The sequence below is a fragment of the Epinephelus fuscoguttatus genome, linkage group LG3 (genome assembly GCF_011397635.1).
Source record: "Epinephelus fuscoguttatus linkage group LG3, E.fuscoguttatus.final_Chr_v1".
Classification (NCBI taxonomy): Eukaryota; Metazoa; Chordata; class Actinopteri; order Perciformes; family Serranidae; genus Epinephelus; species Epinephelus fuscoguttatus.
This window is the reverse complement of record NC_064754.1, coordinates 28982275-29043222: the sequence shown is the minus strand read 5'-3', so window position 1 is coordinate 29043222 and position 60948 is coordinate 28982275. Positions and strand designations below refer to the sequence as shown.

General features: G+C 41.1%; 4 protein-coding genes across 4 annotated transcripts; 3 read left to right on the top strand and 1 right to left on the bottom strand.

Moving 5' to 3' along the window:
* The first annotated feature begins 6324 nt into the window (after positions 1 to 6324).
* LOC125886056 (vascular cell adhesion protein 1-like) lies at positions 6325 to 17711 on the top strand. The gene is made up of 8 exons (XM_049571987.1): positions 6325 to 6340; positions 10705 to 11024; positions 12738 to 12936; positions 13513 to 13591; positions 15780 to 15918; positions 15997 to 16329; positions 16512 to 16742; positions 17032 to 17711. Exons 2-8 carry the CDS (start codon positions 10970 to 10972, stop codon positions 17100 to 17102), a joined length of 1107 nt encoding a protein of 368 aa, XP_049427944.1. The 5' UTR covers positions 6325 to 6340; positions 10705 to 10969; the 3' UTR covers positions 17103 to 17711.
* LOC125886057 (trichohyalin-like) lies at positions 6858 to 10542 on the top strand. The gene is made up of 5 exons (XM_049571988.1): positions 6858 to 8485; positions 8731 to 8892; positions 9491 to 9706; positions 9788 to 9949; positions 10004 to 10542. The coding sequence occupies exons 1-5, from the start codon at positions 8181 to 8183 to the stop codon at positions 10086 to 10088; spliced, it is 930 nt and encodes a 309-aa protein (XP_049427945.1). The 5' UTR covers positions 6858 to 8180; the 3' UTR covers positions 10089 to 10542.
* A 173-nt stretch (positions 17712 to 17884) lies between the features above and the next one.
* On the bottom strand, positions 17885 to 29641 carry LOC125886055 (ubinuclein-1-like). Its single transcript, XM_049571986.1, has 14 exons — positions 29256 to 29641; positions 28620 to 28712; positions 28328 to 28426; positions 26892 to 27014; positions 26621 to 26712; positions 25906 to 26512; positions 24693 to 24763; positions 23432 to 23561; positions 23209 to 23330; positions 21892 to 22008; positions 21647 to 21790; positions 21498 to 21548; positions 20751 to 21380; positions 17885 to 18844 (listed from the first exon to the last, which is right to left on the bottom strand). The coding sequence occupies exons 1-13, from the start codon at positions 29484 to 29486 to the stop codon at positions 20777 to 20779; spliced, it is 2484 nt and encodes an 827-aa protein (XP_049427943.1). The 5' UTR covers positions 29487 to 29641; the 3' UTR covers positions 17885 to 18844; positions 20751 to 20776.
* Positions 29642 to 48481: 18840 nt separating this feature from the next.
* LOC125885704 (homeobox protein unc-4 homolog) lies at positions 48482 to 54045 on the top strand. Its single transcript, XM_049571423.1, has 3 exons — positions 48482 to 49020; positions 49703 to 49878; positions 52494 to 54045. The coding sequence occupies exons 1-3, from the start codon at positions 48765 to 48767 to the stop codon at positions 53658 to 53660; spliced, it is 1599 nt and encodes a 532-aa protein (XP_049427380.1). The 5' UTR covers positions 48482 to 48764; the 3' UTR covers positions 53661 to 54045.
* Positions 54046 to 60948: the final 6903 nt, after the last annotated feature.

Sequence of the window (60948 nt, the reverse complement as noted above, 5' to 3'; positions counted from 1 at the left end):
CCACAAAATATCTCCATACTGCTCATCTGTGGTGATCCAAGTGTCCTGAAGCCCCAACATAAAAAGTTGTTTGGAGAAACATCATTTGAACTCATTGTAGCCTGTAGCTCTGACTGCCTCTCTGTGCACTGCGCTGACGTGTATGTGCTTGCACGAGACCGTGAGACATGGGCACTGCCTTCATGTGTGTTCACGTGCTTTCACTGGTCGTGCGCGTGGTGCACAGAGAGGCAATTAGAGCTACAAGCTACAATCACTACGGACGAGCAGTATGGAGATATTTTGTGGTTTCAATTATGTATTTTTGGCCTAACCCTCAGCCAGCCGCAGAATACCAGAGTCGAGCACTGGAAACCTGGTGGTGTAGTTGTTTCAAATGCAAAGCAATGCCAATGGATGAGGAAAGTCTTTGCTGCTCAGACTGGGAATTGGCGATGCCTGCACTTGAGAATCTGGACATCAGTACTGACGAGACTGCTGCTCTTCAGAGACCGTGCATCACTGATCACCCTGAGTGCGCACACATGAGTGCAGTGCACAGAGAAGCAGTCAGAGCTACAGGCTACAATGAGGCTAAAAATAGAGTTCATATGATGTTTTTCGAAACAACTTTTTATGTCGGGGCTGCAGCACACTTGGATCACTACGGATGAGCATGTTGGAGATATTTTGTGGTTTCAATTTTGTGTTCTTGGACGTTAGTCTGGGGGGCCGTCAGCCATTAGGTGTGCTAGCTGCTCCCCCCGCCGATCTACGCAAGGGATGTGAGGACTCTAAAACTTCACCAGAGCCTTCCTCAGCATGAGGGTGAGTAATGGCTGAATTTTCATTTTTGGGTGCACTATCCCTTTAATATACTGTTAAGTATGTGTGGCTGTCCTATGAGAGCCATAAAGACTTTATTTAGCTTAAGAAGTAGAAGAAGCAGGACCAGAGTTTTCCAGGGATACCACACACATCATTGTGCTGTCATCCCATCATGCTATAAATCCAGATCAATTGTCTACAAAATAAAAACCTGACGAATTTCTTTACAATCCATTATACAGATCTTGTTATCAGTCACTTCATATAGTGAGGAATATCGTATCTTACCACATCTTAGGCTTGCATGTGTTTCTCCCTGTCTATCCACATTTGTAGTCTTTCAAGATGCAAATATCTCTATATAGTCCAGTTGACACTCCATCAAACTTTGTATGACAAGACAAGCACACTTCACCTTTGCGCACCCAGACAACTGCAGCCTAATTATTAGTCTTGCTTACCAGACCTTAAGTCTGGCTGGGCCGGCTCTCACTTTAAGATTGGAGAAAAAAAAACGCCCAGGCTGCTTGTATTTCTTTCAACCAATCACAATCGTTCTGGGCGGTGCCACAGCAACGGTGTGCTTGCAAAAATATTGCTGGGGGAAACAGGTTTTGGTGTAACACGCCCACAAAAATATCGCCTACAGGACACGAACCATGGCAGAAAAATGGCTACATCCCCGCAAGATCAAACACCACAAAAGTTAGTAAAGGACGTGTTGAAAACTGCAACTGGTGGTGGTAGGGCAGGACTTCAGCGGGTGGCTCGTTCCACCCAATGAGAGGCTGATCTATGCAGCGAACTTCCGCCCACTCAGACTACCTAATTATGCATGCTGACAGGGCCGTAGTCACCATATACATTGAGGGGGACACGTGCCCCCCCACCAATGCCCAAAATGTTCCCCCAATATATAACTGAAACTGAAAAATAAATATTATCTTGGAGGACATCACTGCACTTGGTTGACTATTTTTCTATTCTCTTAGATGTAAATATTGCATGTTTCTTTCAGATAAAACACATTTTGACTTGTGAATGAGTCAATGGAGTTTCTTGCAATAATGAAAAAATACTGGCAATTATGTCCGCTTGGCACAAACCACATGTTTTGGAAGTGACAGAATGTCCCACCATCATGGTTCTTATATTGCCAGATTCCAGAGAGTCTCCCCTCTTCATATATGGCAGAATATGTCTACTTCCAACTTGCTATGGTGAGATACATGTAAAATATGTAAGAATTTAGGCTCACAAATTTGTTTTTTTCATTGATATAAAAATTAATATAAAATACAGGCACATAGAAGGACATGGAATGATGGCAAATCTGGATAGCACACATTGTCCTGAAAAAATAACAAGATATAGCATGTGTATGTAGCCTTTATAATGAGATATGAGCTTAAAAGTAAAGGCAGTCAGGGCGTCAGTGGCTTAGTGGTAGAGCAGGCGCCCCATGTACAAGGCTGTGGCCGCAGCGGCCCGGGTTCGAGTCCAGCCTGTGGCCCTTTGCTGCATGTCATCCCCTCTCTCTCTCTCCCCTTTCACACTTAACTGTCCAGTCCATTAAAGGCAAAAAATGCCCAAAAAAATATCTTAAAAAAAATAAATAAATAAATAAAGGCAGTAAAAATACCCCAAAAAGACCTAGGGCCCAAAGGGCTAATGCTCCACTTTATCAGAAACAAATTCAAAATCATCAGATTTGGAGTTAAGTGGTTTTGGCTGAGACGGTATGGAAAAACTGTAAACTGAAAAGTAACTACAGCTGTCGGACAAGTCTGTTTGCCTTTTAGATCTAGCCCAGTAGAAGTGTGAGTATAAAGCTGTATGAAATGTAAAGTGCATGTAGCCTACTTAAGTGAGCTTGAGTAAATGTATCCCCCCAATTTTTTTCCCCTAAAAAACATAATTCAATAAATTTTATAATGAATGAGCTTAAAATATATAACAAAACAAAACAACATAACAAAAACAAAAGTCTATGAAATAACAGAAAGTAGGAATGTACAATTGTTTTATTCTTATAATTGTATTGATTTATTTATTTTTACAAAATAATAGAGAAGAGAATATCACATGCTAGGGTGGCACAGTGGTGTGGTGGTTAGCACTGTCGCCTCACAGCAAGAGGGTTCCCAGTTCTATCCCGGGTGTGGGAGCCCTTCTGTGCGGAGTTTGCATGTTCTCCCCGTGTCAGCGTGGGTTCTCTCCGGGCACTCCGACTTCCTCCCACAGTCCAAAGACATGCAAATTGGGGATTAGGTTAATTGATAACTCTAAATTGTCCGTAGGTGTGAATGTGAGCGTGAATGGTTGAATGGGGAAAAAAATACATGGTGGTCCTGAGAGCTCAAAGCACTGAAACTTAAAAAGCATCTTAATAAATGCTTCATGTAGCAAAGGTGACAATAGAATTTGTTTCCAGGGGACACTAAAAAGTGACGAACATAGATGGGACACTCTTGCTACCATTGTTTGTGACTCATGAAGTTATTGAAGTTGACCATCCATAAGTGGTAATGGGAAATTAGCTAAAAGTTTTTATGAGTTTGCGTGTTCTGCTGTCTTCATCACTTTTTGAGAGATGATGGCTGCTTCACCTTTCGGTGAACCATTTCATATCGCGATTCATATGATACTGCACTTAATTAAAAGAAACAACAATCAATATATGATACAAGAAATTTAGTTTAAATTTCTGAGAATACTGTCTTTCAGTTTTGTAGACAGACCCTTCTCCTGTCCTTGGATTACTTTTTATAGCACCTGAAGCCTAATCAATTCTTTCAGCTTCAAACCTCCTTATGGTCCACAATTGACCTATGGCTAAGTCCCGCCCTCAAACGCGATGAGCCAATCACAGTGCATATAGCCATTCCCATACACTCGGACATTCTCTGCCTGGATGTCCATTGAAATGCATTACAGAAAGTCAGTTTTATGAGCTTTTGAGAGAGGATATTTTGAGAGCTTTTCTGAGATTTGAAGTTTAAAAATGGTCAAACGGTGTGCATGGGGTACATGCAACTCCGACACAAGGTATCCTGAGAGGCTGGGCGACGAGGTGTATTTTTTACCCTTTCCTAAACCACATCTCAACCGAGAAAAGTGTCTCCTTTGGATAAAGTTGTGTGGTAACGTTAGACCACGACATCAACTCAATGTGAATAAGACTAACAATGATGTCTACATCTGTTCTAAGGTAACTCAACATTGTGTTTGAGGCAACATATTGTCACTTTGCTGGAAAGAAATACAAAGTTATCTTTAACATCTCTAGCTAACGTTAGCTAAAGTTAGCCTAACGTTAGCTCCTAGCTGTGTTATTCATCATGTCACCTCGTTTGTTGGGAGTTCATTAGTCTATTTTGTTCTAGTTTTGTACTTTGGTGATCGTACACGATTGTTAGCTGTTGTCCATAGGGCTCTAGTTAAGCTAATGTTAACTTCTGGAGCTTAGCTTCATTAATTTTTCTGTAATAATCGCAGAGATAACAAAGGTTGGCAAACGTTATGCTGAATGATTCAGTGTAAATACTGTAGCACCAAACTAACGGAGAGACACTCTTGGTAAAGATGGTAAAAAGGCCATTATCCTTTTCTCATATTCTGAGCCAAAAACCTTAACTTCAGTGGCACTTTAACTTGTTGTCTTTGATGGCGACGGCAACGAGATGCGGTTCACAAGCGTAACTTACACTGTGACCTGTAAATTTTGGCTTGTAATTTAAGCTTTTCATTGAGCTTCTCAACAATGAAATGATGAATATATCCCCCCAATGCATAGTTTAGGCCCTTTTGGTTACTTCTCAATGACATCTGATCGTTATGTCCCCAAAAATCATCAGTTGCCTCCTGTGAAATGCTCTGTACTGTGACACCTGCCATAGCGCCGGCCACTGAATGTTGATAGTTTGTCCAAGTGAGTGGAGGGGGGCGTGGCTTAGCCATAGGTCAATTGAGGACAGCACAGGCAACCCCCCAGTAATAGTCAGCATGGGTGAAAAATGGTGAAGTGTTGGGGCCGTTGGAGGGCTTATCTAACTGATCAAATACCAGAATCCAAATCAGAATCCGAATCAATCAGAATCAGAATCAGAATCAGAATATGAATATGAATATGAATACGAATCTGTTTTATTGCCTATTGGGTTTTTAAATCCAAGGTATTTGCCTTCGTTTGTGCTCAGTGATACATGATGGCCAACATCTCTGATAATCATACTACGTAAACTGTCAACAACTTTCCCAATACCATCTTCAACATCACCGCCAACATTACCGCGAACATTACCACTGATGATCAGACTACCATCAGTGGTATCAGTACCCCAAATATTACCTCTGACATTACCAGAGACAATCACTCTACGATTACCCCAAACATTACCGCGAACATTACCACTGATAACCAAAACAGATTTACAGCCAACAATAGGGCCAACATTTCCGCGGATATTACCATTAATAATCACTTTACCATTTCTGCCAATAATATCACTGACATCTCCGGCAATATCACCGACAATATTACCACTGATAATCACATCACCGTTTATGACAGCAACACGGCCAATATCATCCTCAACATTTTCGCAAGCATTATTACTGATAACCACGCTACCATCACCGTTAACAGTGTAAACAACATTTCCGAACACATGACCAACGAAATTCATGCTATCAATACTGCCAACATTCCTGCCACCAATACAGCCAGCATTTTTGAGAACATTACCACTGACAGCCATGCTAGCATTACCGGAAACAATACTGCCAACATTTCTGTGAACATTACCACTGACAGCCATGCTAGCATTACCGGTAACAATACTGCCAACATTTCTGTGAACATTACCACTGACAGCCATGCTATCATTACTGCTAACGGTACTGCCTGCATTCCTGCAAACATTACCACTGATATTCATGCTGTCATTAGTGGCATTTGAAGCCCTAGGAGTGATGGCACCAGCTGCTCCATCAGTAGAAATTTTCTGATCAGTAGGAAGTTCCAAAGCAGACGAGGAGGAGGAGGTTACATCTGCACGAGAGACTTTCTCCTGATCTGCTGCTCCCTCTAAGAAAATAAAGATTAGGACACAGACAGTCAGTAAGAGACACAATTTAGCAGCATCTACAAACTCATTGACGAACTGTACCTGCGTATGTTTTCTCTAACTCCTCTGCAGCGCTGTTGTGCTCCATCTTCTTCAGGATCGCAACGGTCAAGCTCACAGCCTTTTCTTCACCGTAGCTGTCTATCATCTTACTCACAGTGTCACGACAGTGTGGGCTCACCAGATGGCACAGGGGAACTCGTTTACAGTTTTTCAAGTTATTGAGAGCAAGATACCACTTGAATCTTTTCAAGTCATGTCTACTCAGGTCCTCCAGAGTCTTCAAGAGCAGTTGTGACACCAGCATCTTTAATCACTGAAGAGGCAGGAGAGGGGGAATTAGTTAGGAGCGAGCTTCAGTTTCACTGTCTCGCAAAACCACGTCTCTAAGAAGTCAACCTTATGTGAGTAAAACAGCTTTGTTTTCAGCTTTGTGATGACACATTTATCAGATAATCCAGTGGGTTTTTAAATGGGTTACTGAGCATTAGAAAGAGCATATTCTCAACCCTTAACGTATGCCGGACCACAGGTATCATGTAAATAGTTAGAAAAAAATCTGAAAAAGTGATATCTGTTTGAACAATAAAATGGAATTAATAAAATATTTCACAAAAACAATACACATTTCAATTAGGCATTTACGGGCACAGTTACTTTTTACACTTGATTTCCCTTTTTTGTCTCTTTTCTAATTTGACCTATTTTTATTGAGTTTGTAAAAACAGTCGTTCTTGCTATTGGCCATTTCAATATCAGTTAATAAAATATCAATGGGATTATTTTTTCATTTGTAAAATATTGTATGAAATCCAGCATTCCATTGAGATATCATTTAAGCGAATGCTCAGTGACTATTTATGACAGATGTGGTCCTCCATATTTAAGGAAGACTTAATATAGTTTTTCAATGAAAATAAATAAATAAAAATCAATTAATTTGGCTGAATTTGAAGATTTGACAGAGATTAAATATTTTACATTTGTCAAGAATTCTTAATGTCAAATATAGAGATAAAAAGAGGCATGTAGATCAACCCAATATCCTACAGGAACACAGCTGTCTCAAGCCTTGATGCCATTCCAGATATCAGGCAGATACATGTCTGGATCTGCTCAACAGTTACCATTAAAATTACTGCAGAATTTATATTTACATCATTGAAAACTTACCTGAAGTTTGTCAGCTCAACTGTCCAAAATGTCTCACGAACGTCCCAAGAATCAAAGAAACCAGACTCTTACTGAAGCGCACCTTAAACCTAATTGATACTCTCAGCTTCAGACTTCCTTATGATCTGACGGGAAGATTGACGACAGCACAGTCAAACCCTGGTAGGAGTCAACATGGGCATAAACCCGTTTAATTGTCAAGTTAGGGTTAAAAATTAACCAACAGAGCAAAGGTGGGCGAGAGAGATTTTATTGCCTTTTCAGATAAACCACAAGTCTTTGTTGATATAGTAAACGACAACAGACGTGATGAAATTAGCATTTAGAGTTGTGCTTGTGCCCACCTGATGGAGTCTAATATTCTCTCTTCAATAGCTCTAACAACTAAAAACAGATGCCGACACTCTCTGTAGAGCTGAGAAAATCAGTTACTGCTAGTGACGTCATTCATGTACACAGAATAGGTAATAAAAATCATACACATCTCCCTCCTCAAAGTGACGAATTATTCTATTTATTACTGACAGGAACAAAAGCTAAAGACAGATGACAAAGGACAAATAAACACCTTAGCTAACAAATAGTAACAATTAATGACAAACAATAAAAGTATGCAAATTTTGTCTTCCTCTTGTTTTTGTACTGTGCCCTCTTCACATAGACTCCTCTCCACCATTTCCCTTATGTCCCTTATTTTTTTGGATGCCAAAAGATCCACCACTGCCTCCTCTATTGCCTTGCAGCACTTCTAATGGCCTTACCCCATGTGAAACATCCAGTCAGATCCAAGGAGTTTCTAACACATCTGTCACTTATGTCAGTCACGCCTCATTAACTGCAGCCGAGAAGTACATGGGTAATTTTCAGGCAACAAAAGCACATGGTTAGGTTCAGGCAACAAAAACACATGGTTAGGTTTAGACAACAAAAGCACATGGTGAGGTTTAGGCAACAAAAGCACATGGTTAGGTTTAGGCAACAACAGCACATGGTTAGTTTCAGGCAACAAAAAGCACATGGTGAGGTTTAGGCAACAACAGCACATGGTTAGTTTCAGGCAACAAAAAGCACATGGTGAGGTTTAGGCAACAACAGCACATGGTGAGTTTCAGGCAACAAAAGCCCATGGTGAGGTTTAGGCAACAAAAACACGTGGTTTGTTTCAGGCAACAAAAGCATGTGGTTAGTTTCAGGCAACAAAAGCACATGGTGAGGTTTAGGCAACAAAAGCACGTGGTTAGTTTCAGGCAACAAAAGCATGTGGTCAGTTTCAGGCAACAAAAGCACATGGTGAGGTTTAGGCAACAAAAGCACGTGGTTAGTTTCAGGCAACAAAAGCATGTGGTCAGTTTCAGGCAACAAAAGCACATGGTGAGGTTTAGGCAACAAAAGCATGTGGTTAGTTTCAGGCAACAAAAAGCACATGGTGAGGTTTAGGCAACAACAGCACATGGTTAGTTTCAGGCAACAAAAAGCACATGGTGAGGTTTAGGCAACAACAGCACATGGTTAGTTTCAGGCAACAAAAGCCCATGGTGAGGTTTAGGCAACAAAAACACGTGGTTTGTTTCAGGCAACAAAAGCATGTGGTTAGTTTCAGGCAACAAAAGCACATGGTGAGGTTTAGGCAACAAAAGCACGTGGTTAGTTTCAGGCAACAAAAGCATGTGGTCAGTTTCAGGCAACAAAAGCACATGGTGAGGTTTAGGCAACAAAAGCACGTGGTTAGTTTCAGGCAACAAAAGCATGTGGTCAGTTTCAGGCAACAAAAGCACATGGTGAGGTTTAGGCAACAAAAGCATGTGGTTAGTTTCAGGCAACAAAAGCACATGGTGAGGTTTAGGCAACAAAAGCACATGGTTAGGTTTAGGCAACAACAGCATATGGTTAGTTTCAGGCAACAAAAAGCACATGGTGAGGTTTAGGCAACAACAGCACATGGTTAGTTTCAGGCAACAAAAAGCACATGGTGAGGTTTAGGCAACAACAGCACATGGTGAGTTTCAGGCAACAAAAGCCCATGGTGAGGTTTAGGCAACAAAAACACGTGGTTTGTTTCAGGCAACAAAAGCATGTGGTTAGTTTCAGGCAACAAAAGCACATGGTGAGGTTTAGGCAACAAAAGCACGTGGTTAGTTTCAGGCAACAAAAGCATGTGGTCAGTTTCAGGCAACAAAAGCACATGGTGAGGTTTAGGCAACAAAAGCATGTGGTTAGTTTCAGGCAACAGAAAGCATGTGGCTTAGTTCTGACAACAACAGCACATGCTAAGGTTTAGGCAAGAAAAGCATGTGGTTAAGTTTGGGCAACAAAAGCACATGGTGAGGTTTAGGCAACAACAGCACATGGTTAGTTTCAGGCAACAAAAAGCACATGGTGAGGTTTAGGCAACAACAGCACATGGTTAGTTTCAGGCAACAAAAGCCCATGGTGAGGTTTAGGCAACAAAAACACGTGGTTTGTTTCAGGCAACAAAAGCATGTGGTTAGTTTCAGGCAACAAAAGCACATGGTGAGGTTTAGGCAACAAAAGCACGTGGTTAGTTTCAGGCAACAAAAGCATGTGGTCAGTTTCAGGCAACAAAAGCACATGGTGAGGTTTAGGCAACAAAAGCACGTGGTTAGTTTCAGGCAACAAAAGCATGTGGTCAGTTTCAGGCAACAAAAGCATATGGTGAGGTTTAGGCAACAAAAGCATGTGGTTAGTTTCAGGCAACAAAAGCACATGGTGAGGTTTAGGCAACAAAAGGACGTGGTTAGTTTTAGGCAAGAAAAGCACATGGTTAGGTTTAGGCAAGAAAAGCACATGGTTTGTTTTAGGCAAGAAAAGCACATGGTTAGGTTTAGGCAAGAAAAGCACATGGTTTGTTTTAGGCAAGAAAAGCACATGGTTAGGTTTAGGCAACAAAAGCACGTGGTTGGGTTTCGGCAAGAAAAGAACCTGGGGTTAGGGTTAGGGTTAACTGACGCAGCCCAGTAGTGTATCATACAACTGGGCAAGGTGGCTTTTGGCATCGTTGCCTGATGACAAATCACTGACACAGGCAATATTCGACTTCGGAAAGAGAATGGGCTGTTCTGAAAACATTTGAGGCAAGAAATTGGAAAATCAGAAAGAGTTAGAGACTCTTCGACTCTGATTAGGGTTAGGAGGGGCATGATTTTGTTAACAGACTATCTGTCTTGTGTACTTCTTTCAGAATATAGTGACTGTTTCAGCAAATATGACAAAAAGTTTTTTTCATAGACGTTATCAACTGTAGCCTTCAGGAGATATATGAAATGGAAAAATATGGACATACATGGTTTAAACTAGACAGCAATGTAGCAATGTGGTGGATGTGAGAAACACTGAAATATCAACAACAGCTCATTGTATTGATCATGCTGGATTTTCTGTGACAACGCATCATCTTTGTGTAAAAACACACACACCCAAACCCACACACCCACACACCCACCCACACACACACACCCACCCACACACACACACACACACACACACACAACACATACTCATTCTTGCCCTCTGTGCAGCAGCACTACACTGCATCATTCTTGACCCTCCCTTCCTTCCTGTCTTGATTTACTAACAGAGAACGCCCATGGTGGGTTTCAGAGGCCAAGCAAAGGAATCGCCTGATCATCAGCTTCAGTGCAGCTTCAGACACACACAAGAAGAACACACATGCTAAAAAAAAAGCATACACACCCACACTCCCATAAAAACCTGATGTACCCAGTGTGTTTTCTCAGAAGTCTCAAGCTGTGCCTCTGCCAGCATCACACAGCCAGTCACTGGTGTTTGAGAGAGACGTCATATCAGCAGCCAATATTTTGATCCAGGGAACCTGATGAAGGATGAGTGCATCTGGACGACCAATCTCACTTCTGCTGTTTTGCCTGTTCGGCTCAGGTGAGTGAAGTGACAACTGAATGCTTGATGTGGAAACAGTCAGATGATACAGACTTGTAATTTAAAAATAGTAAAGCTTTTCTGGGGTTGTGATCTCTCACAGTAAATTATGCTGGAGGATGTACTTGTGACCACTCGTCACAGGTTGTGACTGTTAAAGAGGTGTGAGCAGTCAACCAGTGATCAATAATTACTTCTTTAATTGTGTAATTTTAGACATTTTTCGAAGACTGAAGAGATAAAACTCTTTTTAGGAGAAAAAAAACAGACTCAAGCAAGGAGATTAGCAAAGCCGTGGGATCTGTGAGCAAAGTAGCTTACAGGTATGCTGTAGCATTGGTAGAGCCCTCTCAGGTAAATTTATATTTTTGTAAATAAAACTGACTTCACATGAAAAAGAGCTTTAAAAATTGCTGAGTGGTAAGGTATTTTCTTCTGGAATCATCTGCAATCACCTCGTGATCTCTCAGATTTATTGTAGAAACACTGAGGGGACCTACCTGGGAACCACAGGCAGAAACATAACAAAGGGAAACACAGCACTATGAGGACATTTCATCTGTTATACATGTACAGTATGTGTGTGTCATGATGAATGTGCAAAGTAACTAAGTACACTTACTGTACTTAAGTATGATTTTGAGGTGTTGTACCTGAGCATTTCTATTTTATGTCTAGTTTCCAGAGGGACATATTGTAATTTTTACTACTGTACATTCGTCTGACAGCTATAGTTTCTAGTTACTTTTCATATTCAAAGAAAGTGAAACAAAATATACCATCTCATGAAACTGACTCCATAGCTAACAAATAAAAATTTGACCTCATAAAGTAGATTAAACATTACAGCATTAAAATGCTGCGATGATGCATCAATAATAATAATAATCCAGCATTGCAGTACAAAGTAAACCTCTGAAAGTGTCCATTCTGTACAGTGAGTGATACTGAGGACTGCCTCCATCACTGAACGCTGGTGAAATCATGAACAAGTTGTTTCAACTGCGTTCATCCGTATGATATTCAGCTCTATACACGAGACTGTCATAACCTGCAGTTGTTTTGTTTTACTCATTTTACAGACTGGCATGTGGGAAATGTAACTATAAACTCTGGCAGGGGGGGTATGCTGACACACACACCAGAGAGCTACTGTGAGTGAGATCATCTGATAGGCGACAGAACAACCTCAGGATTCAGTGGAACAATGGTCATAGAAAAGAGGAGCGAGTTCTTTGACTTGGGCAGGGTGTCCTTCCTTCCTCAGAGGAACACATTGGGTGTATTCAGTGTGCTATGAAACAATGGTTCACAACAGATCAGCTAAAAAGAGTATTATTTCACGAGATGGCAAAATTCAATTGACCCCTGTCTGTATTATGTAAAGACAGGGGAAATGACTCATGGGTTCATTTGGCTTACAGCACCAACACAAACAAATGAAGAGATACAGCATTTCTTTTCTGTGATTGGAATTGACACTGCAGATATGCAAGCATAATACAATTGTGAATTCTTGTATTTTAGGGTTTATTCTGTATTCAGTGTTTATACTTTAAGATAAGAGAGAATTGTTATGACATGTTATGTGTTTTTCTTTTTTTTTTTCTTTTTGATTGGGAGGGAGCCCTCAGGATATGTTTATTAATACGTCGACAAATTCAAGTGATTTATTGTGTCTTTCCTACCCTCTGACCACCCCTGTGACCTCAGCTACCTCATCCCCTGTTTCCATTTACACACCTGCTCCACCTCTTCCATCACAAATTTCACCTCCCTCTCCCTCTCAAACAATCCTCCCATCTCATCAGTCTCCTTCTCTCAGTACCCCACCCTTCATCAGCAACTCTGGTGAGTCAACAGAGGAAGTCCACTGCCCCTTGACGATGTCACCCTCCACTCTGGTGGTCAGGTATGTCAAAAATAGCTGGTGGTTATTTTTCGGGTGGTGCGGTGGCTCAGTGATTAAAGGGTCTGCTCAGTCAAATTCCAAATAACATTTCCTCATGTGTCTTTCCTTTTCTTCATTTCAAAAGAATCTTTGGAGTGGAGATTGACCCTCGTGTACAGACATGAGATACAGTGTTTGCACCAAAGTGCTCTTGTGTATTGAGTAACACTGGGCAAAGGGTGATTTAAACATGCCACTCTGAGAGCACTGGACTGTCGATTGATAAGCTTAGGTATCTGGTTCACCTTTTCCCGCTGTCCCTTTATACCAACCAGCTTCTACTCTGACAGTAATCTGCACTTGTTTAGCAGCTGATGCCTTTAAATTATCAAAGGAAAAGGAGGGAAGTCGTACAGTGCAGAAGAATGAGAGGAATTTTACCAATTTATGTGCAGATGCAGGCACTAAAAGTCAAGTAAACACACACAAAAAGGCCTTCCCTCTTCGTTTCTGTGTGACATGTTTGAGAAGCATACTTCTTTGATGTTTCTGTGCCAATGACTGACAACTAATAGTGTGTAAACTCTCCTGTCACAGGTATGAAGATCCAGTTTCAGCGAACTGCTCTGTATCGACGATTCAGCAATTTTCCGCTCTTGGTTGGGAAGTCTCACTGGTAGGGGAATACTGTCTAATATATAGCTTGAACACCCTGTTATCATAACTTGAGACTCCCTTATCTCCCCTACCTATCAGTGTCCCACTTGGGAACAAGACTCTAAGATACTTTAACTCCTCCACATTTGTTGCAGCAACTCACTCCTAATGGGAGCAATCTGCTGTTGTTTAGCAGAGTGCAATGACTTCAGACTTAGAGGTGTTGACTCTGAACTGCACCACTTCAGACCGACCCAAACTGTTCCAATGCAAACTGGGCGGTAATGGCTTAATGAAGCCAGCAGAGCTGCAACCTGCAACCTCTCAGCTGCACCTTGAGTTCTGTCTATGAGTGTCACAAACAGAATCAGAGAGAAGCCCAACCCCACAGAGGATGTGCTGGACTTTTTGTTCAGACACAGCGTTCCTTCTAGTTATACAAGGACAGAATGGCACATAAAAACAGCCACTGCACCCCATGTTTCTGTGACATTTCCCATGAGACATCCAGGGTGGCATGGTTGTAAGCCTTCTCCACAAAGCATATGTAGGCTGCAGGATTCCTAAATGTGTAAAGAACTGGTCCACTGTTCCACAACCAGAATGAAATCTGCATCATTCCTCCTGAATTTAAGGCCCCTTTGACACATGCACTGCAAACCTGAAATTATCTGGACATTACCCAGGAGAGCTGCATGTCAGAACCCAACTGTCCAAATCATTTGGATCAGGTACTAAACAGACTTTATCTTGCCAGCTCTCTAGTATGAAGTTTGTGTAGTGTCTGACTATGCCCATGGGTGAATCAAGCAGGTAATTGTCCAGAGAATTCACAGTGAGCTAGTGGTTGTGTTGATGACATTTGATTAACATCCCAAGGTGGAGAAAAAGGGTAATTTCTAACTGGAGAGATGGCAAGATTCTGCGACTTCTATTGGTAAGGCCCGGAGCCAAAATCGTCGACAGCTTAAAGAAATGGCAAGAGACCATGTTTAAGAACAAATTACAAAACCACCACCTCTGTCTGCCAGCCCACAAAAACTGTCACTGTCAGAAATGTTTATTCCATTGTCCAACAATATCCACACTCTAAGTCAGAAGGTCTCCTGCCCTGCTGAGAACAGGCTGGAGGAGAACTTGCCTTCCTGGATTGTTTGCCAGAATCTCTTTCAGGATTTTGCTTTCATGCTCACAGATGGTGCAGTCTGTCTGGCCTCCTGATACCTCAGTGCTACTTAAGAAGTCTCCTGGGCTGGCCAAGCTCAAAATAATCCCTTCTCCAGCTAAAAGGTGCCCAACAAGTTGATGTAATTAGTTACCTCTAAAATGGAGGCTTTGATTGTGGCCATGGTCCAGGACTCTGCAAGGGTACAGAAAAAAGGTCCGCTGGAGGCAGAAGGATGTGGACAGGGACCTCAGCCAGATGTTTCTAGTTCACTCTCACTATATGTTTTGATTTACAGAGACTTTGTGGCGGCCTCCCCGTCACTGATCCAACGCACCACCACATGGTGATCAGCTGACAGTTCCTCTCTTCACCAAAGTGTTCTAGACCCTATGGTGCAGATTTTAGGAATAACCTGGTCTGTTGTAGACAATTAATGACTAACACAGAAGTCCAATAAAAGTGCAGCATTCAAACTCAGTTCAGGCAGACTGTTTCTCACAGTCATGCCCTTCAGGTTTTCCCATCATTGTCCATGACCATTTAAATGCGTTACTGGGACAGCAGTAAATCAGTCCATGGGGAGTTGGCTTGGGAACCGGAAGGTTGGCGGTTTAAGTCCCCGCAGGGACCAAGTACGACGTGTGGACTGGTAGCTGGAGAGGTGCCGATTCACCTCCTAGGCACTCCTGAGGTGCCCTTAAGCAAGGCACAGAACCCCTAACTGCTTGGGGCATTGTGCTGTGGCGACCCATCGTTCGTGCATCTCTCCACATTGGATGCATGCGTGTTAAATGTACAAAACTGCAGCAAAACTATGTAGTATGAAGGTGGTGTGCTCTTCTAGACCACACCCAGAGACTCCAAGAAGGCTCGATACTCTGAACACAAACTTGGCACATAGGCACGGACAGTGTCAACAAAAACGGAACATTATAAGCTTCACAAATTTAGGATTTACTGCAGGATTACTGTTAGTGATATGTATATGATAATATTGTATTAATCTTAATTTGTGATCTGTGACCTTTTGTAACTCTAGGAACCTCCTGATGTCACTATGGATCGTTTTCTGGTCTGGAGTGTGGACAGGATGACGGAGTGGAGCATCAAGCCTCAGTGCTATGCATTGTCTGAACTGGGAGGGCAGTGCCACATTGATCTCCCTCTAACAGTCTACAGTGAGTTCATATTTCTGTCTGTCTGACATGTTAGAACATCTTTTTCTGTGTGGTTTATCCAACTATCTGTCTCCACAGAGCCTCCAGACAATGTGTCCATCAGCTTTGATAATCACACTGGGCCAATGTTGGAGGGTCACCAGTACACTCTGCAGTGTACAGTGGAGGAAGTCGCTCCTATTGAAAACCTCACTGTGACTTTTTATAAAGGACAAACAGCACTAGGTCAACTTCATTCTGAAAACATCACAGAGAAGAAACCAGTGAATGAGACATTCACTTTAGACATCACCCCCAGTAAAGAAGATGATGGAGCCCAGTACTGGTGTGAAGCAAAGCTGGAACTGGGACCTGAAGGACCACAGCCCCCTCCAGTGGTGATGTCACAAAGTATCACTGCCAGTGTTCTCTGTGAGTGAAACTGCTAACATTTTTAGTATGTTTAAGGTGTATAGTTTTTACCAGTAAGAATTTTTATTTACAACCTCTCTACCTCTCTCTTGAGTGTCTTAACATCTTTCCTGATTAAAAAAAACATGTACACCTCGTGTTTTTTCCTCCTCTTCCTCACTCTGACTTCTCTTTCCTCTCAGTTGGTCCACAGCTGGTTTGTGCTACAAAGCTGCAGGTGAGAGAGGGAGAGAGCCTCAGCTGTGAGGTGAAAGGAAACCCCCAACCGTTGGTCACCTGGTTCAGAGATGGGCAGGTGGTTGCCCTGCCCACTAACTCAAGCAGACAACATGCTGGCAAATACATAGTCTCTGCACAAGGACCACTGGGACATACAAACTTTACAGTGGAGGTAGAGGTCCTTCCCAACAGTGGTAGGTTTATGTTTTTGGCATTATTATAAAACGAATGTCATTGCATTTCCGCACTGAATTTCAAACAAATAGAAATCAGTCCAACCATGAGACCTGCAAACCACAGACTTTTTATATGAGGAGTTCTAATTAAAAATGTTTAAACCTGTCATCCTTTCCAAATTTCTGAGAAATATTGCTCTGTTCTTTCATTACAGCAAAAACAAACAAACAAACAAACAAAAAAAAACCAACTGAGGTAAAAGGAATCCTGTATTGGTGGATTTAATTTGTCTCTTTCTCTTCCTAGGAACTACAAACAGCTGTAATAGACATTTCCTGTTGGCCATCTTACTTATTCAGATGATCAGCTGGCTGTAAAACCTACTCAAAGAACCCAACACGATGCGTGTTTCTTCTTCCCATGCTGTCTGGATGAACGGCTCCTGCTGGGCTTTGTCAGGAGAAAAAACTTGTTTTGTCTCTCTTTTGTTTAAATTGATCACTTTCGCGTTAGTGTCTGATTGTACAGCGTCAGCACTCCAAAAAACAGGGGGGTCTCACTCGCAGCAAATATGGCTCTCTCTTAGAGAGCTTCTGCCCAGGTACATTTTCTTACAGTGTGTTATTAAGCTGGTCTGTGTAATATGCAAAAAAAGCTAACTTTCATATCTTCAAGACTGAAAGCTGCTCTAGAAATAAATTCATAGTCTTGTAAATTGTAATAATCAACAGCGATATAGGTCTGTGACTGTGGTTTGCTTTCTCCCATGCCTGTTTCTTTACAGAGGATGTTTATGAACTGTCTTAACTCTTTGCCAATAAGTGTTTCGAGGTCCATCTTGTGTACATGTGCTCATCCGTCTGTAATATGAAGAGCTACCAAAGTGTGGTGTCTACACTTTTAACATTGCAAAGCACCGGGTCTTCTTTCACTGAGGTTACAGCCGGTCTGCTGCGCATTAAAATGCTGAACTATCTTGTATCCAACAGCAGTACTGTATTGCTTTAGATTTGAACTGCCTTGCTCATTCAGTAACAAAGTATGGTCAAAATGAAAGTAAATGCAGGTCAATCACTGATGTGAGGCCAAACCAGGCGACAACCTGAAAAATAAAGCCAACACACATGTGCCAAAACTGCAGTTCATCGAAAGGACACTTGAAGATCTTAAAGCTGGCTCCAGATGTGTCAATCCAAACAGACCCCCATGTTAAAATGCCCAACTTTACAACATCAATTAACATGATTACAGCCTGGTATACAAAAATGGCTCTGGTCTCTACAGCTAATTTTACTGCTCAGGGGGAGAGCTTTTATATAACTCATCTGTTTACATTTGGCTTAAAATGACACATAATTAAGGGTGCAGTCTCTTTAAGGGACAGGCTGCTTGAGGTGTCATCAGTCTGAGTCAGACTACCCCTCACTCCTTCACAGCTCTACCCTCTCGTTCAAATACGGTCACTTCTGGCCCCAAAAAAACCAAGATGGCAACGGCAGAAATGCCAAACTTGAGGCTTCAAAACAGCACTCCACAAACCAATGGTTGATATCATGGTAGCTATAGCCATTATTTTATGCAGTCTATGTGCTGAACAGAGTGGCAAACAATTTGATTATATAAAGATGTTAAATACTGGTAACAACTGTGACTGGAACTTCAGTTCTGCTGGCTCAAGGTCACACCAAAACCAAAACACATCCCTGATACAGAAAATGCTTCAGTAGTAGAGAATAATAGGTGGACAAACATGGCAGTCACAAAGCCTTTAAGCGTTTTGTTTGAAAAGGCAGTCAAGCCACCATGACTGTGCACTGCTGTGGTTAAATGTGAAAAACACATTTTTAAAAATGAATCCCCTGAGTGTAGTAGCTCAAAACTAAAACTCAAGACTTGGAATTGCTTCAGTTACTGTACCTTGTGTTCGCATAATTACACTTTAAAAACAAATGACTACACAACATGTAAGCACTTTATTATTTATTAATCCAAACTAAATCATTCACATTTTAAACAAAGCCTTTCAAATACAAGTCAGTTAAAGGGTCATCTTCACAGGTGACTCTCTGAGTAGATTCCCATCATGTGTCCAGTCCATCTGCAGGGAGACTGCTCCCATCTAGAAAGAAAAGACAGAAGACTTATTTTCTATTGACTTTACAATGTGTCACTGAACGTTAAACATGTGTTACCGGCACTTAGGTAAATTGTAAATTATCAAAATCTACAAGGTATTTTGCAGCATTTCATTTATAGTAGGCAGACATCAGGTCACCAAATGTTGACTATTTTTTTGACAGCTAAATAATAAAATGTGAAACTATAAACATGTTCAAAGCCTGCGTCGTCCTTAGGCAAAAAATTGTATGCTTCACTATGTGTGTTGGTTGTTGCATTGTCTCATCTTAAAAAGGGACTATTGGTGTAGCTGCTCTTCAGATGCATGCTTCTATTAGGCCGACACAACTGCTGAGTAATATTAGAAATAGAAGTCTGACCAAAAAAATAAATAAATAGTTATTTAAGATCCACTGATTAGCTTTTTCCTGAGCTTTCAACTAATCTCATGGTCTGTTATCAGATGTAGCTGGAAAGCTACTAAATCATCTGGCTCACAGGATGTAGACTGTGGGTATAAGCCTATAATCAACTGCTGAGATAAACGTCAACACTAGGGCAGATCCAAATGCTTCGGAGCTTTGATTGTTGCCGCAGCAACTGTCAGTTTTCAAAAAAAATTTTAATATATGTATGCATTACCCCAAAAATCGCCAATAATTAAGAAATACTTTTAGTTATTGTCAGACATGAACATTTAAACTTACTTACTCTCATTGACTATCAGTCGTTAGCAGTCCAGCACTACAAAAAAAAGGGACAATATGACCCTATGCCAGACTTACAGATATGCTAGCAAGATATAAAAAAAAATAATAAAAAAAAAACCCATCAAGCTATTGAATAGTTAGTTCATAAATTTGCGAAGATGACCCCCAAAAGTCAAACGCCAGATACTCCAAAGGAAACTGGTATGCCACAAATCCACAAGCTTGGCAATCACTGGAAAACTGCAATTAAAAGCTCAGCCATCTTGCAAATTATTCTTTTCTAGCTATCATGGCTAATGTGCCACCTGTGTGGTAACAAAGTTGCTGATTGTCACGTTATTTTAGATGCATCGGCTGATGTCCTCATCTCTCATCTACCCCCTCTGTCCCCCATGTGTTGATTAGTCATGAATATATCTCAAGCTTCAGTTCCCAAAAACTGCTATTTGGGACAGCCCTCGGCAACACGCTTCTTGTACGTTACCATTTTCAAAATCCCTGTTGCTACATGAAAATAGTCTCATGTAGCCAGACTCATTTCTACACCTTGTTTTAGCGCTGTGCATGAAACAATAACACCCTCCAAGCTAGCAGCCTACATGCTAAAATGTCTTTTTAATGTTTCATGTGGCATTTTCTTTTGCAGGGATTTAATATTTCCATGGCAGGGCTCACCAAGCCATGTGCAAATGTTCCACCAAAACAAGTTCCCTTCCATCAACACTATTTTGCAAGGGCACTATCACTGCATGTTGGGCTTAGCATCACCCAAAACGATTGTGTTTGGTTTAAAGAAACACAAACAAACAATCTAGAGATTTTTTTTTTTTTTTTTTTTAACCTTACTGTGGTATTATGACGGATTCAGCCAGGGCTTTCTCTGGTGCTGGCGCAGTGTGAGATGGGTCTGGCTTTGTGAGACTAGTAAGTGAGTTTGTGGAATTTGAAAGACGAGGGCCTTTTACAGACAAGAAGGGTCTGACAAAACAGCTATTAGATGCATAATGGGAAATGTAGGTTATTGGTTGATCCACAGTAGAGACTAAAAGTCAGGATATCTGCTGCTTTTATTTTGAAGGATTCATTTTATAATCTGTTCAACAGTAAATCACCCATTTTAAACGTTCTCCCAAAATCAAGAGTAAATAACTGTTAGGTCAGCCAACGTTTTAACAACTGAAAATAAATAAAACTTACTCTTTGTAAATCTGCATTTAGAGCTGTCACTGTATAATAACGTCATCATCATCGTCAGAGATGATTTGCACATGATCATCCACGTGTCTGGGAAAATCTTGAGCCTGCAGCAGCTGGGGCAAAACATGACACACCCCACTCAGTGGGAAACCGACTGGGCTGGACTGAGGAGGTGGAGGAGGAAGAGGGGGACTTTTGGTGTCCATCCCAAAGCTCCAGCGCTGAACTGAACGTTTGTATTTTGCAACAGCTGCTGCTAGGAGCTCCTCGGAAACTGAGAGAGGTTGCTCTTGAGCCAGTGCTTGATCAGCAAGGAGATCCAGGAGGGAGTGAGTCGGAGTGGACCTGGTGACCAGAGGTTTGTCTGCTCCTGCAGGTGTAAAGGAACCAGCATCCGCTGCCGCCCCTTCTCCTGTTTTACCATCCACTTTTTTCAAGACAGCAGCTTCCTTTTTCTCAGTACCAAGTGACACAGAATTGGAAATATTTGAGCTCACGATAAAGACATCATCTGCTTCTTGGGGGAGTCCTTTCAGTGGCAGAGACCCCAGGGGAACAGTGCAGCCATCTGATGAAGCTGGAGGGTCAACGATAGATGACTGCTTCTTCTCAGGCCTGGCCCTCTTTACTCTGAGAACATGTGAGACATCAAGTTAATTTGTATTTAGACATGCCTTGATCAAAGAAGAAAAAAATAAACTTTTGATCAAATCTGTTACGGGGAGCTCAGTTCTTCGTTGTACTCACGGTAATGACGTAAACGGGCTCAACATTTTCCTGCTCTCCCTTATCAGCACCCTGAAACAACAAATGATAAGAAAGAGCATGTCTGCATACACAATCTGGTAAATAATACTTTTAGAAGTACAAAACTCATTTGCACCAGTGTCACAAACCTAGACTGCATCCACCCTTTTGGCCAAAGAGGTTTGACCTCATTCTCCAATAAGGTCTTCAGGTGCTCCTCCACCTCCTGGCTCCCTTTCCTTTCCTTTTTATATCTCTCCATTTTCACCTGTAACACCTGACACAAACTCTCCCTGCACAAGAGAATATTTGTACACTTAGTAAAAATGGAAGAATAAATAAAAGCAGGTTAACTAACATTTCAAATAATCAAGCGATCTTAGTTACATCTGACCTGATCTCGTCATTCCATTGGAACAACTTCTTTGGGCCTCCTCTTTTCCCAGCTTTCTCCTCCACATTGTCCTCTGGGCCAGCATTCACCTTCTCTTTGCCGTCTTTCTCCTCCTCCCTGGCATGGGCAGAAGCAGAGATCAAGATGAGAGGGAGAAAGATACAGACAGGTGACAAATTTAAAAAGGAAAAAGTGAAATAAATGAGGAAGGAGGGTTCACTGAATGGTTTGATGAGAATGAAAATGATGTACCATTAAACTTCAATTAAAAGCCTAGTCCCAAGTAAACGCCTAATCCCTTTTATTAACCTGGTGTGGCTACACATTTTGACAAATAAAGGCCTGTCTCAATTAGAGGCCTGGTCTGGTTACCAAGCAGTTCATTCTTTTTATAGAAGTTATTTGGATATATAAAACCAGATTGTTCACTACCCACTTGAGCTAATATTAGTTAGCTGTTTAGTTTGTGCATAAATGTTTAAACGTTTGTCAGTATGGAGATGCTACACATTGTTAGCTCAATTAGATTCTGTGTGATTCAACTGTTCAATTCATTTTATTAAAACCAAAAGCACCAAAAAATAATGCATACAGATTTGGTAAACGAGATGAAAAAAAAAAAAAGGTGGTGACTGCGTACCTCTGAAGCTGTCAAAGTCAAATTGTGTGTCCTTGATTGACCTGTAAGTTATTCATAATCCTTTAGTCTGCAAGGGTCCACCAATCAAAAGACTCAAAAGGGTTGTTCATAAGCATTAATCTAAGTTGTGAGCACTGTTTAACAGGATAAAGTGATGTTGTATCGATGTGCAGGGTGCTGTAAAAGAATGTCATAAAGCGCTCTCTCTCGGAGCTAGATCGAATGAATGATTCATTATTTGGTTGTATTTCCCAATCTTTGCTGAGCAGCATTTTTGTGTGAAAGGTACTAAAGGCCTCTTCCATATTGACACCTGTCCCAGATATAGGCCTGTGGAGTTCAGTGATTTTAGCAAATAATAACCCAGGCTAATAACTTCTAATCATTCGCTACTGTCATCTAGATCTCAGTCCAAATGAACACCTGTAGGAGATTTTGGACTGACTTGTTAGACTCTCCATCACAATCATCAAAAAGCCAAATGAGGAAATCTCTTAGGAAGAGTGGTTGTTCTGAGGATTCTCCGGTGGATTCCAGTCCATGTGTTTTTAGCCACCTCAATTCAAGTTAGCATTTTTTTATATCTTTAATGTCATGTCAATCAACAGAAAAGAATAGGCTTACGCATTTTGATCAAGTTACACTATGATTATGAAAGAATATGCTGATGAACTTACTTTAAAGTCTTGGCTTGATCGTATGCTTGGCAGTTTTCATGGAAACGTGCAATCTGTTCGGGCATAGCTTTACCGATGGCCTCCTTGAGTTTCTGCATGGGATCCCCCACATTAGGGGCTTCCTGTTTGTCAGCGTCAAATTCAACAAGTGAGTTGCATGCAAATGTATAACTTGAACAACCCATATGACCTGTGATCAACTCAAACGTTAAAACACCCTCACCATGTGTGTGAGTAACAGTTTCTTCACGCGTTTGAGGAGTGTGTCTCTGCTGCAGGGCAGGAAAGACGACAGGTGTGTGTACACCTTGGAGCGCACCTGGCCACTCTGTTCCCGACACTGCAACTCAACACTGGATTAAGACACAGTCAGAGCGCTGAACTACACACTTAAAAACTAGGTTCAATATCACAACGGACAACGAAAGACAGAACACGTTGCTTCGTGATTTAAAGTCAGATTGTACAACAAATATGGTCAGATTTGTGTGTGACAAGTTCAGTAGCTGAGAAAAGGTTGTCCAGATATAACAGGACTCCTGACTGCTTGTGAAAGTGACCTTAAGAAAGACAGTGAACACCAAAACTGCTCCTAATGACCAGTGAGCACCTGGGTAATGTTACAGGCACTATACATGCAGTCCATTTACAATGAGGACTCATTTTCATGATTGTGGAGAATCCCCATCGGTCTGCAAAAAATATATGGCGGGCTACCATAGAGTGTGCACACATCATCTGCAAGTGGTATTTGAAGTTTGTCTACCAACTGAGCCTCACACCAGACTGACCCAATGACTGCATGTAAAGAGGCACGATGCATCTCCACTTCCTTCAACTATACAAAACTGAAGCCAAAATATCCCAAATACAGCTGCTGCCATCTTGCACTGGTGACATAATTTGGAGCCAGAGTCTGTACAGTAGCAACCCCCAGTATCGAGTTGCCACGCATCCACCCATATAACACCAGACAAGTCTAGAAAAAGTTACGAAAAATCTCCCTAAAACTCATCTCTGCAATATTTGAAGGAAGTAATCTGCTCAAAATTCATCAAAATCGCTCATCGTACACAAACTTCCTGCAGTTATTGCTATTTGGGCTCATTGTACAATATCAGTTGTTCTGTGCTGCTATTGCTAATACATTGAATACAATATGAAATATCCATGATATATCTCACTTAGTCAGGGGTCGTCAGTTTTTATGTCCCTGTTTTATTTCAGAATCCACACAGAGCGATTTGTTGAGAAACACTGAACGTAAATGTTACTCTTTGTTTAAAAGAAAACTCCACAGGGTACCTGGTTTCAAGAAAACGACCCAACTCAGAACAGCATGTGCTTTCTCACAAGTGCAATCTACAACATTCAAGAAGTTGCCTGCTCATTTTGCAGCTCCTCAGAGTTTAAAAGAAGTGCTTCCAGCATATAATGTCCAATGCAACAAAACTCTGCTTTGTCTGTGTTGTTGGATAACTCACTCCAGCAGGATTGAATTGATTTCTGGAGTGAAGAACTTGAGTTTCGACTCTCCCTCTGAGGTCTTGGCAACCTGAAAACAAACAAAGAGAAAAAAAAAAAAAAAAAATCGGCCATCAACAATCTTTGCAATTCACAAGTTCTCAAAGCTGCAGCTGGTAACTAACTTGGTAACTTTTTACAGGAGACAGATAAGGTTTGTTTGACATGAGCCATGGCTGCGCAGAATTGTTCGCCACCGATCACCTCACAATGCACGCCGGTTAGATTTGTGTCCGACTTAATCTTGACTTCCTCTGAGATCACGCAGAAGTGGACAACAATAATCTCAGGAGATCGAGGCTGCTGTACAGTTTTCAGAGCCAGGTGCTGTAGTTCTCTACAGTGAGCGATGGGATACGCGTTGCTCTCACCTGATACGTTTTCATTTTTGTAGAACTGGAGAGATTTTGATTTTATTTGTGTGATTTGAGGGTTTATTCTGTTAACGGAATAGATGTTGTGTGCCTGATGGTTAGTTATCAGAGAGACTAAGTACATTCATAGCACAGATCATAAACTATACATCATCTATTCTATATTTACATTGGACTGTTTTAACTACTGAAGTATGTGGCAACACAAAAAGACTTCTGATTAGAGTAATGCGAGGATTTGATCAGATTGTTAATAAACAGCAGCAAACTGATGTGATGCTGGTTTACGTGAGAATTCATGTAAAATGGAGGTTGAGCCATGAACAGAAATTACAGATTGCGTGTAAAGCATTTTAATAGGCTACTCTGTCATAACTAAAACAATTGGAGGCTGCAGACAAACGGATACACGGCTCAGATAACATTTTAATAAATCGGATTGGATCTGACAGGATGGGAGTGTGTGTGACTTCCTGTGCAGACTGAGGTCTGCTGGAAACTGTCAGAAAACTGTTTGACTTGATGGTGTTTATAGTCAGCACCTCCCTGTAATTTTCAGCTAAACATGGACTTAAATGTTTCTGAAAACATTTGAGGTGAGAAATAAGCAACGCAGTAACAGAAGCTTGGTTTGTATTTGATCAGCGCTGCCTAGTTTGACTGCAGTTAAAGTGATTGTCAGCTCTGATTGGTTGTTTTGGATGTTGTGACAGTTTCAGGAAATATGACAAAAAGTTAACTGTGGCTTTAATCTGTCAACACATGGACACAGTGACATCTTAATAAAATTTTATCTTACCACCATGAGTTTCCGAATACTGTCCTCCAGTTGTGGGGGAAGTCCCTCTGGCAGCAGGACACACTGGTGAGGTGAGGTAGAACTGGTTTGTGACAGGAGCTGGATTGGCTCTGATTGAGGCCTGAGCTGCAAGTTAGTCTTTGCATTTGGAGGCTGGACTGGAGGAGCATCAGACTGGGTCAGACTGGGACTGATCTGGGCCGGATCATCTGTTTTGGGTCTGAAAAGCTCTGCTGCAGGTTGAGGAACCATCTTTGGTGATGAAGTCCCTTCACTGACGTCTAATAAAGAGTCTAAGTCGATATCAAAATCCACTGTGTTGGCTGCTTGGATAAGAGCGTGGTCATTGGTTGATCCAATTAAACTGAGGAGAGGGTCAGTCAGTCCTGTACCTCCACCGCCAGCTGCATCCGCCGGGCACAGAGGGATTGTGACTCCGCCCATGATAGCAGCTGGCTTCTGATTGGCTTTCTCCATCTTCTGTCGCTCCTTCTCCTTCTCTCTTTGAAACTTTTTCAACATGCTGGTGACACTTAATGTGCCAACTGCCTTTTTCTTCTTTGTCTTCTTCATCACCTCATCTTCAGGTCCAATTTCAGGCACAGTGCTACAAGATAAACATGTCATGCTTATGAGAGAATTATTCTGAGAATTTTATTCACTCAAATGAGAAATGCTCTAAACAAAAAGGTAAAATTTCTTTGGTCAGACTCACCTTGACTTAGGATCCACACTGCTCATCATCTCTTCACCTTCTCTGCAGCGCTTCTTTTTTGTCTTATCCTGTCTGCCATTGACTTTACGTTTCTATAAAAAAAAAAAAAAAAAAAGAGAAGGTGTTTAAGACTGTGGTTCAAAGAACAGTTTTAACATTCAATCGCATACAAAACAGGATTGAAAAATGTCTTCTTAGCTTGAAACATACTCCCGGAGATAACAAAAACATCATAGCAATGCTTTGCATGTTTCTTAGATGCACAACTTACTTTTGAGGGCTCCTCTGTTGTGAGGTCCTCGGTCTCAGAAGCCTGGCGGAACTGCAGCACGCCCGAATTTATATAGAACCCACCAAATTTGGTTGTGATGGAGGCCGGCACAAATTCATCATACTACAGAGACCAGCCAGAAACAGTATTGTAACTTGATTAAAATAGATTTTATCAATAAGAGAAATATTGGCGATAAGCCAGAAGAAAATGTTGAAGTGATGGGCCTCGAAATGTCAGTGTGGACCAAAGTGAGCGGGCCTTGCAAAGACTCACTGAGGGGATATCTGGTCAGTGTTGAGTAATGTCAGTGTATCGTGAATAAAAACTGTATCTTTCTGCAACACAACAGAGGCCTGTACCACCAAGCCTGTTCAACTTAACCAGAATCCCTTTATTATCTGGCGTGACTAACCCTAACAATGGCCGTCTAGATAATCGGTACTACAAAGCTGGTTATCGACTAGTTCAGTCAACTCTGGGTTTTCCTATCCAGCCAAGAGCGAGTTCATGTTAAAGAGGCGGGTGTGCTAATTACGAGTGACACCATCAAAACCATGAATGAAGCTACAACATATGAGATGAAAATGTCTGCTACTACGAGACAAAATTATGTCAGTAGCGTGGGATATAACTGACACTAGAAATATTGATAATATCATCCAAAAATTCAACGTCAGCCAAGACTCAAATTACATGTAGGTATCACTAAGCTATATTATGTGACATTAGTATAGAGTATTTTTTGCTATTTAGTTGGATGATGATGAATATGTCACATGAAACACTTCAAGGTAATGCCAGACTGTTTCTAGTCCTAAGATAAAGGATGGAAGTGTAGCCTAGTTAATGACTGATGAGGTCTATCTGACAGAATGTTGCATTTATAATAACTGTAGTTAATTAACAGTGTGTGGATTATTTTTCTTATAAATTATTATCTTTTTTTTCCCCAAGTTCTCGTCACACAGATGTCTCATGTTATTCTGAGCTACAGTGATGGAATCAGAGTATAAAAATCGCAACACTATCACTGCGGACTAAAATAAACTTTGCATAAGTTAAAATCCTGCTAAAATTACATGTTTAGTGTTGTAAACTCTCTCTCTGTTTAGAGGCAGAGGCTCCTCTTTTTTTTACCTGACCCTCCGGACTATTGTCCGTGGATGCCTCTTTCTTCAGTGATCTTACTGGTCAGAGGTCAAGGTGTTGACAGGTTGTGATCCAATACGCTGCTCAGGAGTAGGTTAGCTGTTCAACATAACTTACCACCGTGATTTATCCTAGTAAAAAGAGAACCAGATTCATAGTACTGAAAACCCAGAGTTAACCTTGAAGTTACCTTGCTAACTCCAAATCCTGCTTCGTAGTACAGGCCTCAGATCTTCCAAGATGCTGATATAAGAACTAGCTTATGTTACTTGACACTGACTCACAGCCTCAGAGTTGTCAATGAAAGAATCCTCTTCATCATAACCGTATCCAATATCAATCAAGTCCTGAATGCGGTCCTTCTTTTTCTTGGGTTTGTCACCCTGCAACAAGAGGATGCAAAATACTGATGTGCCATTTGCCATCTGAAAATGTCAGTTTAAAAAAAGAAAAATCTAGTACAACTCGACTGATTTTACAATTCTAAAATGGAGTAAACTGGTCTTCATTTACCTAAAGAATTCTTGTCAGACTTACCAATAATTCAGTTTTGAGAAAAAAAAAAAACCTACTCACATATTTTTCCTCCAACTTCCTTGAAATAGCAGCGACCTCATCGTGTTCTCGCTTTTCTTCCTCTTCAAATCTGCTCAGTGGGACTTGAGTGTCCTAAAGTCACACATTTAGCTCACTGTTAGCATGCACTATGCAGTGTGCAGCAAACAGCAGCATGGCCAGGCTGTCAGTTTGTCATAGGACCTCCATGCATACCCATTATTGACTCAGAACCTTCAGTAATTCTGATATCAGTAGATTGATTGTTGCTGGTTTTTTTAACAAAAAAGTAGTGATTACAATATGATTCTCAGCATTTTAATGCATTAAAATAAAACTGTTGATGTGAAAAAATATATTTCACACAAAAAATTCAATCTGAATAGAATTATGAAGTAGTGAAACACCTGACAAGATTAGCTAAAATCACCATTTCTTTATTTTAAAAAAAGGTTTGGTTAAATAAAAGAGGTAAACCCAGTCAGATTATTGATGTGACATGTGTATAAGGAGAAAACCAAGTGTGTCTTTGCATTTTTAAAGTTGTAAGCAGCAGGTGTTTGCTAAATTATACTTAAAAATTACTTTCTAAAAAAAAATGGGAAGATAGTATTTTAAGTTGTTTTTTTTCCCAGTATAAGTCAGGGAAAATCTCACCTTGTTTTCAACCAGCTGGCTGTAGCTGAACTCCGGAAAGCTCCTCTCATCCGGCTCAAACAATGTGAGCACCAGCCGGACCGTGTTGGTGTCAGCGGGCCGGTCTGACCCGTTTTCTTTCCCCTGTTCAAAATCTGACGGAGACTTTTGGGTGTAGGCCGGCCTGACAGAGGATGGAGGTACGTTACAGGGCAACGTGGTCAACTGAACTCTCCGAGATTCAGCCATCATAACTGACAACTCAAACGGTGTGTCTCTGACAAAGGTATGAAGGACTTCATTAAGTAGAAATACACACAGGTGTGCCGTAGGGAGCTTACGTCACAGCTGCCCCACCTGACAGTAACAAAACCCGACCAAAACCTCACTAATTAAACATATAAAACTCGTCGTTACTTGTCGTTTGTGAAATCCGTATAAAAATTGTTGTAGAAAAATAGAAAAAAATCTTTTTTAATCGGAATTTTAATCTTGGAGCAGCAACTTCCGGGAGTTTCGGCTGGTTGCCTGGCAACTGCTCAGAGAGCCAGAGTAGAAGTTAACATTGCGCAAAGCCAGGCAATAACTTTTAGCAGCTTTCATAGGCTATGTAGCGGATATGTTTTACACGACGTTGAGCTTAATGTGTGGTGATGTTTAGGCCTAAAACTCACATAGTTAAGATTAATTAAACACTATTTTAGTTTAAAGTAGGCCTACCAATTTGACTCCACAGCCACTGCTGAAAGTGTGCTGATGTTTTGCTAAAAAAAAAACCCACAGAGTTTAATTATGTGTTGGTCTTGAACAGTATGGTTACTACTTTAATGTTGAAGCTGGTAAAGGTGGAGCTAGTTACTTACTGATAGGTAGCTAATATACACTCACAGGCCACTTTATTAGGTAGGCTACACCTTGCTAGTACCTAGTGCTAATGCCTTAATTCTTGGTGGCATAGATTCAACAATGTGTTGGAAACATTCCTCAGAGATTTTGGTCCATATTGACATGATAGCATCACACAGTTGCTGCAGATTTGTCAGCTGCACATCCATGATGCAAATCTCCCGTTCCACCACATCCCAAAGGTGCTCTACTGGATTGAGATCTGGTGACTGTGGAGGCCATTGGAGTACAACGAACTCATTGTCATGTTCAAGAAACCAGTTTGAGATGATTTGAGCTTTGTGACATGGTGCGTTATCCTGCTGCTAGTAGCCATCAGAAGATGGGTACACTGTGGTCATAAAGGGATGGACACCGTCAGCAACAATACTATTTGCGTTAACGACCAGTTTAACAGATGTACCTAATAAAGTGGTCAGTGAGTGTAGACTGTATTATAAAGATGGACAACATGACAGCTCCTCAAAAGTGAGGCCAAACAAATGGATCTCCCTCTAGTGGCTGGCTGCATTATAGGTCATTAGTGGATGGGACATGGGCCAAACTAAAAACTCAAAGTACATGTCAAATAACATTTTTCCCAAAGATGGTCTCTGTCATATTTAGGTGGTTCTTATCACGCTGATGTGTGTTCAAGTGTTTGTTTTTCAAATAAATGTGGTTCTGTCTAGTAATTTGATGTTAAAAAGGCGTATTGAGAGCATGATTGACAGCTTAGTGTGTCAGTTGGTGTGCTCATTATCAACGAGTTTAAAATAAATGTACATCCTTTAAAATATGAAAGTCTTATAGCTTTTTTTATTCTTCACATCTTCTATTAAAGTGCCATACTCCTTATAAACCATTTAAAGCAGGGTTTGGAGACTCTGGAAATCCCTACTGCGCAGACTTTGGCTCCACATGACATCATCAGCACAAGATGGCAGTGGCCATGTCTGGGATAGTTTGGCTTCATTTTTGTGTGGTGGGGTAAGTGAACCCGTTGGCCATCTTTATACAGTCTATGGTAGCTACCTATAATAAAACATCAGAATTTATTAGTCCTTTTATATTTTGTGTTAAAGCTGGGGTCAGCCTCAGCCTATTACGTGCATTGTGTCTTTTCAAAATAGACTTCCATTTTCACAGGAAACGGACAGTTTGCACATCGTCTCTTTCAAAATAAATGCACTAGGTCGGGACAAAACTGTAAATTGACACTCTTTCCCTTTAACAAGGAACGCACATGGTTACGTTAAGGCAACTAAAGTATGTGTTTGGGTTTAGAAAAATAACAGGGTTTGGCTTTACATTCATATGGGAAACAAACACCAGCCTCCTGGGTGAAAGTCAGTGATTGTTGGGCCCATCCACCCTTTTTCCACTTTTCGGCCCCTTTACTTACGTTGTTGTCCTGCCACGTTTCTCCCTGAAGCCCTCGGGCTCTGTTACACACTGATGGCACACGGCCGTGTATCATGCTGATGTGGAAGGACGGCTTTTTTTGTTGGTGTCTGACGCAGGAGTCACTGCCTAAGCGCCAGTATTCAACAGGTTTGGAACGAGACCGTGTTGGCCCCTCCTTGCTCTGCTGTCTCTCCCCTTTTCTCAGACCATAAATGAGACAAGAATTAGCTAACTAGCCATCCCACGGTGCCTCCTCCCCTTTTTGTATCAGTTAATCTTATTTTTCATATATTTTAGTAAAAGTTAAAGAATCTTTATTATCCCCAAGGGGCAATTAGTTCCACAGCTAGTAGTTCTCAAAACAACATAGAAACAAGTAGACAACACACACATCGAGTCAAAACAAAAATATTTATTTTATGAATATGATAATGAGGACATGATTGAAGTACTGTCTACAACACACTTTGCACAGCATAATATGCAAGTGCACACCTTGATGTGCCTCTGAGGTAAGCTGATGTCACTGATCTCTTTTTCTACCCTGGAGTGAAAATGTATCCCTTATTTAAAGTCTTTTATTTTTTGTTTATAAATGAGAACTGATGGTGAAAGGATGGCAAAAATTTTATATTATCATTATTATTATTAGTAGTAGTAGCAGTAGTAGTAGTAGTAGTAGTAGTAGTGGTGCTCTTGATGTACACAGAGATGCTTCTTTCCTTTACCACACGGGGGCGCTGGAGGTCCATGAGGATGAGGGGTTTACTGTGGGTGAAAAAGCTGGGATATTTCAGGGGCCGTTTAATTTGGATCCACTATGAACACTTCATCACACACACAGAGGAAGCTCGGAAGGCCCATGTTTTGTTTGTCAATGAAAAAGAAATATTACATCAGAGAAATGTAAGTCTTGTAATCATCACTGCAGGTCCGTTATGGCACTTTGGACATTTGACCCATGTAATAAACTCCCTGAAGGTGGAAAAGTATTCTTTACAACTGTTTTGCAGAATTAATATGACAAAAAATACTTTCACCAGATGCTGAAATAACATGTGTTTCATAACAGATGAAATCGACATGTATAGGCCAGGTAATAAACAGCTTTCATCCTGTCATGGTGTAACCTGAGGTGATGGCCTGACAGCAGTGTGTCTGGATTGAAAAACAAGAGAAGGGTCAAGCAGCAGCCAAATCTGAGTCGTGTGTAAATCCCAAGTCTTTCTCATGCAGCCTGCACCCGGCCTGCAGTGAATTGACTTTGACAATTACAATAACGGGATAATTGCAATCTGTCACCATACATTCAGTGTTAGCATATCACAAAATAACCAATCCGAGGCATGCAGTGTCCACACACATACACACAGACACACACATGTCCCTGATCTGCATAACACACACTGTATACCCCGCTTTGTAATTATAAATGAATTTCACGGTGCGGGGCTTTTAATGCAAATAATATGGATCTCCTTTTACCTCCCTCTCTGACCAGTGTGTGTGTGTGTGTGAGGGAGAGAGAGACAGAGAGAGGATCAGATTGCAGCCAAGCTTTGTTTGACTAGCCTGCCCTCTCAAACGAGTTAATGGGATGGAAGTTATTTGCCACCCTGAGCTGACGATGCGAGGTCGAACAGAGTCGTTCATTTAAAAAAAAAAAAAAAAAAGGGCGTCAATAAATGTGCTGGAGACAAAGAGCTAAAATACACCCGAGCAGGACAAAGACAGACAGATGGAGACGGCAGGGGTAGCCTCAGTCTCCGTGTGTGTGTGTGTGTGTGTGTGTGTGTGTGTGTCGTGGTGTGGTTGGTGACAGGGACCCCATCAGTGCAGGATCAGAGTGGGGAAATTGGAGGACAATGTCGGGAGAGGGGGTGCGGGGGATAATTTAAAGCGATTGGGAAGGCGGTGTCCCAGAGGTGCATAATTCACTCATTCATTAACTAGACCAAACAAGAGCCAATATTAATTAACTCGTTCCTCGTGCCGAGGCGCCCCGAGAAGCGCGTGCTTTGTTGTCAATTGGCCACAACAGTTCTTGGAAGTGAAGGCTTTAACAACCAGAGCTGACGGGGCCACAGGGTGAACACCTCCAGCCACTGTGTGCACGAGGGCAGATTGTTACTAGGGCTTTTGTAAAATTAATAAATAATAACCACTGGAAGAAAGTAACTTTTTATTTGCTTGCTTCCTTCTAAGTACAAATTCGAGGTAGGCCCTCCTCATTTGAGTATCCCCAGTTTTCTACTTCTACTCTGTGAAGCTACATTTCTGTTTACTTGACAGCTAAATTTACACACCACTCTGGGGACTGAGATATTAATAATAATAATAGACCTGCATTTTACTGTTGTACTTTTACTTAAATAACATTTCGAATGCAACAGCAATTTTTGTTATCATTGTGATATTACTGCTTGAGTATCTCTTACACTATTGCATGAAAATAATGATAAGAATTATCTTCATCATCATTCGTGGAAAGTAACTTACTGCATTTACGCATTACATCAGTTTAATTTTTGAGGCATTTGAGGCTGGAGCCAGACAAAGGGGACAACTGCTACAGGACCCCAGACCCCATGGGGCCCCTAAAAGCCCCTGGTTTTGTTTGGCTTTTTTGTTTGTTTTGTAATTTTACAGTAACTCTCTAAAAAAAAACTACAGAACAGTTACACACTTTAGCATCAACACATCAACATCCAGAGTTTAGTGTCTTCATATTTGTTGCTTATCATACTAAAAATTTAGGCCTGTGACATCATCAACCTCAGCTGACACACACCTGGTGTTTATTTACTGTTGTTTCCCTACACCTTTGCCTGCTCCTGAGATGGTTTCAAAGTGAAACAGAACATTTGAACTTGTTTTTTTGTGTGACTTTGATGTTTACAGTTTATGTTTGTGTACAGTATGCATTACCAAATCAAAATATCAGCCGATATGATTCATGTGGGTCCTACTTTATCACCTGACCTTTAGGCCATGTCTGGATCAAAATCTAATTTGCAGAAGTTTATTATTTCAGCTGATACAGAGGCACAGTTTCCTGATTAATAAGTTTATGTTAAGTCAGATTGCCCCTCAGAAAACCCTGGGCCATGTAATGTTCCAACATAGAAATACTGCACAAATAGAGAAAGAATGGGGGGTTGATGTGCGCCAAGCAGCTCAGTTTTTGCCTCCTTGCAGGTTAGCACCTTAGTATTTCCATTTGATTAAAATACTTAACGGAGATATTGTACATTTTAAATGTATACATTTATTTAGATGAGTAATCCTTTCTGCTTACACAACAATAGAGTAATAATTCATATATTATTCTATTCATTCTCAGAGCAATACAAAATAATGCACAAAAAAAAAAAGAAAGAAACTCACACATGCACACATACACACCCTGAGGGCCTCCTCCTTTCCCTCTCTTCCACTGGGGGGCGCTCCTCCACTGATCCTCGCTCTGCTGTCAGGCCCTGCTAACTTTGATTAAGGTTTAAATTGGCTGAATTTAATGAACGTTGCCTAATTAGGCAGGATAACAGCTTTAATTGATAAGTAATTATCTGCCACAAATTGTTATTAATTCTCCGGCTCTGTCTTATAGTGTACTGACTCTCCTCGTCCCCCCCACCCACCCACCCACCCACCACCCACCACCCTCTCCCCCCTCTCCCCTCCTCCCCTGCAACATTTTGTATTTATGTAAACAAGCAGTGGTAAACAATTAGGCATATGTTAGGATGGGATATTCCAGAGGGTATCGTCAGGCTGTGCTTGGTGGACTGGCAGTTTATCTGAAATTATTTCACTCACAGGCTGATATCTTTGAGCATTAATTGCTTAAACTGTCCTGTCATTTTGGCTGCGTGCCATCGACTGCATGCTGTCATGACTAATACAGAAACATGCTGCAAGAAAAATGGCTCTAAAAGTGGCTGTTTGACAAATAAAGAGCCCTGAACTTAAACTATAGTGTAAAGGAGAAAGTGTATTAATTCCAGGATCATTCTGATAATCATGCAAACACAATATTGATGAACAAGTTATAGTTTAAGTGATTATCCACAGTTAAGTGGCTCAGTTTCATTATGTGTTTTTAGTCTGTCTTTAATCCGTAACTTGTATAGCCTACTGTATGGTGACAATGTGATGTTTAACTGAATGCACACCTGCACGTATGTCAGTGAATATTGCAACATGGACATAAGCATCAGTTGATGGTGGATAATGTAAAATATTGACAGGATTTTAAAGAATAAATTTCAGAAGAAAATGTGAACACCTATATCAATCAGTTTTAATCTAGGATTTAAGAAAATATCTAAATTTAATGGGCTCTTGTAGCCATAGGCATAGAATTTTGGGGGAGTAGTATGTAAATTTTTTCAGCAAAGCAGGGATGCAGGAGGGCCCAAAGTTACATAATGGGTCGTAGGCGTAGATCTTGGGTGGGATGCAGGGGATGACAACATGTCCCAGTCCTCCCTCCCCTCCCTCCGTCCAATAAAAGCACAAAAGTAGCAGATGACTTTTATTTTGGCAAAATTTAAAGACATTTACGCCATAAATGGGTACAGAAAATACACAAATTGGTGCATGCAAATGAACCAGAATGCAGAAAATCATGATCAAAATTTTCTGGCAGAGGGCCCCAAACTGTCGCCCCACTGTCAAAATGAAACCTTCTCCCTTGATATGCCATGAAAATGTGTGAGCTGGTCATCTAAGAGGGTCCATTTGAGTCAAAACAACCTTCCGTTATCTGACTCAAGTCATAAATACAAGTCACAGTGTTTGTTTTACAGTGATGAAAATATCATCTCTTTCCCTGAATGAGTACAATGTACACACTACCTCTGTATTTTGTAGTTGTATCTGGGCTGGAATTTTGTACTTGCGTCAAACATTTACATTCTGTACCTGAACCCACTGTTGTTGCCTCTTAATACATGTCATTGTTATACTAAATTGGGTGTTCAAATATTCCTGTGACACACTTGAAACCCAATAGAAACATCAGTATTTGTATTAGATTAAATATCTTTGAATACTAAGTCAACTGAGGCGGTTCTTGTACTATAAGTTGGAATTACAAGGGTGAGAGGACATGAGGTTAGTTGAGAAAACAAAACGTGGACCAAAGAAAACACCTTTGTCTCAAACAGCATTAGTCCTTTCATTGCAGTGCACACAGGCCACTCTGACTGAGCTTTTCATTAAAGTGATTTAAATGAGACGCGCGTGAACTTGCTTCCTAATTAAAACATCTTTCCTCGTTTACAGTGCGGCTTTAAGCTGAGCTCTTTTCTCCTCCTTCCTTCCACCCCTCCACCGCTTCACTCCCGGCAGATGGTTTTGTTGGGCTCCAGTAGCCAGCCAGTGGCCGAATAGGCTGATCCATTCTTCCTCTGTGCCCATCAGATCGGAGCATTTGTTTTAACAACCCCCCTCCACACACACACACACACACACACACACACACACACAAAAACCCACACACACTCACGTGCACGCACACTTTCCAGATGATTAAGAGATGAGAAGAAAATTATTGACTGGGCTGCTAAAATGTATATGCAACTACTCCGAGCCAGTGCATGAAAAATTGGCGTCACCATTTCTCAAATTATATCATTACTATATTTTGAAAATGTTAATTTGCATAGCGGATTTCCCTGTGGGCTAGGGGGGTTAATTAGGTCTATTTCCGTGCGGCTTGTGCCAAGACAGCCAAGGAAGAAAGGGGGGTGGGGGTGGGCAGAAGAAAGAGGGAAAGAGGGAGAGAGAAGGGGGGGAGATCTGACTCGCCGATAACAATTAAAATGGCATTTTGGACTCTTTCAAGCATAGAACATTTTTGGCATATTAAGCACGTTTTAGGAAAAGGTGATAAGTTACTTTTAATTGAAATGGAATTATGGCTCCAGAGGAAGTTTGGCTTTTGTTCACACTCATTTTAAATATATATATATATATATATATATATATATATATATACACACACACACGCACAGGGAGACTTGTGATTTCAAAGCTTCACGTTTAATCTATCAAACAAGAGGTGAATTAAAGCAAATAACTTTAAATCAATCACAATTTGCATTTCCTCCCAATATTCTGTCAGAGGCACAATTACGCTCATAATTAGATGGAGCAAAAGTCATAATTGCATAGAGAGAGGGAGCTAAAACACACTCGCCTGGAAATGGGTTCTTTCCTTTTCTAAATGATCAAAGCTTCCATTATGTGTCAGGAAAAAGATTTGTGGGGAAAAAAAACAACATCAATACATTAAATCCCTTCACTTTTAATTGCAATGGCATCCTCTCCTGGTTTTAGGCTGCACAAAGCACACTGCAGGATCAAAAAACGCCTCCCAACAATTCATTTAGATTAGACTCTTAATTATCAACCAATCGCCTAAATAATGACTGACTTCATTTCAGATAGTTAAAAATTAACTTGTATGCAGTAATTGAGTAATTAACTCTCCACTGCTTCACCTTAGTTTACTAATTAAAAAGTAAATATGACTTGATTCCTCCTCTCAAGAGGCATATTGAGGGTTTTGTGGCTCAAAGGAGATTTTTATTCTTCTGTGTAGTAACCTACATGGTCACACATTTATTGTTTTCCTCTAAAAAAGAGGTTTCTTGGCACCAGGGCAGCTTCCTGTAAATGTTCAGTAATAATATTTCAATGTCCTTATAGCAATGCGAATGTAACTGACCTACATTAGATTGTTTAGGGCATGTATCCCCACAGGACAGGTAACCTCAGGTGAAGTACAGTGTAGTGGACACAAACATACTTTGGCTCAAGTACAGAGCTTAAATTATAGCTGCATTTTGAGGAGGAAGAGGAGGAAGATGAAAAATGATAGAGGAGGAAGTAGAATTAGAAATACAGGAGGGTCAAAGCTGACTGTACCATAACTGAATAAAACTTTTAAATTGAAATGATCTTGGAAATCTCGTCTCAAATCCACACGGTGCAATAGGCCTTTTTCACAGAAGACATTTTAACATGTCACAGCAGAAAAAACACAGGTGTGAATAATACATTTAATGATGGCTGAATTCCATTTAGCTGCTTTGATTTCAGCACCCTTGTTTCCTGCATGCTTGCTCACTGTAGCTCCTCTTCCACTGGACAAAAATAGGACAGGTTACAATTGCTATTCATTCCCAAGACAAATGACACCACAGTAGTCACTGGTATTTATCAGCTCCAGCTCTGATTGGCTCCGATCAGCAGTGATGGAAACATGATATCCAGATGGACGCACTAATTTTCGCCCCAGTTCTGGCGCAATAACATGACAACAATAAGCATTTTTTTGTACTTGTATTTCTGTAAATTATTTTCACAAAGATTGGTTGCTCTGTAAGTAACAAACTGATGTTTAAAGTTGCTCTTATTTCCATTGACTGCAGCAAATTCAGTTTTTGAGATATAATTATGAAATTTACCACACTGCCTCTAAAAAGTCATGGAAATGTTAACCTTTTTATGAACAGTGGAGATTTGGATTTGGCTGTTTCAGAAGTCTGGCAGGATCCTTAATGGAGGACAGTCAGAAGATGCAGGGGAGTGAGTTTGGTGTCAGTTGAGTCAAAGATGCAGGATGTTTGATTAGTTTTACAGTTTTTGAGAAGGACAGACTAATGGACTACATAATCCCTGCCAGGTCAAAGCTCAGCTGGGGCTATATTTTCATGAAAGTCACAAAGTTGTAGCACGTACAAGTGTTCTGCTATGAGTTTTACATTTTTTTTTTAACTTTAGACACTGTAGTGTCACCATTATCCAAAAACGTGAGGAACCTGGGCAAAGGAATAGACCTATGTGCAAAAATGTTGTTTATCTTTATGAATGGAAAGGCTGATTTTATGGTAGGAATAATAATGAAAATAATAACATTGGCAAAAACAAGAGGGACCAGCAGCCAGCAGTAGTCTGAAGTGATCTTAAAAATCAACATCGTGATCAAATAAACTCTAATCCAAACCTTAAATATTCACAAGCCTTGCCTCAGATCAGCCTTGGTTAAAAATTAGCTGAATTGCATAAATTTAAAATAGTTTTATTTTGGGAGCTTATTTGCTAATGTGCGGTCACGAGCGCAGCTTTGATTCTTTGATTCTATATGTAAAACATATATATGGAGTCTGGCGGCAGCGGTGGTCTATAAATATAAGGGAGCTGGGGTTTTGACTGGAATATTTCTGGACTGGCAGGAAAAACAGTTGAGAAAGTAAAAGACTAAAACTCACCACTTCCTCACTACCCAAAGCTCAACGCTTCTGAGCAAAGAGTAAAGCCCCAAACTTGTTTTGTGGAGCTGCTCAGTGGTCAGCAGTGTGAGACTGTTGTTGTACTGCACAGCCTGTGCACACCAGCAAACTGTGATGTCTGGGCCCATCCTGATGTAGGCCACTACTGGTAAATGACTGATAGCTGGCACTGTAGATCATCTGTCAACAGTCTACAGCCTTGGTAGAGGCTCTGTGAGGCAATGCTAACATCATGATGTAAAACTAATTTGCACCAAATGCAAAATATTTGGTGTAAACCAAAAGTGAATTTCGGACTTGTGGTTACACTAGAGAAAATGACCTCTGGTGCTATGACAATTCTGACCCTGTCTCAACCAAGCATTAATCTCTAGGATTGAAAAATCAAGCCAACACGGAAGTGCCAAAAAACGCACTTTGTCAGATGGCCAGTTGAGGCTGGCTCCAAAAGCTAATCAATCAAAACTTTACAGCAGCAATAAAAAATGTTTACAGTCTGGTGCAAAAAACTGTTTTGGTTTCTATAGCTAATTTTAACATTCATGACAACTGTACAGGAGGTGAATATTCATATAACTCACACGTTTACATTTTATCACGGCTTAAAGTTATGCATTGTTAAGGACATGTCTGCTTTTAGTGACAGGCTGTCTGCAAGGCGTTGCTACAGTCTAGGAGTCAGATCCACCCCTCGCTCATCCATAGCTCCAGCCTCTCATCCAAATATAGTCACTCCTGGCTCCAAAAATACAAGATGGCGATGGTCTAAATGCCAAACTCGAGGTATCAAAATGGGAGTCTACAAACCAGTGGATGATGTTGCAGTGGCTATGTCCATTATTTTGAAACAGTCAGTGGTTTTCAACACTGCACATGTATGGTTGGAATTGGCAGAATCAAGGATGTAGCTGTTAATAGGGAGGGCGCCATTGGACCCCCTACTTTAGGCCTCTGGCTCATAAACCTTACAGGTCTGTAGGTGAGATCCTAATGAAGGCCAAGTTTAGAGATAGGTGTTGTCCAAGCAAGGAAGCTGAAAGTAGAGTGGATAGAAAGTTGGGAAGGCGCCATTGCCCCGCTACTTTACACCCCTGGCCCACACTTATTTTAGGTTGCGGATCAATGTATCATGGCTAGAGTGATCTCATTGCAAGATGTTCACTCAAATCTAAAAATGATCGAGCAAGTGAAGGGACAGTTAAACTGTGGGAACTGGGATCACACTGGAACAGTTTGTGTTTGTGCTGGCAAATCACCAAAATATATGGAATCAAATAAACAGCATGTGTTTTGTAGGCCTTCCTATAAAGGGAGCTCTTTAAACGCAGCATATGGTCACAGGTCACTGCATGCCCTGGATGGTCAAATAAGGATAAAGTGAAGCTCACAGCTGCAATCCTGTCCCTTTCCAATCCCCACTTGTCAAAGTATCACAAGATCAAAGCAGCTATTCAAACATTTAACATCTTTGTGATAAGCTGCAGCCAGTCTAGCATGTCCAAATGCAAATTTTGTAACAGGAGCGCCCCCTTCAGGTTGCTTTGATCACGGATATATTGTATATATTACACCAAGAGGACCACTGGATATATATACACAGCACAGGGGTTTGCTGCATTAGTCTGTGCTGAGGTATTGTGAACATAAAGCTGGGCCAGACATTACACACGCAGTGTATTTTCCCTTAAGTGTGGGTTTGGTTGTGTTGTCTGCACAGAGAGATGAGAGAGGGGAAGAAGGCTGGAGGCAAGGCAAGCCGAACCCTGGCTTGTGTGTGAGTCGCCCATCTTATTATCAAATTAATTAAAGCTAGCATCTGACAATGTCACTCGTGCCCAGCAAAAAAAGGAGGAGGAAGGAAGAAAAGCGAATTTAAATGCTGCGGTCTCTTAGGACCTCATGTCAAGGGCTGCTTTTCATCGAACACTGCATGTGTTTGGCTCGCACAGCCACGGGAAAGTGGAGGGAAGGAGGGGCTTTTTTTTAAAAAAAAGAGCTTTTATAAGGAAATGACAAGAAGGCGTCGGATTTTGATGTTCAAAAATGGCAGCAGGAAAATAAATACACATCAGAAAGAGCAGCAAAGAAATAAAAAGGGAATGGAGAGAGCGGAAGAGAGAGATAGAGACGGGGTGACATCAAAAGCGCCTCTCAAGCCGTTCAAAGTTGCACTGAGATTGGGGAAAGGGGGTTTATAACAGCCTGACGACCAGCCAACATTAAAGAGTCCATTTAAAAACTAGACATTGAAATGCAGAAAGCCTGCTCGTGTGTGGACTCGGGGTCAAGTAACGGAGGGATTATATGGTTCTTCATAATAATATTAATTAAACAATTTACATGCTAATAAGGTAACAATTATCGGAGCTTCTGGTGAAAGATTCAGGTTATTACAACACGCCAATCCCAGGGCTACGGGTCACAGGCAGAACAGCAGAGAGAAATCTCAACTCAAATTAACATTCTGTCAGCTCCAGAAATTGGATAAATAAAGTCGAATTAATTCACAGTAATGGAAGAGGGAGGGGGAGGCACTTATTCAACCAGCTCTGATTACCATTCAGTATTCACCAGCACGCGGGTGGCTTTCTGTCAAGAAATTTAACACAAAATGAAGCAGTCACCGCCTCGGGCAAGATTTGGCCCCTGCGACACCGTTTACAATTTATATGTATAATCTTTCTCTCTCTCTCCCTCCCTCCCTCCCTCCCTCCCTCCATCGCTTCACCAGAGATGTCCACCCGGACACCCAGTTGCTCCTGGCCTGTGCCATGATTGTAAATTTCAAAAACCTTTCATTTTCCAATGCACACTTCAATTCGAGCACCATTTCCCCTGCATTAGACAAGACCCTTAACTCGATGGGATAACTTGAAATTTTAATTGCGGTAATCTCTCTCCCTCTTTTTTTTGTTTTTTTTTTGTTTTTTTACCTTCAGCAGACAGACACCAGATATTGTTCAAATTTTCTACAGGTTTGCTAAAATGGCTTTTTTTGGTAATTGGAAAATGCAGTGTCCGTTGTTTGAAATTAAAGCTTAAACGTATTTTAATTTCACTTTGTCATTTTTATGGCATTATGAATTCTCTGGTTCGGTTTTTAGCCACACCAGCAGCGTAGCTCCAGGGATATCAACGTCAGCCAGTTGGCACATCTTTGTCAAGACCCAGAGGATGAATTCTGATGACTTCCTCCCTGCTTCTCCTTTAGCGTCACCATGTTGACTTTTGTGGTTTTGAGTAATATATTTCAAAAACTAGATGAACTATATTAATTTTGGTGATCCCCTGACTTCATAGCACCATCATCAGGTCAAATTTTTAATCCACCCAATCACCTAATACCTGCAAAATTAATGACATTTTCTGCTGTGTAATCTGTGTTAAGTGCTAATTAGCAACCCACTAATGGTAGGCATAATCAATACGTTCTCATTCCTAGGTGGTTAAATACCAACGCTCGTCTCGCCTCCTCAGTGTGTCATACCAATATGCAAGGCGTTCTTCAGCATCTAAATGTGACACACAGCTTTCGTCTGAGTGAAACCCACATAACAAATGGTTAAGTTTGTCAAACAGTCACGGTAAGGTGTAGATAACAAAACTGCTTGGTTAGGTTTAGAAAGAAAAACATCATGTTTTAGGTTAAAATACATATATAGCATGATGTAAATACATTACGTGAGAGACATGAGGACGTCATGTATCTACACAAGCTACATAATGTTAGGTTTCACATGAGATGTATCTATAAAAGTTAGTTAAGGTAATGTTAAAAGAATGTTGACTCATTCACACAGGACTCAAACAGTGTTGGCCTGGGTAAAAGTCTGTGATTGTTTGACCCATCCATCACTTGTCCCCTGTCTCATAGAGCCAGTGGGTGCCTTTGTTATTGGTATTATGTGCTGAGGAGGCGAGACAAAGTGTCAGTATATGATGACGTGGGAATCAGAACAGGCTGCTGCGAAACATCAGCATGTTAGCATGAAATGTTAGCATTTAGCTCACAGCACCACTGTGCCCAAGTACAAGCTAACTATTAATTCTACTTCTCCACATATACACGTAAACATCTCGGCAGAGCTACACAGAGAAGGATGTTATGGGTAGCCGTCAAGCAAGTTGTTCGGTTGATTCGACTTCTGTCGGGAAGTGAGTTTGAAACATGAGTGAAAACCAACATGAATTTACTACAGACAAGTATAAAAGAAACCACAACACAAACATAAACGAGCAACCTCTGTGCACATACAAGCTTTAAGGCCTTTTCACATCTGGGACGAAATGAAAATACAAAATATTCTTTGTCAATTTTTCGTATTCAAACCTTTCACACCCAGCCGACACAAATATTCATATTCCGTGCATTCCACTGAAAAATTCTCACCGTCACACAATCATCAATTTATTGTTGTTTAATGACCACTCAGCTCTACACACTAGAGATGGGTTCATTATTCCAAGTTTACAATAACCCGGTGTGGTTGCAGTTCCTGTGGGTGATGCCATATTATTGTAACAGGTATAAATGTTGAGCTTCATTGCACTGGTTCATTCTGGACTGGACTGAACTGAGTCCAAATGTGTTAATCATATGCATGTTTGTGATACATGACCTTTAATAAAAGCCTTGATGGTCAGTTTACAATGGTCAGCTGATAATAGAGTGGCTCCGGGGCTCGTGGATTTCTCAAGGAAAGCTCATATGCTTTCATTGCTAGTAAATGTAATAGTAAAAGGGAGCAATGTAACACTATTGTTTATCCTATATGGTCAGGTTATATAGTATATCTTTCACAACAGCTACATGTTATTTCTGATGTGTTTAATGTCCACATCATAACGTAAGCTAATGCACTTGGAAATGACGGGTGATGCCTTTGTTGCCTTGACAGTGAAGTATGTCTACCCCACTTTTGTTGCCCCTGTATGTCCTCCTTATCTTCATTGTCTCTGTAGTCTTTTTTTATTGGTCAAAGAGGGCACTATTTTGTGAGATCAATATCCCAATTGTTGTGTGAGACAGTATGAAGAGAATTATGACACTGACATCCACAAAAATCTAATAATCGCATCAGTCATTATTTTTTTTTTTAGTTAGCTTGTTTTCATATTAGCATCTGAAATTTGCAGAAATCAGAACAACTGTTGAGAAAAAAACCCTGCACTGCGAGAAATGAGAATTTATGGATTCCATGTAGATGGGCTCATAGAGGAAGATTGGATCAAATATTAAATTAACATGTGATTTATTCACACAAAAATTTCCCATTTGGTGTGAAAAGGCCTCTAGTATTTATACTGGCATCTAGCACTGAGGATTACAGATTTCAACCAGCTGCAACCTCTCCTGTTTGCCAAGCGTGAACTCCTGGTTAGGATTCCTTCAGATTTCATTGTTCAGGAGGTTTTTACCAGGAGCTGAATTATCTGCATCACCTCCTCTCCAGGTGACCCAAACCAGTAAAAATACTGGATAAAGCAGCATCATTTTAAAAATCCATGTTTTCCCAGTGATGATCAGCTCAGTGTGGAGGGGCTGTTAACTACGGTGGCTGATGCGGAAATGCAAAAATGCAAAGGGCCCTTTCTAGAGCCAGTGTTTGGTTTGTCCATTCTGGGTTACTGTAGAAACATGGCAGTGCAACATGGCGGACTCCGTTGACAAGGACCTGCTCCCTTTGTAAATATAAATGGCTCATTCTTAGAAAATGAAAACACAACAATTCTTATTATCAGGCGATTATACAATAGAGAAAAAATACTTGTTATATTATATTCCATCTCTGCCAGTAAAGCCCCCTTAATCCTACACACTGGACCTCTAAGTCAGTGCCCCTTTAATTAGAATAAACACATGGGTACTAGTGTTTTTTGTAACTGTAGCCTGTGATGATAAAATGATAAATGTTTTATTTGAAGAGAAGCAGTTATTTATGTTTCCTACTTGAATGCCCTGGATCAAAGTAAAAATGATTACCACTAAAAATGTAGTTACAGACCATCTCAGAAGAACCTCTACAGTAACTCAGTAATATCTTTGGGTTTTCCCATCCCGAGGGCCCTCAGACGACAGCCCTCTTGCATCTGTGTGGACTCGGGGTCAAAATATTCAAATTATTCAACACTATCTTTAAGGGTTCTTGAAATTGGCCCTGTTTGCTCTTAGGTGTAATTTTGTGCCCTGTCTGACATTAATATGGAGAATAGTTTTTATTACAGTGTCTATTTTAAGAGCCAGAGCAGGAATAAAATGTCCAAAGAAAAAGCTTGTTGTGCTCTGTGTTCTGACCAGCGAGCTGCACACGATGACTGGTTGTTCCAAGGTTTCTTAAACTGTACATGGTGGAGCAATAATAGTGGTTGACTTAATACCACCAGGGCCCACTAACTCCATTAGCAGCGCTTGTGTTTTTCTATTGCGATTTGTTAGCCGCTGAGACTCTGTGCCATTTAAGGCTTTGTGTCCATTGTGTGGTTGGTTTTATTCAAAGGAGATCATCATTCAAAGAAGAGGCGCAACACTTAGAGGAACACAAACCCAGAGTTTAAATGTCGTTAACCTCGAGTGCCGCCAATAAAAGGCTCAGCTAACCACAATGAAGCTCCACCAGGTACACCACAGAGAGGTCTTGTGGGATCTGTTTCTATCTGCCCTTGACATCCAACATAATATGGTGTATAGCATAAGTAAGCCCACTCTCATATCAGCACCTTTACTTTTTTAAGCCATCACAATCAAACGCAACAGCAAAGGGAACTCATGACTAAAACAGGCAGCTTACTTGTTTGGATACCCAGCCTTAACCAATCTGTTGGGTTACATAACACAAACTTATTTTAGTTGCAAAGCTTTCACTGTAGCCCAAGTTGTTTTTATGACGTGATTGTGGTTTACTGCAGTGATTGGCCTATGTAGGTGTAGAATAAAGTGTGTGATGCATGTAATTATGTGTTAATTTACATAATTGCATCAGTTAATATACTTCTCAATCATGGCAGAATTATAGAAGTTGAAAAAAAATATCATCTGTGTTTTACCCAATAGAGCTCAAACACTGAGGCCAGTGTCCTCTGCAACACTCACTTTTCATTCTGACTTAGTGAGTTGTTATTTTACTTGTTGATCTCTTATTGTTTGCTCAATTTCGTGGAAAAGACCATAACTGTTTGGAAAAAAACCCAGTGTAAAATATTAAGAAGTGATTGTAGGTTCTTGTATCATAAGCCCCTTTTTGACTACAGGAACTTTTGCCAGAGACAAGGAACCTTTGAAAGAAATGGGTAGCACAGCAAAACAGTTATTTATCAGCATTAATACATTTAATATAGTGTAACCTAGGCTACATTAGCCACAACCCTGAAGTATAGCCTACTTGTTGAAATTCAGTGGATGTGTTTTGGGTCTCTATTAGTTAGTTAGTTCATTTTTTAGTAAGCTAGATAATAAAAACACTCTCACCTCAAGATCCAAGGTTGCTGTTGTGGAGCTTTTCATCATATCACATGATCTTCATCAGCTGATGGATTTCACCCAGTTGCCATGTGATCTAATTGAAAGCTGCAGGAAAGCAATTAAGTGGACCTGGAGGTGAGATTGTTTCCCCAATTAGTTCATGAGAAGTTAATAAGTTTACATTGTCATGACTGATATTGTGCAGTACTGTACATTTGATAGCTTAGATATTAAATCCATACAGGTTGTTGAGTTTAATGTCGTTTTTATTGTGCTGTATTATCAGTATTAGACTAAAACATGCACCAGGTTGCTCCTTTTCTTTGGTTGGCCTTTTTAAGGAACTTTATCTAAGGAAACAAATAAAAGCAAAAGATATCTGTCTGAATAATAGACCCAAGCATGGTTAAACTCGTGCAAAAAAAGCCCTCCAATATTGTCCACATCCACACACCACAGTGGAGGCTGAATGGAGCCTACACGTGCGGGTATTGGATTCTTGGAGACGCCACATCATGTAGGCTACAACCCACTTTGTTCGTCATTTACAACTAAACATCGGTGTAAGCTGTTCAGGTGAAAAATCGAGATAATGATGCGGAGTTTGGCTTTGGCTCCGTGTGTGTGTGTGTGTGTAACTGTGGAGGTGGAGGAGGTGGAGGGGTGCCTGGGAGATGGAGAGAGGCTTGTAGTTTAAAATGCGATGTGACAGCTCAGGAAAAAAAGGGGGATGATAAAGGCGCTGTTATTGGATCAATCTGGCCCTGAATGCCCCCTGTAAAACACTTACACGCGCGCGCGCGCGCGATGCAGGGGCGCGCACGTGAGAGGAGACGTGGAGAAAAGAAAGAGTCGTCGCTTCTTAAAGTTAGCAGAGAACATAATACATTTATATAAATACAGGTTATATTCCTGAGAATTTAATGGAGTCGGCCCATCAATCACTCGGCTGTTTCCACGCGCCAGCTTAGCCTCGTCCTCATTGTTTTGACAGGGCTGAATTAAAGGACCGCGCCAGGTGTAATTAGCGATCGATCCGGAAAGAAGAAAAAAAGCAACGCTCTCTCCCTCTCTCTCTCTTTCTCATTTTTCCTCGTGCTCTGCCTTCCGTTACTCCATTAACCGCGTCTCTGACGTCACAGGGCGATTAACGTTTCTTATTGGTCCCGCGAGCAGATGGAGGAGTCCTAATGAGCTGGCTCGCGGAGAGAAAGAGCTGGGTTGACATCTCGGCTGGACCGTAAACGCGACATACCTCGTATAGCCCGGTCTCCGCCGCTCCTCTACAGACCGTACCGTGGCCGCGGGAGACGGTCCGTCCGCCTGGGTTCCCTTCTCTCCCCCCTCCGCCTTCACCTCCTCTTCCTCCTCGCAGCTTCTTCCTCCTCTCCCAGACTTTTTTTTTCTTGACTGCATGTTCAGCCACACTGCCTCCCTCTGCATCTTCACTTCGGCCCCGCCGCAGCCCGGGCGAGCATGGACAGTCGGGTACTCGAGCATCCTCACGCCCAGTTCGGAGGCTCCTTGGGCGGGCTGGTGGGCTTCCCGTACGCGCTCGGCCCCCATCACCACCACCACCATCACCAGCACGTCTACGCGAGCGGACACCAGCTGCAGTCCGCGGCCGCTGGCCCCTTCTCTATAGACGGATTACTTAACGGCTCCTGCTCGGCCTCGGTGGTCAACTCCAACCCGCTGCTCTCCCCCGACAGCCAGCAGTTCAAACTCTCAGGTAGGCCTGGCTCTTTATGTCTCATAACATACCTGTGTGGAGACAATGTATTGTTACAGCGAGTGTAACAGAAGTAGGCTTGCTTTGTGTCCAAATAAGATAATTTTAGTGAACTTTGAGGCTAAATTAAACATTTTTAAAGGTTTTGGAGACTTCAGTTCTAAACTAGAAACTCAGTCTGCAGGGATAACCATGTTGTTTAAAAGTTTTGGAGCTTGATGAATTTAAAATGAAAATAAAGAAGTTTATGCGCAGGCTCATTTTAACAACTTTAACACCTGCACTTGAGGTTAAGATAAAGGTAACAATTCTCCTTAACCTCACTCAGACTGGTATTGTGAGCTGGTTGTTGAGTATTAAATGGTCAAAACTAATTTTTGCAGTTTCTGGGAATGCTTTAAAATATCAAATATGGCAGTAAGGTGTGTTTCCTTTGGACCAAAATTTTGTGACCTGATTTATCTGAATTCAAGAGCAACAAAATTATTAAAAAGCAAGTTGTGCTGTGACAGAGGTAAGTTTCACATTAAACTGGTGCTTTACAAGTAAATCCTGCCATGACAGTCCCCTCTCTCTCCTCTCTCTCACTCACACACACACACACACACACACACACACACACACACACACACATACATATAAACACACACTTGTACAAACACACACACGTCGACTAATGCAGATTCTGGGGACCCGGATAAGGACAGTCCCGGTTGTAAACGGAGACGCACGAGGACGAATTTCACCGGGTGGCAGCTGGAGGAGCTCGAGAAGGCTTTCAACGAGAGTCACTATCCGGATGTGTTCATGCGGGAGGCGCTCGCGCTCAGGCTTGACCTCGTGGAGTCCAGGGTTCAGGTAAAGACACACGAGTCACATATTTTCAGGAGCATCAATTCATTTATTAAGTTGATTGAGGAAAACAGATAGGTGTGGGTTGTTGTTTTTTTTTAAAAAAAACCCAAACATTTCTATCTTACTCGCGTTTTAAAATCTATCAAACATTAAAAATAAACTGTCAGAGGGGCGTTTGTTTTGTGAAGGCCTCCCCCATACTGGGATAGCTATTTGTCAATTATCAAGGCATCAATAAAGGGTCTCTTTTGAATTATGCATGGAGGCAACCTATTGATTTATGGGTTAATAAAAACAAGGCTATTTACTGAGCAAACCAAGGGGTTAAAATGGTAACTAGTATTCTTCCCTTTCCTCCAGTTATAGGCTAATATATAATTTCTAATTATGCCACAGTTTATTCACGATTTTACACTTATTTTTAATCTATTAATTTTTTTTAGGTGGCTCAGTTTAAAGAACATTAAAGCTAAATCTGTTATTATCCTATTGTTATTATTATTATTATTATTATTATTATTATTATTATTATTAATAATAATAATAATAATAATAATAAAGACAAAACACAGAAAGAAATAGCAACTGTATGATAATTTAAGATTATGCTATTTTGTAGTGGTAGAAATTTAATAAAAACACTATTTACACTGTAAATTATTAATAATAATAATAATAATATATAATACTATATATAATAATAATAATAATAATAATAATAATATAATAATAATAATAATAATAAATTATTATTATTATATATTATTATTATTATTCAACAATATGCAAGAACTTAAGGTGATGTCTTTCTCAGGAATAAAATACAAAATAACCTACTTATAATTTTGTTAAAGGTGACGCTCATTTCATCATTAGGTGCTTATTTAATTTGCTAATAATAGCCTAATAGCATAACAGCAATAACAGTGGCATGATAATACTAATAATAACAATAATGATAATAATAATAATACAAGAAAGACATATAGGTTTTTGTACGTATTATTTGCTCAGCAAAGGAGCTGAGTATCCATTTATGACACTCTGTGTAATTTAACGTATATCCATGTATTTTCAAATGAGCCACATATAATTCGCACGCACGGTTGGATGCAGTAAAAGCGGGACAGAAGCAGGGCTCTCCGTTGCTGTATGTTGTTTGGGGATTTCGCTCCTAAACCTCAGATTATTGTTCCCTCAAGCTGCTTAACGCTCCTTTATCACCAGGTTTGCGGGGGAAAGATATAACCAACATTAACAATTCATAAGAAGCGCCATTGTCGCACATGATGTTGGTGTCCCGTCCTTATTATGCAATGTACGCGGATCCTACTTCTGCATGCTAAACTCCTGGCGTTATCAGCGCCGAACATACGGCCCTGAGCGCGCCCAGAGGCCGGGCAGTGAGGGCTCTCAGGCGGGGGAAGCTCCCTGGTTTGGCTCGGTATGGAGGGCGGAGAGCCGGGGATTGCCGTGCAAGTGTTAAGCCCCACATGAGCGGAGGGCTGGGTGTGAAAGAACTACAGAGACGGGATATGGCCGATTTAGCCACGGTGCAATTAATTGGCGGAGTTACCCATTACACAGACTCATTGGTAATTAACACCGGCACATCTGTGCATCTGCTGGTCCACCGCTGTGACCTATTAACCTAATGTACTCTTTAGACGCTTAAAGCTGCAGTAAACAAAGACACAGACAGGCAGAGATGGAGAGGACAGTGCTTTCACTTGTTTCAGGGCTTTGTGGAATTTGTTTGGATTTGTAGGCAATATGGTTTTGTCCTTACCATCTGATAACCACTGTGACACTGATTTATCACTATTGTCATGGCAGGTGTGAGGTCTGGTGTTGTTTAAACACACATCAGAAGGAGCATTTTGGCAAATGTATTCATTTTCTTGAGAGGGATAAATTATTTGGAACACCTACATCCAAGATACAGAAATGACCACATACTATAATCAAATCATTTTGGATACACTCTCGAACAGTGAACATTATAGTGTACATACAGGAAGTACTTATTGCACGGATACTGGACTGAATTGCATCAGATTGTGGAGGTGGTCATGTTAATGGCATACAAGTTGTAGTCTTATAAGTCCGGCCTAAAATAACTGAATGTGCTGTTTTATAAATCTTGTGTAACCATTGTTGTCCAAAGTGATGCTGCGACTAACAAATATGTTGTCGAGTTTAATCGATGCTTCGTTTTTATGATAATTTAGTCTTTAAAATGTCAGAAAAATTCTCCAAAGCTCAAGATAATGTCTTTAAATTGCTTTTTCTTTTCCAACCAATGTTACAAAACGCAGAGATATTTAATTTACAATCATGCAAATCAGGAAAATCAGAAGAATCTAAAACAAGCACATTTCTGGCATTTCTCTTATATAACTGATTTGATAATTGGCAAAATTGTTGACACAAAATTATTTGATAATGGACCAATCCATTAATCAACTAATTCCAGAACAAATAAAACTATAAAACCATTAATTTGAATATAATGAACCAATATAAAGATGATGTTTAACAGATACTCTCAAACAGTGATCATCTCCTGTGTCAGTTCTCCACCTGTGTATTTCATGTGTGTGTGTTTTGGTTCATAGGTTTGGTTCCAAAACCGACGAGCTAAATGGAGAAAAAAGGAGAACACAAAGAAAGGGCCGGGGCGGCCTGCTCACAACTCCCACCCAACCACGTGCAGTGGCGAGCCCATGGACCCTGAGGAGATCGCACGCAGGGACCGAGAGCGGGCCGAGAAGAAGAAACGGAAGCAGGAGAGGAAGCTGCTGAAGTCACAGAACAAACTTCTCGCAGGTGACAGCTTCCACACGCCTGGAGGTTCAGAGAGCGACAGCGGGGTCTCCCAGTTCACCGACAATGAGCAGCAGTCTTCGAGCGTTTCTGGGACTATTCACATTGAACTGCCAGCATCAAAGGGTGCAGGAGGACACCAAACTGAATCCAGCTGTGACCAAACACGACACGACTTCAGCCAACTACAAAACCACCAAAACCAAAGAACCACAGGAGAAGCGGAGCAGGTTTCTCCAGGCAGCACGCACAGCTCCAGTCCAGGAGGCCCGAGGTCCTCGACCCTGCAGAAACGCAACCCTTTCAGCGTGGAGAGCCTCCTCTCTGATGCCACGCCTCGACGGAAATCCCAGCTGGACTTCCCCTCATTGCCCAGTCAGAGGACACTGGTGGGTAAAGGTCACTTCTTGCTTTACCCCATTACCCATCAGCCCTTGGGCTTTCTAGTGCCCCAAACAGCCCTGAAGGCCTCACCCTGTCAGGACAACAGCATTAACAGGCTCAGCCTGGGACAGAGGTGTGTGCCAAGTGAAGGGAGCCCTGCCCCCTCTGAACTCTCCAGCTTTGTCACTAAGCCTCTAAACTCAGATCATATGGAGCATAACACGCAGCATCACCACAATCACATTAGCAATAGAGTGGATGGAACAGACATGGAGGAGTGTGGTGGTGGTGACTGCAGCAATGGAAGATTCCCCGTTTCTCCTCCAGCAAACAGTGTGGCTCAGACGGCTGCGGCCAGGCTGAGCTCAACACAGTCCAGTGACAGTGGCGAGGAGAGGAGTTTGAAAGTTCTAACGGAGGCAGTGACCAACGGTTGCCAAGCTGCCGAGCCGTGTGCTAAAGAGAAGGGTGCAAGAGAGGAGCGAGCGTCTCCAGACCTCTCCGAGTGTCTCAAGGCAAACACAGACTGTCAAGAAACACCCGGAACAGATGGAGAGGATGTCGATATGGACTAACACTTGCAAGGAGCAAACATAAACAAAGGACCAGGAACACTGCTCAGACTATTCAAACATTCCCAAAGCTCTGCTGAGACACTCGAAAAACATATCAGGAATCAGGAGACTTAATTCTCATCTATTTTTTAATCATAACGTGTGATCAATCCAGATGGCCCCCAAAAGCTGTGGCTGTCCTCACATTCAGGCTTTAGGCCTACACACCTTTAGAAGCAGGTTCTTTCTCTCTTTTTTGGTGACCAACTTGTAACAAAAACTAGGCTACAATAAACATCTTACACACAACAAAAATCCTCAGATATTGTAAAAACGAGAAAATGATATTTATATGTAAACATTTTGATAAATAAAGTTATTGTTTAAATTGAATCACTGTCTTTCCAGGGCGATGTTGAAGTGGGGGGGTGGAGGTAAAGACGGAGAGGTTGCTGTGTGGCAGAACCTTGGATCATGGCGGCTGGAGTTTTGTCGTGTTACAGCAGATAAATCCCCCCTTTTCTCTGTGTAGTGAGCCGGAGCCGGGGCTCAAGTCCGTCTGGCTGTTTGTATTTATTGCTTTAACAAATTTATTCATTTGAAAGGCCGAGCTGGAATGAGGTTAGTGGCCGCGGGCTATAGGACCCTGCGCCTCCTGCTGAGTTTTGATATGAAAGTAATTATTTTCCCACTGGCTGCCGCGGGTCTCGAGGCAGTTTTTTTTCCTCCTTTCAGCCCAAAGGGTTATTAGACATTACCGATTTCTAGTGATATGGAATCACATAAACTTCCTACAATAATAGAATTAGCATGAAAGGCAGGGGTGTCAAATTGAAATGGGAAAATAATAGCCGCGCCAGCTGCATCGTGGATGTGTGCGTGTTTGCAGGCGTGCACGCGTGTGCGTGAGTGCGCATAGTCTATTGAGCGCGAGGAGGAGGAGGATGAGATGGTGGTAGATTCGTGGGGCGGAATTTTCATGAGCTGCTGCGGTTGTCAGACGGCCCTTGTAGTCGGCTATATTAAGATAGATGTTCGATGATATCCCTCATTGTTCTGTCGCTTATATTGATGTTGCTGCGTTATCGCCCTATTGATCATGTGTCGCACATAATAGGACAGGCGCGCGCCCGCCTGCCTGCGCCTTTTTACAAAAGCGCCTGGGCCCCTCGTCATTTGTTCTAATAGGACTGTGAGTCCCTCGGGGGGAGACAGATAAAGATATAGGAGAGGAAGAGGGAGAGAGGAGGCGAGTGATGCGCTATTGCATTAATATTTTTTTGACCAATTGTTGGCTGAGCTCAAAAAAGAAAGTAAAAGTAAAGAATGGCTGAATTAAAGATGTTTAGGGACAGATGCTCTTAAATGTGCAGGTGTGTGCCCACGTGCACTGACTGGACGTGTCCGTTTAGGAAAGAGTGTGTTTAGCTTATGAAGTGTAAACGCCACCAATTCCCCGGAAACTGAAATCCCAATTATTAAAACCATTAATTCTGGCGAGCCAGTGCGCGGAGGAGCCGTGTTGACAGCCCGGCTAAATATCCCTGATCCCTCCCGGTCACCTCGCCTTTATTTGCAAATAAATTGAGGGGGATCCGAGGGACAGAGCTTTACTTTGCTGCGCCGACCTAAAATGAATTTCCGTGCCTGAGTCCCTTTAATAATATTTACATAATTTTCGCTCAGTGACTCTGCTATTTGCGCTGTAGGAAGCGGGGGGCTTATAGAAAAATAATTAGACAAGGGGACGAGGAGGGAGCGAAAGTGAAAAACAGCAGGAGGAGGATGGGTTAAGACCGAAGCTGAACACTAAATTCCCAGACAGCTAAAATCAATGAAAGTAATAACCCTATTATTTAATTCATAAGGACATTATTTTCCCATAAGGCCTCAGGAAACGTCCCCTTCGACCGAAACAATCACATTAAATCGTTCATTCCGCGTGCGCTGTGTGAAATTTCTACTTTTATTCTCTCCTCTTTTTTTGGGGAGGGGAAACGCTTTATTATAATCGGTTAGTTTCAAGAGTGCGATTAATTAGAAAATATAGGTCTGATCTGCCTTCAGCAAGGCCTTTCTACTAGCTCATGTGTGTGTGGGTGCGTGTGTGCACAGACAACGAGCCCATAAAATGCGCCTTTGTTGTACATTATGGGCAATTTTCCCAAATAATTAAAGAAATAAACTGAAAAATAGGGTTGAAATTTTACTGTGAAACAACTTTGGACATAGAGGAGGCCTCTGTATTATCAGAGGCAACATATCTGATCCTTCACAAGCACTTTTAAGATCCAACTAGACTGTGAATGTAAATTGTCATTGGTATTTACTCAACCTAAGTATCTTATATGTTTATTTGGAGTTGTTCTTTTATTAAATGCCTTACAATCAGGGAGGAGCAGCCTGTAATGATGATCTCATTACCCCAAACTGCATTATAGAGGTAAAAATGTACCATTATAGTGGCAGCCTGGTGCACAAACCTGTGCAAACATCATGTGATTTTAGCTGTTTTTGTACATTGTTTTTATATTTCTGTTTTTTAAGACTTTAAAATAGATAGATAAAATGTCACCTAGCTGCTTCTGCAGGTCAAAACAAGGGAAAAAATCCTACTTTTTACGTTAATTTTGGGTACAAGAGGCCTCCGTGTCTGTGTCTGTGGGGCTACATCATGAAACACTGGCTGAACTCAGAGAGAGAGAGAGAGAGAGAGAGAGAGAGAGAGAGAGAGAGAGACGTTTCGGTGGCACCAACACAAACGACCAATCGATCAGCCCAGACCGGACAGGCCCTCCCGCTGTGTCCGTGCCGCTCATGCATCACACTTTATGAATTCAATTTCAACCGGGAGAAATTTTCAATTTGAACGCGCGATCATTACGGCGTGGGGGGATAGCGTAAATTGTTTTTGCTCTATTATGCATTCGGACGCCATCATTTTTCTTTCTAATTACCGAGGTGTCAGTGCGGCCTGTCACCCGGGCGCTGATTTTCAATTTAACTGATCATCATACATTCATTTTCCCATTTGATAAATCTGCTATCTAGACGCGCCCGCCATGCCCGGAATATTAAGCGGCGCTGGGGCGCAGTAATAGGGGGATGTGTATGCGGCAATGAGCGCGGATCAGCCAGCTAATTTAGCACCTTCCACATTCCCCGTCTCCATCCCCCATTTCCAATTCTCAAGAGGAGGCAAGGGGGAAAAAAAGCAGGAGAGGAGAGAGTCCAATGCCTGCCTGTAACCTCCAAGAGTGAAGAAGAAGAAAGAAAAAAACCCTGAGGTTAGAAAGAATCAGAGAAATAGCGCCAGAGAAGAAGAGAAAGTCCTCCAATCTTACGCAATTTAGAGGCAGGATTAATTAACGCTAATTGAGTTCTCCAATACGTGTTATTTTTATTTAATAGAAACAAATTTGCACAATTAATTATCAACGTAATTTCAAGAACCTATTATAACGCCCTCCTCCTCCTCTACCCCTCTCTGACTCTCCATCACCTCCCTCCCTCTGACACGGAGTAAATTAGCAGCTTTTGTCATTAGGTTTAGGCGTCTTTGATCCGGACTGGATGGGCCTGCAGCCAACATCAGGCAGCAAGGATCCTCTGTTTGGCCTGCTGGATTTAGAAACTAGTGATGTACTGATTTATAGTGGGCCTAAACCCCCTCTATGCAGACAGCACTGGGCCTTAGAGAAACCAGGCTGTGAAGATTGTGTCATTTTAATTATGGCAGGTCTGTGGTACAGAGCTTCATAGACCTGATGCTATATTACACCTTATTTGTTGTTCAGACAGATCAGCCTTATTAAAAATTATAGATTTAATCTCATGCAAAACAAAACAAACAAAATAATAATAAAAAAACTCAGTGTCTGCTTACTATAGTTTCTTTGTTTTTGAATGATGCTGTGTAATTTAATCTATTATTATTATTCAGTGGCTCACTTATCAGAAGACCATGAGATGTGGACAAAAGCTCTGGAAAAGTTAATCTAAAGTTAAGCTTTTTGGGTCAAAGTCAACAATGATCTTTCATTTTTATAAAGGTGACTCATTCAACAAATAATCCAGCGAGCTTTTCCCCCAAAATGAAATCACGCATTTATTTTAAACCGCAATTAAATTCAGCACCTGAGCTTGTTCCAGATCAATTTACATGTCACATTCAAGATAATCTTAAAACTACACAAACTAATCAGAGTTATTAAATTAAAGTTACTTTGAAGTATTAGAGAACTTGTCAGCTAATAGCTTGTCAGCCAAAGTTTTTTTGATTTTTTCTTTTACATCCAAAAGTGCACTGCAGCTGGTTTATTTTTAACCCTGATGTTCTCTGTGGACTCCTGGAGACTCTTTCATGGCACAGAAAAAAATACTTAAGGTTTTATCACCTTGATACTTCATGATTTTCCCTAATTTTATGATAATTGCTTATAAACATGACTTTAGCCCACAGTCACCATGGAGAAAATGCCACATGACTTCTGTTCAGGGTCTCAAAGGCTCCAGTTGTAGGGTTAAAATGGATTTTCATAAGCTTTATGATTGGTGTTGACAGTAAGCAGTAAGTCTATTTGGATTTTTGAGTTCTATAACACTTTAACAGGGAGTTAGGTTTCTGTGGAGACTGGTTGACGCCCAAAATGAGTGAAAACACACCAGGCCTTTATTTATTGTCTGTGAAAGAAAAGCTTTTTAGCACAAAAATAAAAAAATTGTTCATGTGTAGCCCATATAATATGTAAAACATTAAATATGTCTTCATCTGGTGTAGTATTAATGCTTTGTGATGTTTAATGTGCAAGGCTCAGTTTGTGGATTATATTTTTTTCTACATATTAGGTTTAAATAAGGTCAGAAGCAAAGTAATAATGTTTGATTTTGCAGCTATTAGTATTATTATTAATTTTACACATACCTACAGCTTTGTAACCTCAAACAAAGAGGAAGTAAAACCAAAGTTAACAAACACAAGGCTTATTTTTGCACCTAATAGTTTCTCAAACCCCCTTTGGTGTTAGGTGCTGACTGAGACACACACATCCCAATAAGCCCACCTTGTTTAGATGCCAATAAGTACAGTCAGGAGCGTGCCTGTGTGTGTGTGTGTGTGTGTGTGTGTGTGTGTGTGTGTGTGTGTGTGTGTGTGTGTTGTAGTGTAATGAACGTTTATGGGCACAAAGCAGCTTTGGTTTTGTCGTGTTCTTTGTTTCATTAGCCCAGTGGTTGTAATAAATGCCAACGAGCCAACGGGATAGATTTTAATTAAGTCAGTGAGAGATGAGTGGAGTGACACAGAAAGCGGGCCAGGGCGGGGAGATGGAAGTGGAGGGGGACAGCTTTTCAATAAATCGGTTCGCTCAGGGGTTAGTCGGTGATTTCCTCGGCAAAGTGTTGGGGCCGAGCAGGACTCGCAGTAATTTGGTTGATAAATCAGCGGCGTTAGGGGCATGAAGCTTGCCGCTCGACCGGTTGGTTCTGCGTGTGATTTATGTGTTACCCGGGGGTCGTACACAAGCCCATGACAGTCCAGGATGAATTAACCAGGAGCCCGCGCGCTCCTAATGAGCGGGTATTATTTCGCTCACACCCCTTCCTTAAAAAAAAAAAAAAAAAAAAAAAAAAAGTGTGAAGAACGAGCCTGGCATACGACCCTCCCCTCGTCTTTCTCACCCCACACCCCCCTCCTCCTGTGCCATCCCTGAGGTGTCGCATTGATTCAGCATCAGCGAGTTAAACACACACACACACACACCTATATATATATGGTGTTATTTATTTACAGTGAGACAAATTGCTCAATGGAGGTCTGCCAACACCTGATTAGAGTTAAGTGAAGTGTAGAAGTGACAGACACAAGTCCTGACAAAAGATTCAAACACAAAACAGTTTCATCAGATATCGATCATCAGCGCTAACCATCTATTTTAAGCCTAGCCTTTAAAAATGCTCCACATTGGACCAATGGTGCAGTGATGTGATGGAGAAAGTACTTAGATCCTGTGCTTGAGTGCCACACTGTAGAAATACTCCCTTACTGTATTAGAAATGAGACTTAAGTAGAAAAACACAAGTCATCAGCATAAATGTACACTGTTAAAATGATGAGGGCAGAAAAATGGGCCAGACTGTTGTCTGTTTTCAACCTGGTCTCACTCCCAACTCGTTGACACTTGGTCAGTGGCCCTCAGCATCAGATACCAAGGTGCTCTTTAGTGGCAGTGTGAGACATTTTGAAAAGACACAATGCATGTAATGAGCGTAAATTGACACATTGTCCATCAGTGTCAAAACTAATGCTGGAGGGTACCTGGAGTATCATAGTTTGACACATAGGGCCACTGACCAAGTGTCAGTAGTCAAGCTGGGAGTGAGAATGTGTTGGTATTTTATGTAACTGAGTGGTGGAGGAAGTTCTCAGATGTTTTACTGAACTGAAAGCAGTAATACCACAGTGTATGAGTAAATCCTGCGTTCAAAATGGTACAGATTTTCTTAGAAAAAATACATAAAGTATCAAAAGTAAAAATACTCATTTTGCAAAAACACATTATATAAGCTATTATACATGAAACAATTGTGCTATTATAACTGATGCATTCATTTGTAAGTAGCATTTTACGGTCGTAGCAGATGGAGGTGGAGCTGATTTTAACAACTGTTTGGTATTTTATTATAATTACCTAGTTTTGTATGTAAAAGTGTACTTTCCACCACTGCTTTATCTATTGAATTATTATTTCTGATGCATTAATTATCTGTAAGTAGCCTTCTACTGTTGCAGTTGGTTGAGGTGGAGCTGAATTTTCGTGTTTTATATACCACTGGGTCTACGTAACACAATGTCTCATATAATTTGTTGATTTTGGATCTAAAATCTGAATCTGCAAAGTAACAAAAGCTGTCAGATAAATCAATAGAAAGTATGACGTAGCATTTAACTGCTCTTAAGTGCAGTACTTGTGTACTAAAATGTAGTTAGTTACTTTCCACCACTGAATATAATCTTATTATGGATTCTATAATGTGTAAGCAGTAACTGATGCAGCAGGTGAAGTGGGGCATCACATTTTATTATCTCATTATATATTATAATATTTGAATGTGAAATCTTAATTTCTAAAGTAAATATACTGGTCAAAAATGTAGTTGGCTAAAATGTAGTTGATAGTATTTATTATAATTAAGTAGAAATGTATAAAATCGAAATACTCAAGTGAAGTACAAGAGCCTCAAATTCATGCATACTAAAGCGCAGTATACTGAGTAAATGTGGGCACTGACTCTGTGGTCAGCCCAGTGA

Excerpts from the sequence above, each read along its gene's own strand:
- LOC125886057 (XM_049571988.1), top strand. The coding sequence starts at position 8,181 with ATGGTGAGGTTTAGGCAACAACAGCACATGGTGAGTTTCAGGCAACAA. Across the intron at positions 8,486-8,730 it reads CAACAAAAGCACATGGTGAG|GTTTAGGCAACAAAAGCACG; the intron begins GTTTAGGCAACA and ends GCACATGGTGAG. Across the intron at positions 9,707-9,787 it reads CAACAAAAGCACATGGTGAG|GTTTAGGCAACAAAAGCATG; the intron begins GTTTAGGCAACA and ends GCATATGGTGAG.
- LOC125886056 (XM_049571987.1), top strand. The coding sequence starts at position 10,970 with ATGAGTGCATCTGGACGACCAATCTCACTTCTGCTGTTTTGCCTGTTC. Across the intron at positions 12,937-13,512 it reads CCCTCCACTCTGGTGGTCAG|GTATGAAGATCCAGTTTCAG; the intron begins GTATGTCAAAAA and ends CTCCTGTCACAG. Across the intron at positions 15,919-15,996 it reads TCTCCCTCTAACAGTCTACA|AGCCTCCAGACAATGTGTCC; the intron begins GTGAGTTCATAT and ends CTGTCTCCACAG.
- LOC125886055 (XM_049571986.1), bottom strand. The coding sequence starts at position 29,486 with ATGATGGCTGAATCTCGGAGAGTTCAGTTGACCACGTTGCCCTGTAAC. Across the intron at positions 28,713-29,255 it reads GCCAGCTGGTTGAAAACAAG|GACACTCAAGTCCCACTGAG; the intron begins GTGAGATTTTCC and ends GTGTGACTTTAG. Across the intron at positions 21,381-21,497 it reads AGCCCGTTTACGTCATTACC|AGTAAAGAGGGCCAGGCCTG; the intron begins GTGAGTACAACG and ends ACATGTTCTCAG.
- LOC125885704 (XM_049571423.1), top strand. The coding sequence starts at position 48,765 with ATGGACAGTCGGGTACTCGAGCATCCTCACGCCCAGTTCGGAGGCTCC. Across the intron at positions 49,021-49,702 it reads CCAGCAGTTCAAACTCTCAG|ATTCTGGGGACCCGGATAAG; the intron begins GTAGGCCTGGCT and ends CGACTAATGCAG. Across the intron at positions 49,879-52,493 it reads TCGTGGAGTCCAGGGTTCAG|GTTTGGTTCCAAAACCGACG; the intron begins GTAAAGACACAC and ends TTTGGTTCATAG.